This window comes from Primulina eburnea, chromosome 1 (genome assembly GCF_022965805.1).
Source record: "Primulina eburnea isolate SZY01 chromosome 1, ASM2296580v1, whole genome shotgun sequence".
NCBI lineage: Eukaryota > Viridiplantae > Streptophyta > Magnoliopsida > Lamiales > Gesneriaceae > Primulina > Primulina eburnea.
Window position 1 is genome coordinate 23,392,241 of NC_133101.1, and position 72,089 is coordinate 23,464,329.

General features: G+C 38.5%; 1 protein-coding gene across 1 annotated transcript; it reads left to right on the forward strand.

Moving 5' to 3' along the window:
• The first annotated feature begins 27,106 nt into the window (after positions 1 to 27,106).
• LOC140805894 (uncharacterized) lies at positions 27,107 to 31,255 on the forward strand. The gene is given in 2 exon segments (XM_073162256.1): positions 27,107 to 29,783; positions 29,786 to 31,255. Coding segments are annotated over 2 exon segments (4,146 nt in total). The 3' UTR covers position 31,255.
• The last annotated feature ends 40,834 nt before the right edge of the window (positions 31,256 to 72,089 follow it).

The following is a 72,089-nucleotide window of genomic DNA, read 5'->3' on the forward strand; positions in this document are numbered from 1 at the left end:
ATAAACCTCGGGCTCAACTTACCCTTCTTGCCAAACCTCATCACACCCTTGAGAGGTGCTATCTTCAGGAACACGTGATCGCCAACCTCGAACTGCAACGGCCTACGCCGAACGTCTGCATAGCATTTCTGTCTCGACTGCGCTGTTTTCATCCTCTCTCGGATCACAGCAACAACATCAGCAGTCTGCTGGACCATCTCTGGACCCAACATCTTCCTCTCACCTATCTCATCCCAATACAATGGCGATCTGCACTTCCTGCCATAAAGTGCTTCATACGGTGCCATGTCAATCGTCGCCTGGTAACTGTTATTGTATGTGAACTCAACCAAAGGCAACTTAGAATCCCAGCTACCTGGATAATCAATAGTACAAGCTCTGAGCATATCTTCTAGAATCTGAATGACTCTCTCTGACTGACCGTCGCTCTGAGGGTGATAAGCTGTACTAAACGCTAACCGCGAACCCATAGCTCTGTGCAAACTCTTCCAAAACTCTGAAGTAAACCTGGGGTCACGATCAAACACGATCGACAATGGAACACCATGAAGTCTAACAATCTCTGCTATGTAATCCTCGGCATATTGGTTCATGGAATATGTCGTCTTGACTGGGAGAAAATGCGCTGACTTGGTCAATCGATCAACGATAACCCAAATGGAATTAAATCCTCTCTGCACTCTGGGAAGACCAGTCACGAAATCCATCGTAATATGCTCCCACTTCTACTGAGGAATCGGCAATGATAACAATGTCCCAGCAGGTCTCTGATGCTCGATCTTCACCTGCTGACAAGTAAGGCACTGAGAAATGAACATAGCAACATCTTTCTTCATACCTGGCCACCAGTAGAGTCGACGAAGATCCTGATACATCTTCGTACTGCCTGGATGTATCGAATATGGCGCGGTATGAGCCTCTGTCAGAATGTCTCGTCGAATGTAATTGCCAAAAGGTACACAGATACGGCCTCTGAAAGTCACCAAACCATCTCCATTCAACGCAAACTCTGACTTACCTCTCCCCTCTGCTCTAGCTCTCAACTCTGTCAACTGAACATCGTCAGTCTACTCTCTACGGATCATGTCCGTCAATGTAGCCCGAATAACCAACGCTGAAAGGCGAGCAATGGTCCCCGGAACTACCAAATCAATCTCCTCTCTCTGCAAATCCATCAACAATGGCCTCTGAATCAAAGAACTCAAGGAAGAACTCGACTTACGACTCAAAGCATCAGCCACAACATTCGCCTTCCCTGGGTGGTAACTGATAGTCACATCATAGTCTTTGACAAGCTCTAACCACCTCCTCTGTCGCATATTGAGCTCTTTCTGAGAAAACAGATACTTCAAACTCTTGTGGTCTGTGAAGATCTCACACTTTTTGCCATACAAATAATGTCTCCAGATTTTCAGGGCGAAAACCACAGCTGCCAGCTCTAAATCATGCGTCGGATAATTCCTCTCGTAATCCTTCAACTGGCGAGAAGCATAGGCAATGACCTTACCTCGCTGCATCAACACTGCACCGAGACCTTTCTTCGACGCATCGGTAAAGACAACAAAATCCTCTGAACCACTAGGCAATGAAAGAACAGGAGCTGTCGTCAATCTATCCTTCAACTCCTGAAATGCGCTCTGGCAATCAATGGACCACTCGAACTTCACAGTCTTCCTCGTCAGATTGGACAATGGCAGGGCAATCTTGGAAAAATCTGAAATGAAACGACGATAATAACCCGCCAAACCAAGGAAACTGCGTCCCTCTGAGACAGTGGTAGGAATAGGCCACTTCTGAATCGCCTCTATCTTCACTGGATTAACGGCAATACCATCCTTCGAAACGACATGGCCTAGAAAAGAAATCTGATCTAGCCAAAACTCACACTTCTTCAACTTGGCAAACAGCCTCCTCTCTCTCAACAACTGAAGCACAACTCTGAGATGCTCAGCATGAAGCTCTCTGGTCTTGGAATAGATCAGGATGTCGTCGATGAAGACAATGACGAAGCTATCCAGATAAAGCTTGAACACTCGGTTCATCAGATCCATGAAAACCGAAGGGGCATTGGTCAGACCAAAAGACATCAGGAGAAACTCATAGTGACCATACCTGGTCCTGAACGCCGTCTTAGGGATATCAGACTCCCTAACCTTCAACTGATAGTAGCCAGACCGAAGATCAATCTTCGAGAAGAGAGTGGAACCATGAAGCTGGTCAAATAGATCGTCAATCCGTGGCAACGGATACTTGTTCTTGACAGTCACTTTGTTAAGCTCTCGGTAGTCGATACACAGCCGCAAAGACCCATCTTTCTTCTTAACAAATAGAACCGGAGCTCCCCAAGGCGAAGAACTCGGACGAATGAAACCTTTGTCCAATAGATCCTGCAACTGCGACTTCAACTCTTTCATCTCGGTAGGAGCCATCCTATACGGAGCCTTAGAAATAGGAACCGTACCTGGAGCTAAATCAATAACGAACTCAACATCTCTGTCTGGCAGCAAACCCGGAACATCATCCTCAAACACATCGGCAAACTCCCTCACAACATCAATATCGTCAATATTCAACTTAACCATACCATCCACATCCACAATAGAAGCAAGAAAACCATCGCAACCTCTACATAGCAATCTCTCAGCCTCAAGACAAGAAATAAAAGGAAGGACCAGCGAAGTACCTGCACTGGCGAGCGAACTTCCCTTAATGCTATCATCTGCAAAGGTCACCGTCTTAGCAACGCAATCAATAACAGCACGATAGGTCGACAGCCAATCCATGCCAAGAATAACATCAAAGGCAACCATCAGGATCACAATTAAATCAGCAAAGACCTCTCTATCATCAATACGAACAGGGCATGCATACACAATAGACGTCGGGCACAAGACATCTCCCGAAGGCAAAACAACATTGAACTGGAGGAGAATAACAGAAGGAACTATACCCAAAGATCTCAAAAACAATTCAGACATAAAAGAATGAGTAGCACCAGTATCAATCAAAGTCGTAGCTACTCTGCCTGAAATAAAAATAGCACTAGAGATCACAGAAGAATCATGATTAATACCTTCCTTCGTCATCGTAAAGATGCGACCCTGCACCTTCTCTTGGCTAGCCCCTCTAGGACAGTCTCGGGCAATGTGGCCTGCCGTGCCACAACGGTAGCAAGAATGAGTGCCAAATCTGCACTCTCCTCTATGATGTCTCCCACACTTGGGACACAAAGGCTTCTCTGACTCGAACTCTGGCCCCTCTGAGCAATCGCCTGATGTCTCGCCTGCCTCTCCCGGGCAATGTCCTTCTCGTCCTGCTCGGCCAACAAAGCTTTGGACACGATCTCCTTGAAAGTAACAGCCTTGGACATATTGATATCTCGACGAAGCTCAGCTCTAAGGCCTCGAATGAAATGAGCGCCTTTATCCTTGTCGTTGGAAGCAATGTACGGAGCAAACAAGCAACCCTCCTCAAACTTCAGAATGTACTCATCAACATTCAAGCTCCCCTGTCGAAGCTCCAAGAACTCCGTAACCTTCCTCGCTCGAAGTGCGTCGGGGAAATACTTGTCATAGAACAAGTCTGTGAACTCTGACCACTTCAATGTCGAGACATCAACTCCAACTTTGGTCGCATTCCACCAAATGCGAGCAGCTTTAACCAACATGAATACAGCACAGCTGATACGGTCTCTGTCCTCGTAGTGGAGATGATCGAAGATCGCCTCTAAAGCCTTGATCCACTCTACAGCAACTAAAGGATCGGTGCTCCCTAAAAATTCCGGTGGATCCATCCTCTTAAAAGCAGAAAATATGGTATCAGTGCCAACAGCCTGAGCAACTTGCCCTCTCGCTTGACCTCTGCCCTGACCTGCTCCTTGCAATCGGAGCAACTGCTGGATCTGCTCACTATGGACCTTGGCCTGTCCCTTAAGCAACTTGCCGAACTCGTCGACAACTCTAGAGGAAGAACTATCCTCACCCTCTACTGCTTTCCTCTTAGGTGGCATCCTCTACTCTACAATGGGCTCACAAAAGACATATCAATATATAACAATGGATAGATGCAAGAAAACATACCCGGACAGTTGACAGTAGACGAAGTCATATGCATTGGTCCGAAGAACACCGCTCTGATACCACTAAATGTGACACCTCTGACCTCTTTAAATAAAATACACAGCGGAAATTAAAATTTTCTTTAAAAATATGGAAGGAGTTTCAAAATACGATTCTTTAAACATCTTTACAAAATAACAATACATGATCATTTGAATGACATAACAAAATACAAAACATCATTCCTATGATCATGCCAAAATCTTCCTTCCAACGGTGTATGCATATGACCCCCTGTCCACAGTCAACGTCCCGGGCCTCTACTCTGATCTGCATCACATGAAATAACTGAAATGAGAATAAATCTCAGCAAGTGGAACTCTTACATAACAATGATCATATACTCTGTAAAACATAGCTTTGAAATCATAAATACCATCAACTCTGAAACATGAATACTGTAGCAATAGCATAGCAATAACATAGCAATAAGATGGTATTTCTCTTTACTCTGGTTGGATTGATATCAATAGTATCTCTGCTCTGGGGTGCTCGTATCCCAAATCGATATAAACCGATAACTCTGAGGGATATAAGCCTATGGTCGTTGATCAACTAATTGCATTCAATTCTCTGACTATGTTTCTATCAATCCAATAAAACATTTGAACTCTCTATAGCATTTAAACCATCACTTTGTAAACTCTTTCTTTTCTCTTGTATTCCCTTTGAACAATAATGAGACATAAAAATGCCTCCAATATACATATCAATGAAATCGATACATAACAATGATTTAATTGAAGGGAATATCATAGTAAAACCTTTAAAACACAATACATATAACATCATGTGAGCAAAAGGGATGAATTTCCACTTACAAACCACAATAACACCTTGATATAACTCTTGGTACACCACCTACAGCAATAATCCATAAATAACACCAACATCAACTCTATATCCAAAAACTCAAGTCAAATAATCCAATAAACCATCAAAACATCCACCTATAACATCTCATCTCCAAAAACCATGATAGAACTCAACCAAAAACTTACCTTAGCTTCCTAGCACCAAGGAGAACCTCGATCTCAAGTCGAAAATCGAACTAGATCCAAGAATCAAAGGTAGGAAGCAAATGAAATGGAACAAAACCCTTGCAAATGGAGAGAAAATCGGAAATGAGAAGGAAGGAAAAGGATAAGGTATGGCCAACAACTCCAAAAAGTAACTAAATATCTCGCCCATACCTAGACCGCGGGTGCGCCTAGCTCACGGCACAACACAATAATTCTGGAACACAAACACCGCGGGTGCGGCGCTGCAACCACCGCGGGTGCGGTCATCACCGCGGGTGCGGTCCTTGCACTACCGCGGGTGCGGTCCTGCCACGGCTTCCCAACTCCAAAATCATGAATAGTACACCGCGGGGGCAATCCTCTAAGAGCGCGGGTGCACTCTTGTCACGGCAATGAACAAAATTCAACCAACCAAAATCGATCCGAAACTCTGAAACGAACAACCAACAACAACTAACACCTCAAGAACAATAATAACCAATAATACTATGGCCCAAAACACAACTCTAAACATCTAATCACAACCCAAATAACATACGAAACTTAAATCGTACCGTACACGGGGCTCGGCTATTACACTCCTCCTTAGTGGTCACTAGTTGATCCCACCAAATGAGAGCATAGTCTAGGAATTCCACCACCGCCAACCTAACCTTATTTTGTTCCGAGTAGTGGTGACATTCAAACACAAACTCTACCCTCTTTTCCCATTCTAAATATGCTTCCGGGTCAGATTTACCATGGAAAGATGGAATTTTCATCTTAATACTACCCATGTTACCATATTCCCTATTCACATCATATCTACCCCGTACGACCTCTCTTCTTCCTCTACCAAATCCTCTACCTTTTCCACTCCTACCCCAATTTTCGTTTTGGCTCTCCTCGTCTCCTCCCAAATCATAATCTTCCTCTTCTTCTCCCCTGCACATATTTTTAGGCTTAGATTTATCTCCACTAGTACTAACCTCAAGCCTACTCATCCTCTCATGTAATGGCTCCAACTCTACCCTCATCATCCTAGTAAAATTCCCAAACAACCCCTCCATTTGAACCTTAGATAACCCCGGGTTCGAACTATCTCCTACCTCCCTCTTCATTTAATTTCAGATTTGTACCTGCAAGAAAACGTTAGTAGAAAACAAAATAGTCCTCACCCAAATTCTCACGGTCACTCCAAAGAAAGTCGCTCGTCTCTCCTCTCTATATTTTTTTTTTGCTCACAACAAATACTCACTAGTCACTCCATAGAAAATTCACTCGCACTCAAGTAACGTCACTCAAATTCGAGAGTTCTCTCAATGTGCTCAAGCTTTGTATTTGAGTAAATCAAACAATCAAGTTTCAACTTGTGAACAAATGTGATCGACTCACTTGGACTGCGTAGACAAGAAATATGAAGATAAATTTTATTTTTTGACTACGAGAGGCAATTGAATACGACTCTATAAAGAAAATAGAACAAGATACCAAAAAGAAATAATGGTGAATTTTTGAATTTTTTGTACTTTTTTTTTGGCTGAGTGCTACTCGAAAATCACCAAGAAAAAGAAAAAAAAACTCATAATTTTCGAGAATCACAGATTCACGAAAAGACACGAAGAACGATAAACCAAAACAGATCTGGAAAACGGAACGAATAAATAAACAGATCTGAAAATTGAAGAACAAGATACTTACTTGAATTCAATGAACCTATGCTCTGATACCAAATGATATGAATCATCGTGCGAATAAATAGCAAACACGATTAAAATCGAATCGCGCTCTCTTTTCGATAACGAACAAGGATCGATGTGTTGTCCCGATCTTTTGAATCAAGTTTGGTTTGTGATATTCACCTCTAAATTATAAAAACTTAGCTATAAATATTCACGATAAAACAATTGAGAAACAGACGAACCTTCAAAGAACTTGTCCTTGACAATCCGTATGAAATCAATCGACAAACGCCACAAGAACGAATCTTGATAAGTTTGATTTTTGGTTGAACACAAAGCTAAGCTTTGAAAAAGTTTAGAGAGAATCTCAAAATTTGATGAAATATCAATAATAATTCTGAATTGTCTCCAATATTTCGTCCAATATCCTTTACAAACTCAAAAGATATCAATATCTAGTTGCCAAAATAATTAAAACTCTAAACTATGAAATTAGAATAATTCTCGAAAATCACTCGCGCTCGGGCGGTAGGAAATCACCGCTCGAGCGCCGAGGGTTCTGTAATTCGCGCTCGGGCGGTAAGATTTGACCGCTCGGGCGCGAGGCGTTTGGGAATTTTTTTTCCTTGGATATAAAGTCTGGCGCTCGGGCGGTAATATTTGGCCGCTCGGGCGCCGAAGCTTCTGGACTCCTCTTCATTTATCACTTAAATAATGTTCCTTTGGCTCCCAAACTTACTCCCATGCATCACGAACCCTTCAGCACTTTGCATCTCGCTTGTAAGTCCTTCTTCATTGCTCATAAGTCCCTTCAATGCTTCCTTGAATCTCTTCAGTCGGCCCCTCGTGATTTGTCCCTCTAGCAACTCTAAGGGATCCCATACTTTCCTTGGGACTTGGCCATCTGTGTTCGCATCAGAACCGCAGAAGAAATCTTTTTAAGGTCGAATTCCGAGAAAGAGAAAAGATCGTGTCCACAAAATTAACAAAGCTCCTCTTCCTAGATTTCTTCTCATGCATAAATCGGCCTCTATCATTTATATAAATATTGTAAATGGAAGTCCATTTATATTTCCTGTCTTTGGACATAACACATGTTCTCTCAAAACTTCCTTTGCTAGCAGTTGGAATAGAATTCGACTAATAATACTTTCAGGCAAATTAGTGATGATGTCCTCACCATTTTTTCCATTACAAAGTAATTTTTCGTTTCTTATCTGTATTGCTGTCAACCTGAAACATTAATCCCAAGATTAAAATAAAATGGCACAAGGGAGGTTGACGGCATTATGCATCTTGGAATTAATCCCAAGATTCAAATCCCAAGATTCTCAAAAGAATTGTAGAAAGCAAGAAAAAACATGTAAAATTTAATAACTGTGCCTCAACACACCTTTGCCATTTCTTACTTTTGTAAGTTCAAAATGAAATTTTAGCTAGAGACGAGCTACTTTATTAAATTTGAAAATGCCTCAACAAAATTCTAGCTTAATTCACATATGTATGCCCAAAATCATTTTGACACAAACATCCTATATAACTTCTTTTTTTAAATGGATATTTTTTAATATTTGAAATTTTTATTTAAAATGTTAAAAAACATAGAGATATGTCAAAAAGTTATAGATTTAGGTTGGTCTAGTTATTATTATTTTTTTTTTTATCACACATGATATATTTATAATATTTCATTACTAATACTCATGTTATGTCTCAATTAAAAAAAAATCATGTTGTGAGGCTTGTCGCCTTTAATGACTGTGAAGTATGCATATTAGGAGTTTCAATTATAATTACGATCAAAGCTAAAATGGGGTATTAACCAAAATCTTCTTATCAAATCTTTTTCAATTTTTCATCATCTAAGAAAAAGAGGAGTATAAATACTACATCACCTTTGAATCTCTATGAATTATATGTTTAATATCTCCTATTCTTTTTTTGTGTTCAAAGATGCCAATTTGGGTTATGCCCGCCATGTCAACCAACTAGCCTTTAGAAAAGATAGGTTGGGTTACTGTTTTATCAACCCATTTGAAGGTGAGTCAAACGGGTTATTCTGTTTGAGTTATGGATTAGGGGGTCTGCAGGGTCGGACTGGGTTAGGTTGACTCGTCATTTATTTAAAAAAGCTGAAAAATTCTATTAATTATTAAATAATTATTTTACTCCTTTGATTTAATTTTTATGTGTTTACGTGAATTTTGGAAAAGTGTAATTAATATATAGCGAAGTTTATATGTTTATTAAACTAAGTGAGAATTGTTTTCTAATAATTCAAAAATTAAAGTAGGAGTGCTAAAAAATTTACATGTTTAAAATATACTTTTCTACATGATTGCATTAAAATATATTTTTAAAGGTTATTCAAATTGCGATCGAGGAACGGAGACCGAGGGCTGAAAAATAGAAAATGATTTTTATTAAATAGTTGTTTTTAATTATTTAAAATTTGGGGGATGATTTTTTTTTTTTTTGAAAATATGGGGTTTTTAGGTGATTTTATACGCCGGGGCGTAAATTTTATCGGTGTTGGTTTTTCAACTAAAATACGAGCTTTTTGGCAACCCGGCTATTTAATTCACAAACTTATTTTAAGAATTTTCAATATTTTAATTAACCTCCTAATGGGCCTAATTAACTACCTAATGGGCCTAAGCTTGGTTAGTGTTTTATTTAGCTATTTAAAGTGCAATTTCTCCCCATGATTTCCACAATTACACACGGATACACAATTTTAATCAACTCAATTCTCCCCAACCCCCCCTTGTACACGATACACACACAAAATAATTTGAAGAAAAGTTCAAAAGTTGCAAAGGGTTTCAAGCCATCGTCTTCTCTCCGCCGTTCTTCGATTTATCAACGTAAAATCGTGCGTTAAAAACGCAAAGGCACGCCATAATTCTCCTTTTACTCATCCATCACACCATAGTATTTATTTAATTGTGTTTTGCATAAAAAACAAATTGCACATCATGACTGTGAGGCCCGGGGCCGAAGAGGGCGGAGGGTGATCGCCGGTGCCATGAGGTTGCACGGACAATGAGCGGCTCTTGGCAGGCTTCTAGGTGGAGGGAACATGAATGAACCGATCCCACACCTGAATGAGAGGGATTCCGAGACTGTTCAATGTAATGGGCTATACAGTTGAAGAGGGCTTAAAATATTTGATTGGTATTACTCATATCACGAAGGTGCATCTTCTTTTCGGTAGCTCATAACATAAGAACTCCAAAGTTAAGCGTGCTTGACTTGGGGTAATTTTGAGATGGCTGACCTCCTGGGAAGTTTCCCAGGGTGCGTGTGAGTGAGGACATAAGCACGCTGGAAAGACTCGTCTTGGTACAGTGAGGGCAGTCATCGAATCTGGGGCGTTACAGTGGTATCAGAGCCGACCTCTCTTAGTATGGTGTGGTTCGGGGACGAACCAAGCGGAAGCTGGTGGGCATGTGAGGCCCGGGGCCGAAGAGGGCGGGGGTTGATCGCCGGTGCCACGAGGTTGCACGGACAATGAGCGGCTCTTGGCAGGCTTCTAGGTGGAGGGAACATGAATGAACCGATCCCACACCGGAATGAGAGGGATTCCGAGACTTTTCAATGTAATGGACTGTACAGTTGAAGAGGGCTTAAAAGATTCGATTGGTATTACTCATATCACGAAGGTGCATCTTCTTTTCGGTAGCTCATAACAAAAGAACTCCAGAGTTAAGCGTGCTTGACTTGGGGTAATTTTGGGATGGGTGACCTCCTGGGAAGTTTCCCAGGGTGCGTGTGAGTGAGGACATAAGCACGCTGGAAAGACTCGTCTTGGTACAGTGAGGGCAGTCATCGAATCTGGGGCGTTACAGTGGTATCAGAGCCGACCTCTCTTAGTATGGTGTGGTTCGGGGACGAACCAAGCGGAAGCTAGTGGGCATGTGAGGCCCGGGGCCGAAGAGGGCGGGGGGTGATCGCCGGTGCCATGAGGTTGCACGGACAATGAGCGGCTCTTGGCAGGCTTCTAGGTGGAGGGAACATGAATGAACCGATCCCACACCGGAATGAGAGGGATTCCGAGACTGTTCAATGTAATGTACTGTACAGTTGAAGAGGGCTTAAATGATTTGATTGGTATTACTCATATCACGAAGGTGCATCTTCTTTTCGGTAGCTTATAACATAAGAACTCCAGAGTTAAGCGTGCTTGACTTGGGATAATTTTGGGATGGGTGACCTCCTGGGAAGTTTCCCAGGGTGCGTGTGAGTGAGGACATAAGCACGCTGGAAAGACTCGTCTTGGTACAGTGAGGGCAGTCATCGAATCTGGGGCGTTACAGTGGTATCAGAGCCGACCTCTCTTAGTATGGTGTGGTTCGGGGACGAACCAAGCGGAAGCTGGTGGGCATGTGAGGCCCTGGGCCGAAGTGGGCGGGGGGTGATCGCCGGTGCCATGAGGTTGCACGGACAATGAGCGGCTCTTGGCAGGCTTCTAGGTGGAGGGAACATGAATGAACCGATCCCACACCGGAATGAGAGGGATTCCGAGACTGTTCAATGTAATGGACTGTACAGTTGAAGAAGGCTTAAAAGATTTGATTGGTATTACTCATATCACGAAGGTGCATCTTCTTTTCGGTAGCTCATCACATAAGAACTCCAAAGTTAAGCGTGCTTGACTTGGGGCAATTTTGGGATGGGTGACCTCCTGAGAAGTTTCCCAGGGTGCGTGTGAGTGAGGACATACGCACGCTGGAAAGACTCGTCTTGGTACAGTGAGGGCAGTCATCGAATCTGGGGCGTTACAATGATATTTTCGTAACTATGCCTATGTGTGTGGTAAACTCTTGTGCTTTGGTTCAAAAATCATGTTTGATTTGTGTTAAATGGCTGCCATGGTTAGGGAATGGATTAAGGGTGTTTTACAGAAAGTTTAGGGTCCTAGAAACACACCAAATAAGCTGAAAACTTGAATAACAAAAGCTGAAAAAAATACGTAGGCAGCAACTAGAAAGAACCGTGAGTGTGGGTTGTTGTTCAAGGGGGTTCGGCTTTGGGGCTTGAGGGCTTGGCTCGGTCTGGGCTAGGGGCTAGGGACGGTTATGGGTCAGGGGAAGAGTCCTAGCAATGCTAGGACTCGAGACCATGGGTTGGGGAGGAGTCCTTATCAAGGAGGACTCCACCCGAGAGCTTATATGGGCAGCGCAGGGGGATTGGCGTGTGCAGGGAGGAGGGGCTCGGCCAGAGGGCATGGGCTGGGCTAGGTTGGGTCCTTAGGGTCCTATAGGGATGCTAGAGGGGTTGGTTCAGGGTCTGGTATGGTTTGGTTTAGCTAGGGCCAAGCAAGAACATGAAACCGTGGGGAGTAGCCATGAGCGCAGGTTGTTGTGCAGAGTTCAGGAAGATTGTTGCTCGCATCCAGGGCTTGGGTTGGTCTGGGCTTGGTCTGGGCGTGGTCTAGGGAAGGTTAGGGTCGTAAGGGGTCGAGTGGTTAGGGCTTGGAGGTGTCCTAGTTGACAAGGGAACCTAATACACTACGAATACAAACTCACGCACACATGCAGAATAAAGGGGGTCTAGTTTCAGCAGGTTTTGAGCCAGCATGGGCCAGGGTTTTGGGCTGGGCTTGCTTAGTAGGGTCCCTAGATGGGTTGGCTAGGTTTTGGCTCAAGGCGGCTCGGGCGTGGCTCAGGTAAATTAGGAGATAGCTCGGTGCGTTCGATAAGGTGTCAAAACAAAAATAATAAAGCTAAATTTAAATCCAAGGGTCCACGGGGGTGGATCACGACTTGGAAGGGTAGAATAAATCATAAAAAGGTTATGTTTAAAATTTGGGGTCAAAATATTGAGTTTTGGATTTATTCGAGATTTAATCGCCGCACGAAACGCTAATTAACAAGTTAATTAAAAAGTCTAGTTTTAAGCTTCATAAAATTATGAAAATTTAGGTTTAAGCTTAAATAATTATTAGAAGCCTAAGTTTTTAATTTGGGAATTTTATTTAAAGTTTTGGTTTAATTCGGGATTAAAACGCAATAATACGACTTATTTAAGGAATAAATTAAAAGTTATCGATTTAAGCCAAATAAAAAAATGAAAAATTCATGCAGGCTTAAATAATTATTTGGGACATGTTAGTGTCAATGAAATTAATAAAATGTCTAAAACGGGAAATTTTACATCCAGGGGTAAACCGGTCTTTTTACACCTAGAAATTAGTAAACGTCATGGCAGTGTCCTAAATGCTATTTTATATGATAATATGATTATTTTCCATAATTAGGGATTTTTGTGAATTTTTATATGATAATATGTCAATTTTAAATGTTTATGAATTTTAAGATGTTAAAATGTTTAATTTATGGTTTAATCTTTGACATTTAAAAGATATGTTGCATGCTTGGTTTCAAAAATAAAACGATATGCATATACATGATTTTTATTAAGTGATGATAACATGTTGAAGGATGTGAAGGGATTGTGACTACTACATGTTGGAAATATCGTGAGAGTTATGGTCTTAGTGGGAGCCCGGCGATCGTGTTTTCTTGGATACGGATACGAATACGAATATGTGATACGAATACGAATATGTTAATACGTATGTCAAGGCGCAGTTGACCGGTGAGAGTGTTGCTGGTGTCCCCGCCGCCCAGTACTGTTGTTTTCTTTAGATAGATCTAGCGCCCGATACGTTTAAAAATACGAGTCACAATCAACGATCTGAATTCAACATACACGAACATGAATACGAATATGAATATGATATGAACATGACATGAATATGAATATGTTGATATGAATATGGAGATGAATATGAGTATGTTTATGTTTATATGAAAATGTTTATGCATAAGATTATGAAAATGTTTTTATGCATCATGAAAATGTTTATGAAAAAGTTTATGTTTAAAGTTTATGCATCTTCATTAAAACGATATTTTAAGTACAAGTATTTTTCACTGTTATATGTTAATTGTATTATGTATTACTCGTTATCAAGAATATGACGTGTTGAGTCTTTAGACTCACTAGGTGTGATCGATGCAGGTGATATTGATTATGAATATGATAATGGAGGTCTTGATGGTTGACTTGACTGGACTGAAGGTGCACATAACCCGAGGACCGACGCTAGTTTTCCGCACTAGTTATTATTTATGATTTTAAGTAATGTTGAAGATATTTTTACATCTTTTATTTATGTTATGAGTGATTTTTGATAGGTTATAGTATGGGCTATACTTTTCAAATAATGTTTCTAGGTTGGTAAATTTTTTGACAATGTTATGCTTTAAAATATTTTCCTTTGGATTTGTAAATGGCAGTTGGATTTCTATCTTTAAAATGATGTCAAAAATATTTTATGGTTCGGCCGATGCTATGGGAGGTTTGGAAAAAAAAATTTTACCAGTACTTTTTAAGAAAACGAATAAGCAGACGTTTCAGAATTTATCAAAGGAGATACAAATTCTCTACCAGAATTCCTTACCCGAGAATTTCTTCAAGACAAAGTCAATGCCGCCGAAAAAAGATAAAGACAAAAAACCTATCCAAACCTCTGTTGATCCAGTAAAACCAAAAAGTTGGTATGAAATTGTTACAAAAGAAGAAGAGCACAACACTGCCCAATCCAAACTCCGAATTCCAAATAAAGAAAACTATGATCTTGAAACCAGACTTCAAATTCTTGAAGCATCAAAGGACAACAAAACTCTAGAAAAAGAAAATTCCGAAGAAAAATCCTCAAAAAAAAATCCAAGTTTCAAATACTTTCCAGGTATTGTCAAATTCAGATGATTCTCCTACAACATCTTCACAAAAACAATCTTTAAATCCTCATCTTTCTTAGACCCAACCTTATTTAGAAACCTCTTCAGAATTTTTTGAAAAACCTATGTGGCAAAATATTATTAATACTGAAAGAGGATTCGATAGTTCTGAACCATTCCAGATTCTTCAAAAATATTTTGGAAAAGGAAGATATTATAAACCATATGATATTAATAAAACCCCTTATTTCTATCAAGCCATTCTTGAAATTACAGAATCCGTAATATTTAAAAATTTCTTCCTAGAAGAGAAACATGAAGATCTGGCATATTCTACTTGTAAGATTCTCAAAGTCATTGCTCCAGCAGATTGGGGATATGACTTAACCAAATCCATATTCTTTCCAGAAAAACTTAAAGAAACACATTTCTTTGAAATACCTTTTAATTATTGGGATTATCAACAAGCATGGTACAATTCGTTTTTGATCCAAAACCAAAAACATAAACACACATGGCTTTTTTATTTTGACACAAAAATATGTGATCCCAAACAATTTCCATTTTGGTGGAATTCATGGTGTGAATTTTTCGTATCATCTTATGAAATTCTAAAACCCCCAATCCAAAGTTCGTTAAATTTTTTCAAAGCCTAGTATAAACCCACAGTTGAAGAAAAATCATTACAACCCTTAGCCCCTCCCCCCGCCACCCCACCCTTTTTTTACAAAATTCTATGATCCATGGTTCTTGCATGGACAGTAGAACTTTCTGATAAAAAACATCCAGTGCTCATAAGAAGATTCAGAGTTAAATGGTGAGATAAATTTAAAAGTCCTCCAAGCCTTTCAATTATGAATATTCAAAAGTGGATTCTGTAATGTCAAGACTCCAGAAACAATCCAAACACCAAAGCAGACAGATTTTTGGTACAAAAATCTCAAATGACAGCTATGTTTGCAACAACAAAAACTCCTGAAGAAATACAGACGATATTGATGAAATATACACCAGCGTTATCAAACATATCAGAATCTCCAGAGCCGTCTATCCATTTGGATGATGATGATGATGGACCTATTTTTGGAAACAATGAAATGTAAATATGAATTGTAAATTTTAATTTTTGAATTTTGATTATAATATTCGTGTATAAAAAAAGATGACAAATGACGTCGAAATGATGCAAGAATGACAACGAAAAATACTACTCAAGATGCCGAAAAATTGCCTTTGAAGATATCTGTAAAAACAATACAAGTCCCTCAAGGAAAAGCAAGTTTTTTTATACTAAGTTTTGATTCTCCCTTTCTTTCTCTCTCTTTCTTTCTCCTTCTCCCTTCTCATTCTTACTTTTCCTACTTTCTCCACTAAAATTCAAGGTGTTCTTATCCTTCAAGCTTTATGTTCTTAAAGAATTTGTAAATCTTTGGAAGATTCATATTGAAGTTCTTATTTTGATTCCAAGATGTGTTTTATTTATGCGTTAATTACTTGTATATATATATATTATGTTATATATTATATGGCCGGTTAAACTTCCTAAATATAAAGAATTTCCTATATATATATATTATATTTATATCTTTGAAGATTTTGTGGTGTTCTTTGCAAAAGTATGCTCTACATACAATCCTTTAAAGATTGTATGCAATCAGAAACTTGAGAAACCTTGTTAGACTTAACTTAATTTTGGCGATAAGAATCAAAACCAGCAGGTTGTTAGTTGAAATCAATAGGCAATATAAAAGCAGTAGTCTTCAGAACTTAGAAATCCAGAAGCAGAACTCAGTCTAAACTAGAGTAACTTAACGTCTCCTATGCTAACGGAACAAGTCTTAATGTTACCATTATTTTATCCAGTACTAGTATTAATTACACCATTAATGTTGTACGAAGTTAATTATTACGTCTTACCAATTTTGGTAAGAAACAAGACTGATTGTTCTGAAGCTTTTCTGCAGGACCCTTTTCAGGTAATAAAGCTGATTTCATCAGAAGTCAAAGATGTCGTTTTAATTATAGACGTTGGATTCAAGTTACCTATATATATGGATCAAACCCATTTGAAGAACAACGCTGATTACCTTTATTATCTATCTAACGTTACATTGAGAAACCGCGAACAATTCATTATCTTCCAAATTCAACTTGCAGAAAAGCATTACACACTTAATATTTTATATCTGATCTTTGGAGATCATTTTGTACTGCTGTTTCTTCATCTCTTCTAGTAAAACCTCTTACGATATTCTTTTGAAGAAGAATTTGTAAACTGGAAAAGAGTCTTTTCCTGAACCTTGTCATATTGAATCAAATTGTGTTGAGTTACTAAGAGTTTCAGTAGGCAAAAGATGAGTCCTACTGAAGTGTGTGTGTACAAGTGTTGTACTGTAAAAACCAAAGTTTTTTAGTGATTTCTCTTGTTCTGAAATATTTACAAACAGTTATGGCACATTTCAGCAAGGTTCCTATGTTCTCAAAAGAAGAATTTGATGATTGGAAGATCCGTATGAAAGCTCATCTTGCAGCCCAAGATGATGACGTGTGGTATGTCATCACAGATGGTCCATTAAAGATCTTAAAGCCTAATACAGTTGTTGTTGTTACTGATGGTGCACCGAAAATGGTTGAAACACCAAGAAGCGAATGGACTGGCGAAGATAAGAAGAAAGCCAATCTCGACAACGTCGCGAAGGACATTCTTTATAAAACTCTTGATAAGAACACCTTCAGGAAAATGAAGATGTGTTTTACCACGAAAGAAATTTGGGAAAACTCATTCAAATATGTGAAGGAAATGAGAGGACAAAGGAAAATAAACTGTCTGTAGCAATGCAGAAGCTTGAAAATCTTAAAATGAAAGCTGGAGAAACTCTAAATGAGTTTGATGAATGATTCAGCATCCTGGTTAATGATTTAGCAGCTCTCGGGAAAGAGCATGGCAATAGAGAAATAGCACTCAAGGTGATGAGAGCTTTATCCATGGAATGGGACGTCAAAACAATGGCTATGAGAGTCTCTAAAGATTTAAGAAAGTTAGAGCTACATGACTTGTTCGCTGAATTGAAGGCCTATGAGTTCGAATTGGAAGTAAGAAGCGGAGAAGAGCCTTCTACAAATCTACCAACCAAAGCTCTTGCTGCCACTGCCGCTACTATTGCTACTGCTGCTGCTACTGCTACTGCTGCTCCAACAGCATCACCATCTTCCATTATTGAGAGCACTTCTAAAAAGACTGCTGAAAATATCAGCAATGATACTATGTATCTCTTTGAGAAGAATTTCTCCAGATTTATGAAAAAGAATCACCGAACTTACCAAAGTCCTAATCGGAACTTCAAGAAGGATTCACCACCAGGTGATATGGCGTGCTTCAACTGTGAAAAGATTTGTCACTTTATTGCTGATTGTCCAAAACCCAAGAAAGATGACCAGAAGAAGAAGGAATACAAAAGGAATGACAAGAAGTTCAGAAGAGATCGCAAAGCAATGATTGCTGAGGAAAGCAAGTCTAAATGGACGGATTCGAGTTCTGAGTCATCTGACTCAGAAAGTTATTCTAGTGAAAGTGATGCAGAAGAGATCAAATGTCTTATGGCGGATGTTGAACCAACCTCGACATCTGAAGAGGAACAACAGAAGAAAATCAAAATCAGCAGCTCCACATGGTATCTGGACAGTGGATGCTCAAGACACATGACTGGACAGAAAAATGTACTATCAGAAGTAGTGAGTTGTACTGGACCAAAAATAACTTTTGGGGACAATTCAAAAGGTAAAACCGTGGGTAAGGGTAAGATTATCCATGGTAACATAACTATTAATAATGTACTACTGGTTGAGAATCGCTGTTATAATTTGATTAGCATTAGTCAACTGTGTGATAATGGTTATTATGTAGCTTTTCAGAAGCACTCATGCATAGTTAAAGATTCTACGGAATCTACTGTATTAACTGGAAAGAGAGAAGGAAACACCTACAAAGTTTCATGGATAAGTTTCATGCTACTATTGTATTAACTGGAAAAGTTTCCTGATATCAATTTTGTTAAAAATCATGTTTTTTCTGTATGTCAACTTGGTAAGCTGGTAAGATCCAGCTTCAAGAACAAATGTAGTAAATCAACTTCAAGGTGTTTGGAATTATTGCATATGGACTTATTTGGTCCAATCCCTATCATGAGCTTAGGGGGAATGAAATATACTCTTGTTGTTGTTAATGATTTTTCTAGATTTACTTGGGTAATATTTCTTGCTGGAAAAGATCAAAGCAGTAGCCTTCTGATCAAACTTTTGAAAAAAATTCAAAATGAAAAATATATTTCCATCATTAAAATCAGAAGTGATCGGGGTACTGAGTTTACTAACATGATTCTTGAGTTTTACTTAGATGAACATGGTATTCATCATGAATATTCAGCTGTCAGAATGCATCAACAAAATGGAGTTGCTGAGAGGAGAAACAGAACTCTTAAGAAAGCTGCTAGAAAGATGCTAGCAGAGCCGACATCTCTCAGCGCTTCTGGGCAGAAGCAATCAACACAACATGCTACACACAAAACAGAACCATGATCAACAAAAGGCACAATCAGACTCCATATGAAATATGGAAAGGGAGTAAGCCTAACATATCTTATTTTCATGTATTTGGTTGCAGATGCTTTGTTCACAACAACGGTAAAAATTATTTATCTGCATTTGATTCAAAATCAGATGCTGGATTATTTCTTGGTTATTCAACAGTAAGCAAAGCTTTTACAATTTTCAACAATAGAACTCTTAATGTTGAAGAATTTATTCACGTTGTTTTTGATGATGATAGCAGTGCTCCTGGAATTTCTAACGTATCAAATCTAAGTAACAGGTTATAAAGGATTCATCTGGAACTGGATAGTGAAGATGATGCAGAACCTATAGTTAAAGATGCTCAAAATCCAGAACCAGACATTCCTCTGGTAGAACCGATTGTTCAGACATAAGATTTACCATAACCAGAAGTGAACGTTCTAGAACCTTGCTACTGCTCCAGATGAGCACATTTCGAATACATCAAACCAGGAAGAAATCTTGCTAAACCCATTTGTTTGGAGGAAATCACATCCTCCGTCCCTGGTTATTGGTAATCCTGCAGCTCCGTTGAGAACTAGAAGGCAAATGATAAATGAATATATGCATGATGCTTTTATATTCCAGGATGAACCAAAAAAAATTGAAAAAGCTCCTCTGGATCCCAGTTGGATAGAAGCTATGCAAGAAGAGCTTAATCAATTCAAGAGAAATGAAGTGTGGTTTCTTGTACCCAGACCATCTTATCAAGCTGTTATTGGAGCTTGGTGGTTATTCAGAAACAACTAAATGAAGAAGGCAATGTGGTCAGAAATAAAGCAAGACTGGTAGCTCAAGGTTTTATACAAGAAGAAGGAATAGACAACGATGAAACCTTTGCACCAGTAGCAAGGCTTGAAGCCATCAAAATATTTTTGGCCTTTGCTGCTTTCAAAAATATCAAAGTTTATCAGATGGACGTGAAAAGCGCATTCGTGAATGGTCTACTGCAAAAATAGGTCTACGTTGAACAACCTCCAGGTTTTATCGATCATTTCTTAACCCATCATCTATTTAAATTACACAAAGCTCTGTGCGGTTTAAAACAGACACCTAGAGCATGGTATGACACCCTCTCACAATTCCTTGTCAATCATGATTTTACAATCGGCACAGTAGATAAGACTCTATTTATCTTAGTTAAGAATAAGCACATTTTGTTAGTACAGATTTATGTTGATGACATAATTTTTGGGTCAACTAACCCCAAATTATGTACAAAGTTTGCTATGTTGATGCATGATCAGTTTGAAATGAGCATGATGGGAGAATTAGCATTCTTCCTAGGACTGCAGATCAAGCAAATTGATACTGGAATTTTCATAAATCAAGCTAAGTACACCAAGGAGCTACTGAAAAAATTTGGCATGGAAGCATGCTCTACTGCTTCCACTCCAATGAGCTCATCTACTAAACTTTATAAGGACGATAGTTGAACTCCAGTAGAGGTAACTCTGTATCATGGTCTTATTGGTTCTCTGTTATATCTTACTGCCAGTAGACCTGATATTATGTTTGCTGTTTGCATTTTTGAAAGATTACAATCTAACCCTAAGCAGTCACATTATATTGCTGCTAAATGTATTCTGAAGTACTTAAAGAGAACTCAAAATGTCGGCTTATGGTATCCCAATGATTCATCTTTTAATCTTATTGGATATACAGATGCTGATTATGCAGGTTACAAGCTAGACAGGAAAATCACAAGTGGTTTTTGTCAATTCTTTGGTGATATGATGATCTCCTGGTTTAGTAAAAAGCAGACTTCCATAGCTACATCTACTGCAGAAGCAAAATATCTCGCTGCTGGAAGCTACTGTTTTCAAATACTGTGGATACAACAACAACTTAAAGACTATAGAGTTCATGCTTTTGAATCACCTATCTTCTGTGACAATACCAGTGCCATTGCAATTACACAAAATCCAGTACTTCATTCCAGAACAAAGCACATCGATATTAGACATCATTTTATCAGAGATCATGTGCAGAAGAAGTACATTCGTCTGGAATAAATTTCTACTGATTTACAGGCAGCAGACATCTTTAAAAAACCTCTGCCTGAGAATAAGTTTTCTTATTTCCGTAATATACTCGGCTTAATTGATTTAACTTGATTATGTTAAATTTGTTATCTGTTATTTGGCTAACATTGATTTAATTGCAGAAAAATAAAAAGAAAATTTGTGACAAATTTTTTTTTATCTAAAGTGCAATCGAAACCAGGTTACACGAGACAGTTCACTATCTACAGAGTCCTGCCACTCAGAAATCCAGTTATTCAACTCATGACTTCTAATCCTTTTAAAGGATTCGGCGCTGGAAATCTTCTCAAGCAGATGCCATTCCTTCCAGAGCATCATCTGAAGCAGAACTCTATCAGTAGCAAGCTCAGAAACTTGATCAACTTCAAACTCCTGTTTGTACTTCCTGGCTCTTGCTCTTTGAGCAGTAATAGAAGTCAAACCATTTTGATACACATTTTGCAGCTCCTGCACCTTGAACCATACAGACATGACCTTTATCCAGACATATTCCTAAATGGTCTTCTTCAAAGATTCCATATGTGGAAGTGTCTTTGGTGTTACCAAGACATGAGTGCTGCTACAGGCATCCGAATTGCTTGAGTCCGACATATCGAATTATTGTTTCCTTAACATTTGTTGTTATCTTTTTTATAGACATGTTGCATTTAATGGTGAAGAAAAGAGTCTCAAGTCAACCAAAGCGTTCTACTAATTTACACAGACTGAGTTCTTCTTATCCATTATTTATTTATACAGTCAATAAAATCAGTAGATAAACAAAGAAATAAAAAAATGAGATTTTTCATTCATAAAACCAGATGTTTTACAACATGTTTATCTACTACATTTGTTGATATCAGCAGTATGAAGTACTTCAGCAGGAACCTAACTAAGGAATGTTGGGATCCCCTCTCTTCGCATGATTGTGGTTTGTTAAAGGGATTATTCCACAGCTTAGTCTTAATAAGTAAAAACAATCTAACTGATTGTTTGTATTACAAACCAAGGAATTTCTTCCAAGTATTCATATCTTGAAAAAGGATATCTTCAAACATCTGCTTACGAGAGGCTGGAAATTGTCTTTGGAATTTCTCTGCTGATTCTGACTCTCTAGAAGACTCCGAGAAGTCACATGTTTTACTCATTTGTTATGATTTAGCTAACGTATAAATGAGTGAGTTTGTGAACTTGCATGCACTTATATAGGGTCTCGGGAAGCTGAAGAGACGGCTATCTGATTACACGAATACCAAGAATCATCTGTTTTTCTCTCATATATCATATCTTTGCATTTATTACTTGCATTAATTTATGGGAAACAGTATTGTTTTCAGACTGTTGCTTTCATACCTTGTCAGAAGCAGAAAGGATGTTTGTCTTTTCGATAAAACAATGTGTCTACTGGTTTTGTATCCAAGTACTGGAAATCTATCAGCACCTTATGACTTCCAGTAGATATTATCATAAAACGACAAGTTATGGGCACAGTGGAAATATTACCATCAGCTGAAAGTGAGGGAGGCAGATGTGCATAAGACCGCCTTTCGGACGCGTTATGGGCACTATGAGTTCTTGGTGATGCCCTTCGGTTTGACGAACGCGCCAGCGATCTTCATGGATCTCATGAATCGCGTGTTTCAGCCATTCTTGGATCAGTTCGTCATAGTCTTCATTGACGATATCCTGATCTATTCGAAGAGCAGGGAGGAGCACAGTCATCATCTGAGGGACAGTATTGCAGACTCTACAGGATAGACGAATGTATGCCAAGTTTAGCAAGTGTGAGTTCTGGCTCGACAGGGTGGCATTCTTGGGCCACATTGTATCTCAGAATGGCATAGAGGTCGACCCCAGCAAGGTAGAGGCAGTCAGAGATTGGCCAGTTCCGAAGAGCGTGACAGAGATCCGCAGCTTTTTAGGATTGACAGGCTATTACAGGAAGTTCATCCAGGGCTTCTCTTCTATTGCGGTACCTATGACTGCTTTGACGAAGAAGAACGCCAAGTTTGTTTGGGGACCAGAGTGTCAGGAGAGCTTTGACAGACTGAGGCAGGCCTTGACCACCGCACCAGTGCTAGCCATGCCATCAGGGCAGGGAGAGTTTGTGGTATATACAGATGCATCCAAGCTTGGGTTGGGCGCAGTTCTGATGCAGCAGGACAGAGTGATAGCATATGCGTCCAGACAGTTGAAGGTTCATGAGAAGAACTATCCGACTCATGACCTCGAGCTAGCAGCAGTGGTATTTGCCCTGAAGATATGGAGACACTATCTGTATGGGGAGAAGTGCAGGATTTTCACAGACCACAAGAGCCTGAAGTACTTCTTCACCCAGAAGGAACTAAATATGTGACAGAGGAGGTGGCTTGAGCTGGTCAAAGATTATGATTGTGACAATAGCTACCATCCGGGTAAAGCTAATGTAGTCGCAGACGCTCTGAGCAGGAAGCACGCAGTGATCGCACATCTGTCAGTGCAGAGACCCCTACAGGCTGAGATTCAGAGATTTGAGCTTGCAGTTTATGCCAGGGGCGAGGCCCTGAATCTCGCTACTCTGACAGTACAGCCGACTCTGAGGGACAGGATCCGTACAGGGCAGATTTCGGATGAACAGTTACAGAAGTGGAGACAGAGGGATGAGGTTAAGGACCAGAGACTGTATACAGTTGTGGACGGCATAGTCAGGTATAGGGATCGCCTATGGGTTCCTGACAGTGATTCCCTTCGAGCAGATATCCTGAGTGAGGCCCACAGCACCCCGTACTCCATCCATCCTAGGTAGTACGAAGATGTATAAGGATTTACAGACTCTGTACTGGTGGCCGGGCATGAAGAGGGATATTCTGCGGTTTGTCTCCGAATGTTTGACATGTCAGCAGGTCAAGGCAGAGCATCAGAGACCTGCAGGGAAGCTGAGACCACTCCCTATTCCCGAGTGGAAATGGGAGAATATTACTATGGATTTTGTGACAGGGCTTCCGAGGACTACCGGAGGATACAATGCCATCTGGGTGATTGTTGATCGACTCACTAAGTCAGCTCACTTCTTACCGATCAAGAAGACATTCACCATGACTCAGTACGCAGAGTTGTACATCAGAGAGATAGTCAGACTGCATGGGATTCCAGTATCCATCGTGTCAGACAGGGATCCGAGATTTACATCTGCTTTCTGGAAGAGTCTTCACCAGGCTTTGGGTACGAAGCTACTATTCAGTACCGCTTTCCATCCTCAGACAGACGGTCAGTCAGAGAGGGTGATTCAAATTCTGGAGGACCTACTCCGAGCTTGCATGATCGACTTCCAGGGCAGTTAGGGAGCCGAAATTACCTCTTGTGGAGTTCACATACAACAACAGTTATCAGGCATCGATAGGTATGGCTCCATACGAGGCACTTTACGGGAGGAAGTGTAGGTCGCCAGTATATTGGGATGAGGTAGGCGAGCGAGCAGAGTTGGGTCCGGATATCGTCAGACAGACAGCAGATTTAGTGGCCAGGATTAGAGACCGGATGAAGACTGCCCAGAGCCGTCAGAAGAGTTATGCTGATCAGAGACGGCGAGATCTGGAGTTCACAGTAGGGGATCATGTTTTTGTGAAGGTCGCGCCTATGAAGGGTGTGATGAGGTTCGGGAAGAAGGGCAAGCTCAGCCCTAGATTCATCGGACCATTTGAGATCCTAGAGAGAGTCGGGACACTCGCATACAGAGTCGCTTTACCGCCGAATCTGGCGGGAGTTCATAATGTGTTCCACGTCTCTATGCTGCGAAAGTACATGTCGAATCCTTCACATGTGCTTAATTTTGAGCCACTTCAGCTGACACCGCACCTATCTTTTGAGGAGAGACCTACGCAGATTCTGGACAGACAGGAAAAGAAACTCCGGAACAAGGTGATTCAGATGGTCAAAGTCAAGTGGCTGAATCATTCCGAGGAGGAGGCCACGTGGGAGACAGAGACCGAGATGAGGAGTCGCTACCCGGAGTTATTCGATACGTTCTAAATTTCGAGGACGAAATTTTATTTAAGGAGGGGAGAGTTGTAAGGTCCAGGAATTTAATCCGCGTAACCTGAATGCATGCAATCTAGGGTTTTTATTTTTAATTTACGTGTTTAATTATTTTTATGCATTTTATGCATAATTCATGCATTATAGGATTTATTTCAAGAAATTTTAAAGGTTCATGCATTAAAGATTTTTAGGTGCATTTCACGTTCGATCGAGGATGGAGACCGGTGAATTTTAGGGAAAAAAAACTATTTTTACTCACGATTTATTTTTATAAAATAAGATAAGGTGTCTTTTAAGGGTGTTTTTCAAAATGGGAATTTTTGGGTATTTTTATCCGCGTGATTTTTATTTTTTTAAAGGTACGCGAATTTTATTGAATCGGGAGACGTTGAGAGGTTTCGGCTAATATTTTAAGAATCCTTTCAACACAAAATATTTTTCAGGAATGTATTTGAATTTAACGAGCCAACTTTTAAACTCAATAGACTTAAATATTATTTTAAACCTTAATTAACAAGATTAGAGCCTTTAATCTTTTTAATTAACATAACAATTAAACTTATTGCCACCCTTTAATCTGCCTTAATCCCGTTACCGATATTCACCCATTTTATTTCCACCCACACCCATCGGTTTCCTCACCTGAACAATTGAAAGAAAAGGTCTCATCTTGTGCTTGCAAAGAAGAAGATTCATCAAGGACTCCTCTCATCAATCTTGCTATCCAAACTTTCTAAGCCACGCTTGTTCTTTTTTTGATGCATCGCATATGCTGATAATATGTGTGAAGTATTTGTATAATTATGTAAATGTTTCGATCCATGCTCGTTTGTTCATCGGTGGTAGTAAGCATATATTTTATTGTTCCACTTGTGAATTCCTCACGTTTCCTTGATCATGGTTAAAAAAGGGGCTGTCAAGTGATGTGCTGAAGGGTCTCTGTCAGCGAGGGAATTGCTGTCAATAAGAAGAAATGAGATGGTGGTCTGTAATCTAGAAACCGTGAGGTGTTGCTAAGAGTTGCTTCGGGTTTGAGTTCATCGAGTGAAAGGGGTAGGGACGACGGTGCATGGGCTTGACTAAGCTATGTTTCAGACCTTTTAAAGTCTAGGAGGATGTTGGGATTAAGTCACGGGTGTCTGGTTAAGAGAGAAACTCGATCCTTGTGAGTTTTGTTTGATCGAGAGATGATATGCTATTATATATTGATACCCCTAGTAGGATCCGGGTCATAGTCAGGGTCGATTTCAGGAGTATCCGAGTATAACTCCTCTTCCCGGAGGGATTGGTGTTGTTCGCAATTCTTTATTATTTACTCGGGCCCTCATAGAGTTGGTCGGGTGCTTCTCCCCTGACCGGGTAGTGTTTCCCAGTTGCATATCCACTTTGGCAACCTCGAAAATAGTGTTACCTCGACAAGTGAGCCACACTTGAGTATAATCATTACATGCCATCTAATCTGCCAGAGCAACTTGGGCTTGGAGTGTCCGAGAAGTCATCAGAAGCTAGGATGGTAAACCGACTTAGTAGATGTCACGGAAATCGAGGTAACTACCCATTCCTCCCCTATAAATAGCAGGTATTAAATTCATTTAAAGGAGAGAGAGACTCTTTGAACTAAAAAGTATTGTTCACATATATTCACATATATATTGCTTAATTTCTTCTTTGCCTGCTGATTTAAGCATCGGAGTGGTCACGTCGGACACCCCTCCGGCGCCCATTCACGAGTTCATCTTCTTGTTTGCAGGTCAAGACTGAAGCCATATACCTTGTTCATTTTCCTAAACAACACTACAAATACTTGATTCGATCCGGTGGAGCACCCGACCCTGCTCATCTATTTCGCCTGGATCGCATCATTGGCGCCGTCTGTGGGAAATATACTGAATTCAAGACGTTGATATGGCTCGTACAAGAAGAACCAATCAGGATGATCCTCATGCCCAGGGGGATGGGGGACAGACTTCGAGACAAGCCAATGTCAATAATACTGGGCCAAACATTACCCTGACCCCTGAGGAGTTAAAAAGAATGATGGCTGATGCCGTCGCGTTATATGCAGCTGGAAAGGAGGTCTCTCGACCTGTTACACCACCCGGTGATAAACAGGGTGATAAACAAGGACATGAAGAGGAGCAAGAACAGGAGAGGAGGGAAAAAGAAGTAACAGGGGAAGATGAGGAGTCCAGCGCCGGATCCAAATCTCCTACCATGGCAGAGGAATTGTCAAATTTACGGCAGAAGATGAAGGTCCTCGAAGGACAGTTGGAAGAACGAAGCGTTGCCCGAACAATCTTGAGAGGATGTACGTTCGCAGACATCATAGTCCGGGAACCTCTTCCCGGGAATTTCAAGTCCGCCAAAGTAAAAGATTATGATGGCAACGCTGATCCAGAGGAACACTTGGCCAGATTTGAAAATACGGCCATGTTGCATTGCTACACTGACCGAATTAAGTGTAAAGTATTCCTAACGACGTTGGTGGATTCAGCTCAGAGGTGGTTCGAAGGCCTGGCATCCCAGAGTATTAACTCCTTTCAGGATTTCCAGAGGGTGTTTTTACACCATTTCAGTAGCAGCAAGAAGTACAAAAAGACTGCTTTTAGTCTTTTTGAGGTGAAGCAGAGTCCCGAGGAGAGTTTGCGGGCTTACATCAAAAGGTTCAACAGAGTGGCTCTAGACGTCCCATCTTGTGCCACCGAGACCAAGACTACTGCCTTCACCCAGGGTCTGAGAGAGGGTGAATTCTTTAAATCACTAACCAAAAAAGTGCCCGGGGATTTTGAGGACCTGTTATCCCGGGCAGAGAAGTACATAAATATGGAGGAAGCCCAGAAACAGAAGAGGGAAGCAGTGAGGAAAGAAAGGGGAGACCGGGTATCCAAACCCGAGGAGAGGGGACAGAAGAGGGGTAATCCAGGGCATTTCTCTCATCATGTGCCTCTGAAGATTGCCCGAGAGAGGGAGGTGCAGGAGTGTAGTAGGGATTTAGCTCCGGATCATCAACTGGCTCGGCCAGAGAAGACAGGATTTTGTGCGCTTCACAAATTAGGCTATCATAATACTGAGGATTGCAAGGTTCTAAAGGGAAATTATGTTGCGCCTTCCTTCCCAAAGCCCACTATCAATACTCAGATGTCTAGGATGCCGCCGTGGACATCCCGACAGCCCGGATCTAGTTCTCAGAGAGGAGGTGTGAGAAACAACCCTAGAACCGAGCCCGGAAGGAGAAGGGGGCCTGAACCTGAGCAGAGAAAGAAGTCACCCCCCGTTGTAGGGACAATTAAAATGATATCCGGAGGCTCTACTGACGGAGACTCCAATCGGGCAAGGAAGTCAAGAAGTAGGAAAGAGTGCTTGGAGGTGGAAGGAATGAGGGGCAATGAGGCAGTCATCAGTTTCGGCCCGGAGGACCTGAAAGGGGTGAATCTACCCCACAACGATGCCTTGGTGATCCAAGCCCGGGTGGCGAATTATGACATTCTGCGGGTTTTCGTAGATTCAGGCAGTTCTGTGAATGTAATTTTCCAAGATGCTTTTGAGCAGATGGATTTACAGGGCTATCACCTGGAAACAGTGGAAACTGCTCTTTTTGGTTTCGCCGGACACATGGTTTATCCAGAGGGGGAGATTATTTTGCCGCTGACTCTGGGCTCTCACGATCTAAAGAAAACAGTGATGACTTCTTTCACTGTGGTGAACTCCCCGTCATCATATAACATTATCCTGGGGAGGCCGGCTATGAATGAGTTAAGGGCTGTAGCGTCTACCTACCACCAGAAAATAAAATTTCCTGTGGGAGCAAGGGTAGGAGAAGTTCGGGGAGATCAACCCTCTTCTCGAAAGTGTTATGTAGAAGCGGTCCGGGCGGATCGGAGCAGATTTAAGAGGGAGGGGAAGAGGGTTAGGACAGGAGAAAGAATAGTGGAGGAAGGGGAGATCCACTTTGTGGCAGAAGAAGAGCAGGAGGCGGTGGAAGTGGGGCCGGGACAGCAAATCCGGGTGGCTCGGGATCTCAGCATGACCACCCGGGTAAGTTTAATTAAGTGTTTAAAAACTAACATTCATGTATTTGCCTGGTCCCAGCAGGAGCTTACGGGGATTTCTCCCCTTATATCGGAGCATCATTTGAACATCATCCCGGGATCTCACCCCGTGAAGCAAAAAAAGAGGCATTTTGGTCCTGAAAAGGACAGGGTCATATCCGAACAAATAAAGGAGCTCCTGAAGGCAGGGCACATTCGGGAGATTCAATTCCCTACGTGGCTTTCCAATGTGGTTTTAGTACCTAAATCCACTGGCAAATGGCGCATGTGCGTAGATTTTCGTGATCTAAACAAAGCATGCCCCAAAGATCATTATCCACTGCCCCGGATTGACCAGCTGGTAGATTCCACTTCTGGTTATGAGCTGCTGAGCTTTATGGATGCGTACCAGGGGTATCATCAGATTCCCCTGGCCAAAAAAGATCAAGATAAGGCCAGTTTCGTCACCTCGGGAGGTACATTTTGTTATGTTGTAATGCCATTCGGGTTGAAAAATGCAGGGGCCACCTATCAGCGTCTTATGGATAAAGTATTCGAGAAGCTGGGCGGAACGTAGAGGTCTATGTGGATGATATCTTAAGCAAGACCCGGGAGGTCACTACTTTTATTGATGATCTGGAGGAAACTTTTGCCACCCTCATGCAATATGGGATCAAGCTTAACCCGGCCAAATGTATTTTTGGCGTAAAGAGTGGCAAATTCTTGGGATTCATGGTCACAGATCGGGGAATTGAGGTAAATCCAGAGAAGGTGAAGTCTGTCTTATGTATGCCTTCCCCCCAATCTGTAAAAGAAGTACAAAAACTGACAGGAAGGATTGCTTCCCTTTCTCGATTTATATCCCGATCAGCACACCGAAGTTATCCTTTCTTTCAAATCTTGAGAAAGGCCCAGCAATTCGGGTGGAACGATAAATGTGAACAAGCCTTCCAGGACTTGAAAGCCCATCTTGCAGAGCTCCCGGTATTAGTAAAGCCCGAGCCCGGGGAAAAATTATTCCTATATTTATCCTCTACAGAGCATGCTGTCAGTTCAGTGTTGATCAAAGAGGAAGGCTCTGATCAGAAGCCTATTTATTATGTCAGCCACGCTCTAAGAGGGCCCGAACTCCGGTATACAGAGGTAGAGAAGATTGTATTGGCTTTAATCGTAACTTCCCGGAAGCTAAGACCGTACTTCTTATCACATCAAATAGTGGTTCTTACCAACAGCCCTCTTGGTAAAATCATGACTCATGCTGAGGTATCTGGGCGAATGATTAAGTGGACTGTGGAATTGGGGGAGTACGATATCGAATATAAACCACGAGTGGCTATCAAGGCACAAGCTTTGTCAGACTTCTTGTCTGAGATGATCCAGCCCAGTGAAGAGGAAGTGTGGAGAGTTTTTGTAGATGGGGCGTCTAGCCTGGCGGGGTGCGGAGTAGGAGTCGTGATGATATCTCCCCCGGGAGAAAAAATCAAATTGGCAATAAGGATTGATTCCCGAGTAACTAATAATGAGGCCGAGTACGAGGCTGTGCTAGCTGGAATTCGAGCTGCTCGGGAAGTCGGGGCTTCCCGAATAATTATATATTCTGATTCACAGCTTGTCACTCAGCAGATAAGGGGTGTCTACGAAGCCAAAGATGACAGGATGCTGAAATATTTACAGCTTATCAAAACACGAGCGGAGGGCTTTTCGGATTGGAGTATCGAACAAATACCCCGAGAGGAGAACAGCGAGGCGGATATTCTGGCAAAAATGGCTGCCTCCCTAAGTGAAGTAAGTACCCGAGAAGTGTTGCACGTCTCCCGCTTGATCCTCTCGACCGACGAAGGAAGAACCCCCGATCCAGAAAACTCTTGGATGACGCCCTTAATCAGATTTATTGAAAAGGGTGCACTACCCGAGGACAGAGGTCAAGCCCAGAAGATTAAGAGACAGGCTTCCAGGTTTGTTTTCTTAAACTCAATCTTGTATAAAAGAGCATTCCAGGGGTCCTCTCTTAAAATGCTTACCTGAAGAGGAGGTAGATTATGTACTCCGGGAGATTCATGAAGGATGCTGCGCAGAGCACCTTGGAGGAATGTCTCTAGCTCGAAAAACCATGCTTGCCGGGTTTTGGTGGCCAACTCTTAACCGAGATGCCACCCGGATAGTTCAAGCTTGTCAGAGCTGTCAACATCACGCAAATTTTAAGCACAGCCCGGCCACTCTCATGAAGCCCATCTGGGCATCTTGCCCTTTCGATCAATGGGGTATGGATATTGTGGGTCCCTTCCCAACTGCTCGGGCTCAGAAGAAATTTTTATTAGTAGCAGTGGATTACTTTTCCAAGTGGGTTGAAGCCGAGCCCTTAGCCCGAATTACCGAGCAGGAAGTGTTGAAATTTCTGTGGAAGAATATTGTATGCCGATTTGGGGTGCCCAGAAGACTAATCTCGGACAATGGCAGACAATTCCAGGGCAAAGAAATTATGTTGTGGTGCCAGGAAATGAAGATTATTCAATCTTTTACCTCTGTTGCATATCCACAAGCTAACGGTCAAACAGAGGTTGTCAATAGAATCATTGTGCAAGCACTAAAGACCAGATTACAAGGTAAAGGAAAAGATTGGGTGGAAGAATTGCCTAGTGTTCTCTGGGCTTATCGGACTACTCCCCGGGCACCTACTCAAGAAACTCCTTTCAGCTTAGTGTATGGTTCTGAGGCAGTCCTTCCCGTAGAGATCGGAATGACTTCTTCTCGGGTAGAAGCTTACCCAAGCAGCAATGATCAGGCCAGGGCTATGGAATTGGATCTGATAGAAGAAAAGAGAGATCGAGCATGCATCCGAATGGAAGCATATAAGAATCGGATTCTGAAATCATATAACAAAAGGGTCCGGATCCGAAATTTCCAAATAGGAGATCTCGTCATGAAAAAGGTCAATCCTGCTGGGGAAGTCGGAAAGTTAGAAGCCAGGTGGGAAGGACCTTACAAGATTACTCGAAAAGTCAGTTCGGGATCTTTCTATTTAGAAGATGCACAAGGGCGTTCCCTCAAGAGACCTTGGAATGTATTTAATTTAAAACAGTATTATGCTTAAATGGATGTATTGATTGAAGATATAATGGAAGATATATTTTTCTCAGAAGTATTCTATTAATTCTTGCATCTTAAGTTCGACGAGTACTAATCTTAACAGCCCAGGGCACTACACCCTGGCTCGGGGCCACACACCTCGACCATTCCAAGTCCCGGGACATGCTCCCCGGCCCAAGGCTCCGCACCTTGGTTCTTAAAAGCCCAGGGCACTACACCCTGGCTCGGGGCCACACACCTCGACCATTCCAAGTCCCGGGACATGCTCCCCGGCCCAAGGCTCCGCACCTTGGTTCTTAAAAGCCCAGGGCACTACACCCTGGCTCGGGGCCACACACCTCGACCATTCCAAGTCCCGGGACATGCTCCCCGGCCCAAGGCTCCGCACCTTGGTTCTTAAAAGCCCAGGGCACTACACCCTGGCTCGGGGCCACACACCTCGACCATTCCAAGTCCCGGGACATGCTCCCCGGCCCAAGGCTCCGCACCTTGGTTCTTAAAAGCCCAGGGCACTACACCCTGGCTCGGGGCCACACACCTCGACCATTCCAAGTCCCGGGACATGCTCCCCGGCCCAAGGCTCCGCACCTTGGTTCTTAAAAGCCCAGGGCACTACACCCTGGCTCGGGGCCACACACCTCGACCATTCCAAGTCCCGGGACATGCTCCCCGGCCCAAGGCTCCGCACCTTGGTTCTTAAAAGCCCAGGGCACTACACCCTGGCTCGGGGCCACACACCTCGACCATTCCAAGTCCCGGGACATGCTCCCCGGCCCAAGGCTCCGCACCTTGGTTCTTAAAAGCCCAGGGCACTACACCCTGGCTCGGGGCCACACACCTCGACCATTCCAAGTCCCGGGACATGCTCCCCTGGCTCCGCACTTTGGCTCTTAAAAAGCCCAAATGACCAGGAGGACCGGGTCTGGGAATACATATGTATTTCACATATCATTTAGTCACAAGGAAGAAAAGAAAGTTCTTCATTAAAGGGCTCGAAGGCCGAAAATTACAAAAAAAAAAAAGAGAGAAGGTAAACAATCCTACTCTAAAGGTGCAGTTTGATCCCCGGACTCCCCAGCCTCTTGGTCAGCATCACCATCTTTAGGAAGGGAGTTAATGGCTTTGTCAATATCCGGGAAGCCTTCTTTGTTAGCCGGGATTAAGTTTTCCTCTTCAAACTGTTCCCGGCATTTCTCAAAACCGACTTTGAAGTAGTTGTATGATCTATCTTCAACAGCCGCTTGGAAATCTGAGGATTGAAGGAAAATAGTCTTCCATTCCTCTTGAGTAAGCTGGAAGGATTTAAGCTTATCCTCAGCCGCCACGACTCGATGTTGTTGGCAAGTAGCTTCTTCCTCGAGGTAGCGGGTCCGGGATTCCAAGAAAGCAATCTGCCTTTGAGAGGCCTCTTCTCGGATTAAACTTTCATCCCGAGCACGCTGAGCGGAAGCCAAATGCTGGTTGGCCATTTCCAGGGAGGCCAGGAGACCGGTGACTTTCTCCTCATGCAGCTTGGTAGCCCGGGCAATATCTTCTCGAAGTTGATCATGGATTTCTTGAGCCGCCCGGGCCTGCCTATTTGTCTTGGTGGCTACTGCAGCCACCTCCTCAAAAGCAGACATTATCATTTGAGCAGCCTGAGCAAAAACAAAGAGCAAAAGTCATAAAGAATGTGTCAAAATATAAGTGTAATAAGGAGAAAAACTTACGGAATAGAGGCGGTTCGATCCTTCCAGAAATCTATTGCAGGCCGGAACACTTTTTAGAAAGGCCGCCTCAGAAAGACTGAGCATCTGCTTAAAGCGTTTCGCGCCACTAGAAGTAGGCCCTTCGAAAAAAATGTTAGTCGAAGGAAATTCGGAGCTGGAGGCTTCCTTGAACTGCGGAGGAGGAAGGGATTCGTGGGAACCAGAAGGACCCTGATCACCTGCAGGAGGATTATCCAAGATAATCAGTTCGGGCTCGACAGCCAAGATCCTTTGCCTTTTACTAAGAGGAACCAGATCTTCGGCGTCCTGTGAGGTCTCAACCACTACCCGAAGAGTATCATCCCGGGAAGGATTCTCTCGAGTAATTTCGATTCCCCGGGGCGTTTCCTCCATAGCACGTTGTTTTTCTGCTTCGGCCATTGCCCGGTTTGTTGCGAGTTCCTTTTCCCGGGCCGCCTTTTCGACTGCCCGTCTTTTAGCGAAAGCTGCTTGCATCTCGGAGTTATCTGGACAGAGGAGAAGTAAGTGTTGAGTAAATCAAGGAAAGAACAAGGGAGGGGGTGGCAAGAAAGAAGGGTGAATTACCGGGTTGAGGGCCCGAGCCCGCCACCTCATCAATCATGCGATCTTCGGGATCCTCACCCCGGGGACTCAACCCATATGTGATCAAATTATCATCAGAAATTAATGTGGAAGATGAGTATTTGCGCCCTTCCACCAAATCCTGGCTCACGATGAAGGGTTCTTCAAATTTATAGATGCCGGGAAGCGAAGGTTGTGTAGGCAGAGAAGAGATAAAGCCGGACAAGCAGGGAAGATCTCCCGGAAGTCGAATAAAAAAGTATCTTCCTTTCCACCCTTTTTGAGAAGAGGGAATATCATCAAGGAAGCGAGCGTTATGCCGGGCAGTCAGGGAAAAGGCATTATCCCCAAACCGGCAAGAAAAGTAATAGTGAAGAATGAGGGGGTTAATAAGAAAATTATTCATGTTAAAGAGGACATAAGTGGCAGCCATTATCCTAAAAGAATTAGGGTGAAATTGGTTAATGGGTACGCCAAAAAATTTGGCAACTGCAATGAAAAAGGGGTGAATCGGAAATCTAAGACCATTCTTAATTTGGTCCCGGAAAAAAGTAGTGTACCCTTGAGGGGGGTTTTTTGCCCTGTCAGAGGACTCGGGTATTAAAATAGAAAGATTGGAAGGAATACTACCCAAGGTCCTAAGTTCTTCATCCGCCCCTGGGCGCAGGGTGCTACTCAAAGAGGAGAACCAGGGAAATCCCGGGGCCTCGACAGGAGGAGGGCTCACGGCCCGAGTTTTGCCCTTACCTTTTTTTTGGGCAAGAGTTCGGGAGGAATTAGGAATGGAGGGCTTAGAAGAAGATGGTTTAATTAAAGAGGCTACTGGTCTCTTAGCAGGATGGGTGATAGAGCGTTGGGGTGGGGGAGATTGAGAAGCATCGGAGCGTAACGCAGCAGATTCGTCGCTAGGAGAGCCTCGCGCATTGGCTCCCGACGTTGAAGAAGTAGAGTTTGACATGATAAAAATAGAGAACTTACAGGTTTTGAAGAGGAGCTTCGGAAGTGGGTGATTTTTTGCACGGAAGAGCTTCGAGGAGCAATTTAAGCAGGGCTTCGCCGGAGATTCGAATTTGAAAGTGATATTTTCAAAATAATTTAGGCACTACTTATAAGGAGAAGGACTCGATCTCTACCCTTGATTTGCATCTGATCGGATGGACGAGATGATCCTTGGGAATCGGTAAGGACACGCGTAATCATTATGGTGTCAGACTTATCAACGCCTCGAAATTTGAAACGTTGATAACCGTTGAAGCAAGAAAGGTACGTACTATCACGGTACCTTTTGAATTACCCAGTTTTGGGTAGCCCGGGAGGTTTAAGGCCCCGGCATGTTATTTGGGAGCCCGGGAGGTTTAAGGCCCCGGCATGTTATTTTATAAATCGGGAGGTTTGAGGCCTCGATATGTTATATGTTATGTTAAACCGGGGAGATTTTAAATCCTGGTTTTTACTTGGAAACACGTAAATTTGAGGGAAGTACACAAGCAAAATGCGCGAAGTAAAAGGCGAGGCCCCCGACAACTTGTTCGATAGCCCTGGAAATTTAATTACCCGGGATTGTGTTTTTAGTCCAGGAAGAAGGATATCGCACCCCGGAATAGATTCCCAGACAGGTATATCGCGGAGACGTTTTCAGTTTTATAATTCGAATTATTACGATTGGTTGAGCATCTATTGTTGCGACGCACGTAAATTTATATAGATTTTCTGGAAAAGAGGCAATAAAGCAATAAAAAGCAATAAATTTCTCATTACATAAAGAAGCGGCGAGCAATTATGTCATCCATTACAACAGACACAGAATCTCGCCATTCTGTTATCCAGTTAGTCAGCTCGTGGATTCGAAGATTGACAAAGGTTTCGTTGTGCATTATCTTGGTTAGCGCATGCCATTCTTTCCACAGCATCATGTGTAGTAGAACCTGGTCATTAACCAGGTCTGTAATTTGGGCCACTGCAAATTCTCGGATATACTTCCTCGCTCTTGCTCTTTGTGCTCGAGTAAGAACGAGACTGTTGCGGTAGGAAAAATCCAGATCGTGGGCCTTATCTCGTACGGTCATAACTTTCCTCCACACGCTCTCCTCGATGCCTCTCTTTAGCTCCTCTAGATGAGGACGCATTGCCGGGGTCACCAAGACGTGTGTGCTGCTGCAAGCACTGGAACCGCCTGAACTCGACATGGTAAAATGGGAAATTGTTTTTTGTGTTCACCCTCTTACTTATAGGCAAACGTCCTTAAATGTGGGGGAAATCCAAGAGTCTCAGCCATGCGAAGCGTCTCCTTTATTATTCAAAGGCAAGAGTTGATCATAGCCATCAGATTTGGATAGGTGTATGGTCAGGATGTCCCTCGTAAAGTGCGCGGAGCAGACGAAAGGATCTGAACAGTTATCAAAACGTCAAGTCTGAGGTGCCTCGAAATACGGAACGTTTTTGTTTGGCAGGAGTTCAATAAATCTCATATTATTATGGCACCACGTCAGCAGACCGGGGGATTCTTGGTCCCTGTTTATTCTTTCTCTCGAACTACAATCTCGAGATCTCAACATAACAAACTGGTAGATTGAGACCTCATTGGCCTAAGCATTATTATCTAGGGATTATTAGTCATGTCAATTTTCATTATTTAATTTCGTTTAAGTGGGTTTCGCTATTTACCAGATAAATGCTAGAACGAAAACAAAAGGACATTTCATTATTAAAAATGGGCACGAATTACACGGAGATGTTCATCCTCTACAACAACCCTCCATTTGTGCAGCCAACCGCTGAGATCTCCGGTAGCGGTCTTGCCAAAGCTATCTGACCCGGCTATGTCTTCCAGGATCTTCAACTCCTTTTCTAGCATTAGTGCGTAGACACCATGGTGAGTAAATATGTCCACATACTCCGCAACACAAAGACGTTCACGATACTTCTGCATACGAGCCACGTTCTCAGGAGCAGGAGCCCCTTCTGCGTACTGAGAAGATTCCAGCTCGTACAATCTTTCCCAAAATAGGAGTATTTTGTGGAAAACTTCGTCTTCCAAATCAGTCTTCCGTCTCTCTGTGGCCGCACGCATAAATTCCCCCGCCATATCAGGAGCTTTCGAATTGCTTGAGCTTGCCATTGCATTGATAAGATGGAAGGATAAGCAAGGTCTCTATTTATAGGGTAGAGCGTTCATCTCTACCTTCGATTCAAATTTAATCGGACGATCGCAGGACGCTTAGGAAATCGTGCGTACAAGTGAAGAGACGTGTGCAGTTATTGAGAGTATAGACTCATCATTACCTTGAAAAACGAGCAATTTTCAGTAGCATCCTCATTAATGTATTCGATCGAATTCTCTCGAGAATAGTGATTATCAGACATCGAGGAGTCAAGGATATGGGATACGAGACACTCAAAAAGTTCCCTTGTTTAAATATTTGTTCACAATTGCAAAGAGTGCAGAAAGGATCAAATCGGGACAGCGAGTCAAGCTCTAGCCCGACTATTTTAGGGATGGGTGGTGATACCCCTAGTAGGATCCGGGTCATAGTCAGGGTCGATTTCAGGAGTATCCGAGTATAACTCCTCTTCCCGGAGGGATTGGTGTTGTTCGCAATTCTTTATTATTTACCCGGGCCCTCATAGAGTTGGTCGGGTGCTTCTCCCCTGACCGGGTAGTGTTTCCCAGTTGCATATCCACTTTGGCAACCTCGAAAATAGTGTTACCTCGACAAGTGAGCCACACTTGAGTATAATCATTACATGCCATCTAATCTGCCAGAGCAACTTGGGCTTGGAGTGTCCGAGAAGTCATCAGAAGCTAGGATGGTAAACCGACTTAGTAGATGTCACGGAAATCGAGGTAACTACCCATTCCTCCCCTATAAATAGCAGGTATTAAATTCATTTAAAGGAGAGAGAGACTCTTTGAACTAAAAAGTATTGTTCACATATATTCACATATATATTGCTTAATTTCTTCTTTGCCTGCTGATTTAAGCATCGGAGTGGTCACGTCGGACACCCCTCCGGCGCCCATTCACGAGTTCATCTTCTTGTTTGCAGGTCAAGACTGAAGCCATATACCTTGTTCATTTTCCTAAACAACACTACAAATACTTGATTCGATCCGGTGGAGCACCCGACCCTGCTCATCTATTTCGCCTGGATCGCATCATATATCGTTGGGGTTTTGGTTGGTGCAGAAACTTTAAGACTCGATTAGGCATGGTTTAGGACCTTCATTAAGGTCTAATCGGTGAGCCCTACAAGCTGGACACGTTGTGGTAGAAGGTGCACCGAATGGTTAATGGATTTGAGACAAGTGTTGGAGAATAATTGTTAAAGGGTGGGCCGAGAGTTTTTATAAAAGGGGTAGGTGGTAACCGAAACATTTTGGAATTTGAGGGCATAATTTAAGTGGTATATGGTTTAGAATTACTTTTTAAGTTATGGTAAAATTTTGGGAAAATTTTGGTTAAGATTCGGTCCGTTTCGGGTTAAAAATCGAGACCCCGATCCAAGTTTTAAAACGAATTGATTAAGTTATGAATTGGGTCGGGTTTATGTCTAAGAATGTTTATAATTATGTTTTGGGACATTTTAAGGAGTTTGGTAAGTTTCAGGTCAATTTTAGAGGTCCAGGGGTGAAACGATAATTTTTGGATTTTCAGGGGCAAAATGGTCATTTTGCACCCGGAGTGAGAATTTGGTCCCAGCAGCGCCCTGAGCACAAATTTATGATATTTTAAATATTCATGCATCATGATTCACGATTTTTAAGATTTTATGAAAATATACGTTGCATGCTTGAATTTAAAGAAAAATTGCATTGGTGCACGATTTTTATAAGTGATGTAAATGATGATGTTTTGAATGATGGGAATTAGTTGTGGCTATCGAATTATATGTAAATGTTTAAGATGTATATGTAAATGATGATGATGATGATGATGATGATGATGAGGCCTAGGCATAGTGGATAGGTTGTCACTGATGTCCGACAGCCGCCCGGTACCGCGGTTTTATGTATGATGGATCCACGTAAATGATGATGATGTACGATAGTCACCTCTAATGAACTGAATGATAAATGATGAACGATGAATGATGATTATCGATGAACTGTTTTGACATGACACGATTGCATATGGCACCTTTACATTAAGATTTTAAAGTTCATGAAAGATATGTTTATTATGATATTTTTCACTGTTGTGTGCTATGTATACGTATTTGTTATCTATGGTACAGGTGTGTTGAGTCTTTAGACTCACTAGGCGTGTGTGATGCAGGTGAGTTCGATGTCGAGGAGACTGGAGGTGCTGGACTCTGAGTCGGCGGACCTGGTGGACGACAAGACCCGAGGACCTATGATTTTTCCGCACTTTATGATATTATTTTATGGAGAGGATACGTTGATTTTGTTTTACCCCGTTTTACTTTATAGCCAATATTGGGATTTTACTCATGTTTATTTCTCCGCTATATTTTAATGGTAACTGCTGTGACGATCTTTAAAATGATGTTTCTACATATGATTGAATGCATGCGATTTATTTAAATGTTTATTTTCAAAAATGAGAGATATAAAAAAAAAATAGTTCCGCATTTTTAATTGAGTAGACGTTTCAATAACAAAATCTCACGATATAATTGTTGTAAATATCGCAGTACTATATATTAGTTGTACCTTTAACATTATCCGTAGGAAATTCAATGTAATATAATTTATACTATATGTATTATAAAATGATTGCAAAAGATATTTGTTTAAAAAATTTTATGTGTTATAAATCTAAGGTTATTCTTGATTGGAAGGATTTCAAATCCATGGACTTCAATACATTCAAATGTATTTTTGTTATTTAGATATGTAACATCATAAACTTCAAATCCACTCATTTCATGTTTATATAGTAGTATTTCATGTTGGTTATGATATTGTTCAAGTCCACCAAATAATAATGTTATTTGAAATTTATTCTACTTTATATAAATAATAATATGTAAATAAGTAATGTGTAGATTCAAGATTTGATATATTGTTTCATTGTTAACAATAAAATTATAATTCTAATCCATAAATTTGAAATCAATTTATCCAAGCACAATCTAAATAAATTAATAATTGTTGAAAAACATATTAGTAATAAATATTATAATTTTGTATAAATTAGACATTGGAGAAAATATAATATAAAATTGATATCACAATAGGTATTAAAATTAAATTTGAGAGAAGAAAAAAGTATAATACATAACGTTGACCACTTATTTTATCACGTGTTATTGATTTATGAAAAATAAAAATATAATATACATAATATATTCTAAACCTTAAATTAAATTATTGCGTCAAATTTTTTATTCTTTTATATTTTCAATTTATATTGCTTTTACGATTTTTTTTGTCATCAATTTTTTCTTCTCTTTGAAAAACAATATTCTCGCCATCTTCATTAGCAAATCTTATGAGAAGATATGTATATTCTTCTCTATTTGATGCCTCTACAAATCTCCACACAATTAAGTGTTTTGTAGAAAAAAAATTTGTTTCATAAAGCAAATAAAATCAAAGAATTTTGTTATTTCAGTAGTCTACAAATTATATTTATTTTTTGTAAATATTTTAACTTAATCTACAAACAGATAAAATCAATGAATTTTGGTTATTCTATCTTCTAGACAACTGACAAAATATGATTTAATTAATATTTTATTATATTTATCAAAAAGTGTTCAACTCTTTAATGATATAACATATTATAACATATTTATGCAATATGTTATTTAAATACAAAAATTCAAAATTAATATAACATAATTTTTTTTATATTTCATATATATTATTGGAAGTATTAAATTTCTATATATTAATTTTTTTTCTGAGAAACTTCTTGCATATATAACTCATTCAAAAGATTATAGATTTACAAAATAAAACAAATCATATTCAATTTAATATTTTGTGAAAAATATATGTTCACTTCATCTACAAGCAAATAAAAACAAATAACTTTGACCTTAATTCACACTTTTATAATATGTATATATTTTTAATTTATTATTATTTATCATACATAATTATTTTAATATTATAACTTATTAATTATCTCAAATTCGAGCTCACGATCTACCTAAACGAGCCAAGCTCGAACCCGAGCTCGTGAACCACTTAAACGAGCCGAGCTCGAGCTCACGAGCCGAGCTCAATTTTGAGCTCACGAACCTATTATCGAACGTGTTCACGAGCTAACGAGCCGAACATCATTAATCTCAAGCTCGGCTCCACAAAATTGTCGAGTCCAAAATAAGGTTCGGGCTTGGGTCGATAAGCTTAACGAACGAGCCCGAACGAGCTTTTTAACGAGCCGAGTTCCGAAAAACTCGCGAACAGCTCGGCTCATTTGCATCCCTAATTTTTCATTAACCAATTTGCACAGCCTGCTCTTTTTGTTACCTTTCAAATTTTGAAATTATTAGTGTCTCTGTGACACCCTCTGTTTAACTTTTCAAATACTCAACCGCAAACATATTGACACGTGTCCTTATGTTTCACTGACGGTTGTATATTTTGAATATTAACCGCCTCTTATTTTCTTTTCACCTTTACGATTTTCAGACTTTTGCACTCTAGCTACTGTTTTCTCTCATTTTTTTCATCGCATAATCTACTTCGAAGTTCTCTCATTTACAGGCGAAGAAATGGCTGGAGCTTACAATCTCAATGCTTATCAAGTTGCATCAGTGCTTACCATCAATGATGAAGGACTTGTTCAGATGTTCAAAGCTGTTGAGAAATCAGGACTCAGAAAGTTTCTGGAAGCACCTGCTATTATCTATAAGACCGCACTTTTGGAATTCTTCGCCAAAGCAACTATTCAAGATGGGAATATCATTCATTCCCAGGGAACGCATCTATTTCCATTGATGCTGCACTACTTGGTTCAACCTTCTTTCTTCCAATCTCAGGCACCTCTGATCTGTCAGGACTTACGAAGGAAGAAATGTCCATTGCTCTCTCTACTTTCTCAGCTTCTGGAGAGGAACTCTCTCCCTCTTACTTCAATAAGCTTATGAAAATGGAGTACCAAGTACTCGCTGATATTGTGGCGAAGGCACTTCTTGTCAAAGCCGGTACTTTTGATCGTTTAACCAAGGAGAAGGTTCAGGTGATGGTAGCAATCACTTTTAATATTAAGGTAGATAAGAGTTGGTTTCTGTTCAAAATCATGAGAGAAATGATTTCGTGGAAGAGTACTGGTTTTGCTGTTCAAATTAGTCAGATGTTGAAGGATGCTGGTTTTCCGTTCACCACTAGACATGATGCTTCTTTTGTGACTGTGGCTGATGCTGATAATGTGCTTGTTCTACGGCATAAGCCAACTGTGGCTGAATTTGTTTCAATAAAAAATAGATTGGGGATGCTCAAGCCGAGGGCCAAGTTCCTGAGAAGAAAATCAAAAGGAAGAGAGTAATTGTTTTGACTGATTCAGATAAGACTGTATCTGAAAAATCGGCTGCACCTACTCAAGCTTCTCTTCCAGTAGAAACTCTGAGCAAAAAGAAACCCAGAACTACCATCCGCATCAAGAAAACAACAGCCATTGCTGATTTGGATATTGTCCCATTGAGACAAGTATTTCCAGAAGCCACCCTATCCAAACCAAATTTGTTTCGGAACCAATAGTGACTCTTTCTCAATCTACAGTTGCTCCTACTGTTTCACAACCAACTGTTGCCTCCTCTATCATCACACCAGCAGATGTTATTGTTCCATCAACATCAACTTCAGTGTCTACTCTCAGACCTGCTACTGAAGTTGTCTTTCGAGATTCATTAGCCGGATCCTCCACTACTCGGTCCGTGCTGCCTATTCCTACTGGAAAAGGAAAAGGGAAGTTGTTTGAAGAGCCCCAAGCTCAACACATCAAAAAAACAGTGCAAACTGGAATTGAGCTCCACCTTGAGGAAATTGAAAAATCTTCATGGGAAAATATGTTGTTTGTTGATGAATGGCTGAAGATGAGAGTTTTTCACCCTCTCACTTACTTACGTACTGAAGACGTATTTGCACAAATGGAGAAGCATGAGAAGAAATTTTTTGCTACTGCAAAAAACAAAAATGTCATTGAAGCAATGAATCGCAGAAACTACGTCATTGATCAATTGAAGCAGAAGGAGATGGACTCTGTTTTGAAGACTCTAAAGTCTAATTTTGATCCAATGAGTCCTAAAGTTCCTCATGATTAGGATGTTATCAAAGTTATGACTGATCAGATGCATTTTTTGATTGACCATATTCAAGCTCGAGACAAGGCTTTTGTAAGCCTCTTTCATACAGGCTATATAACGGCCCGAAAATCCGTGTTTGAAAATTTGCGGAAAATTTAAAATTTTTCTTTTTAAATAATTAAAATTGCCTCATCTAACTGAACTCATAAATAAAATTTGATGTTCAAAGTGGCAGCGGAAGAAATTAACATTTTCGAAATAACAGTAAAAGGTTTTTCCAACGATAATTAAAATGTTTGAGCCATCAAATAATAATAACTGATGAACTGAGGTCCTCGGGTCCTACTACTGCCGACTCGAGCCTGCTCACTGGTCCCCGCCCTCAGTCCCGAAATCATCAGCACCTACAACAATCAAGTCTAGTGAGTCTAAAGACTCAACATGCATATATCGTAAATAGCAAGTAAATAAATAAATAATAAGCTTGCATGCAAGTGAAAATATCATGTCATGAGGCATATCATAAAAATGTCGTGTCATGATTAATTATAATACGTGCATAACTGAACTGAAAATCATAGTGAAAATGTTTGCTCCTTGGAGACCTGTATTGAAATAGCCTGTAATAATTTTCTGGTGAGATTATGGTCTACGCATGTGGTCCCTGAACTGAACTGAACTGAGCTGACCGATACTGAGGATCGGATTTACGTCTGATCAGACTACTGCCACAGTACTGGTGAAACAACTGAACTAACCGGTAACTGGTGATCGGACCGATACTGGGGACCGGATTTAATACTGATAGTAAAGTGACCACAAGCAATATCGCATAAATCTCAAAAATGAATATTTTTGCACGTAATATAATTAACCAACATAATTAAATATGAACAATTTCGATCTTCTTGCATTAAAATCATGTACTTGCGATATTTTAAAATATCTATATGGCTTGATGGAAGAGTGAAAGAAGATATAAACATGCCTTGGTTTGTTTTGACAGAAAACAAACGAAATAACGACGCGGCGCGGCGGAGACGGAGTGCTCTTCACTTTCTCACTTTTTCTCTCTTAATTCCTTTAAACCAAGCATGCACCATAATTATTATATTAGCGTAAAAATCGTAAACGTGATGCATGAACATTTAAAATATAGTAAATTTGTGCTCAGGTCGCTGCCAGGACCAAAATCTAACCCCGGCTGCAAAAATGACCATTTTGCCCTCGAAAACCCAAAAATTACCGTCTCAACCCCGAATCTCGAAAATTGATCCGAAGCTTACCAAACTCCTTAAAATGTCCCAAAAAAATTTATACAAGCCTTCCTAGACGTATATTCGAGCCCATAACCAAACTTAATTGATTCGTATTAAAACTTGGACCGAGGTCCCGGTTTTAACCCGAATCAAACCGAAACTCAACCAAATTTTCCTCGAATTTTTATCACACTTTAAAATCATCCTAAAGACCCTAGAATCTCAAGACCCGAGCCCTAAAATTTTCGAACCATCCTAGACAGACGGCTACATTATACGTTACTATTATTTATTTCTTTTGGTATAATTAAAGGGCCAATCCCATTCCTCCAACTCACGCCTAAGCCACATGACCACAAACAAACTCACCCAAGATCATGTCAAAATCCTACTGGACCTACTTGTATCCCTGCTCCAACATCACGCGTGCCCCAAAAACCCCATGCATACTACAATTGGCTAACGACCGAGGAAAAACCCAAGCTCTCACACGTGACCAACCCCGACAGCCTCGACTCCAGGCGGTTTTAAGGGCTAAACAAGCAGGTGATGGACCCTCCTACTCTCGATTGGACCCTCTTAGATCGAGCCTTGGAGTGACACAGCCCCTGCCCGACCGAACTTGAACCAACCCAAGTCACAAACCCTCGGCTCCCTCACTCCCCAAGTACTGATCGCGACACCAGCTTAACAAACAGCGGCTTACCCCTTTGCATCACTCCTTAACAGCCAGAACATGGCATTCACTCACACAAATAGTACACACGTGAGATGGAAGCAACTTTACAAGGTTTTTTTTTCCGTAAAAAAGATGAATAAAAATTCAAGCATGCAATAAATCATGGCTTTCACGTTCAAACACCCAAAAATCAGAATACTAATGGCATATGTGATGAGTAAAAGAATATGAGCGTGCCTTGGTGATTATTTAAGAGCAAATGATCGAGCAACACACGGTTGAGAGGGGGAAGTCCTTGCTTGAAGGAAATGGTGACACCGAGACCTTTGGAGCAGCAATACATGAGAGGAAATGTGAGTGGGGGAGGTGGGCGGCTACTGAAACTTAATTAGGTTTAGGTTAAGCGAGGTTAAGGTGTTAATTAAATAGAAAAATAATAATTAATGTGCTCTAATTAAATAATTAAAAGTTTAAAAGGGTTTTAAGCTCAACAAGCTTAAAAGTAAGCCCATAAAATACAAACGCACTCCCAAAAAATATTTCGTGTTGGAACGATATTGAAAATAACAGCCGAACCCATAAAAAGTCCCTCGATTCGATAAAATTTGCGTACTGTTAAAACTTAAAATCATGCGGGTAAAAAAACCCAGAAATTCCCATTTTTTAAAATTACCCTTAAAAACGCTTTAAATTAATTTCTAAAAATAAATTGTATAATAAAATAATTTTCCTGAAAATTCTCCGGTCTCCATTACTCGATTGAATGCAACTTAAAAATCTTAATGCACAAACTTTTTAAAATTTCATAAAACAAATCCTATCATGCATGAATTATGCCTAAAATGCATAAAAATAATTAAACATAAATTAATGAAATAAACATCCATTTAATGCTTTAAAAACAATTAAATAAAATACCAAAGAAGTTTAATAACTTGCATGCATGCCAAATTTTTAAAATATATTTACTAACATGCTAAATTACCTTAAATAAGTCTTTATTAACTTATCTCAATACTCCATCTCCAGGCCGGCCTCACTTATCTAACTGAAAAGACAACAATTAAACTACTGCGTAAAATAAATAAATTTAAAGAAAAGAATTTAAATACTAATACAATAAAAAATCATTTTCATTTTAAATACTAGAATTATGCATGGCTTATACGCAGTCAAATTTACGGGTTCTACAATCCTCCCCCCCCCCCCCCCCCCCCCCTTAAACGAAATTTCGTCCTCGAAATTCGCTTATCCTTGATAAACAAAAAGTTTGGACTCTTAATTCTAGAATCCTAATAATCCACGCTTCCGATGCGCTACTCTGATAAGATAAATATTAAGCCGTCCTTACGTTTCCTCAATCCTAAATAAATTTGTCTACTAAAATTCCTCGTTTGTGAATCGCACTTAAAACAACTTATGGTGACTTAGTTCTATTCAACTATAGCCCCGAATTTTTTTTTTTTTTTTGACTTATCCCGCAATTCTTCATACTAGAGATGGATGTCCAAATTTAACGCGTCTTACTTTCCTTATAATATACCCAAGATGTTCGTTGACCTATTATATTCCAATATTGATTTCTTAACAACATCCCTTCTTAACTTTATTGAACTCAAGATATGTTAAAGCTTCAAGTCCACGTATTGGCATTCATGCAGTTCGACTTAGGAGATCTTAGTAAAGCACTTAAAAGTTACCTTATCTCACCCCATAATAATATTAGGATAATATCCTTGAATCGAATCTTTATCTTACGGCACTAAACTTACGTAACTTATTATTTACAAGTGCATCCCGGATGTGAAATTGTGGTAAATCTTAAATCTCGAATAACGTCAATTCATAAAACTCAATTATACAACATCGACATTCTACCTTAATAACAACACTTCTAGCATCAAATACCTGCTCAAACTATTCTGTTCCCAATTACAATATAGTTGAGGCCTAGAACTCTGGACTTCCTCATTGGAACAAGTGTCTCATTCTTATGTGTCCTTAATGCTTACTTAATTCTAGCATATAAACTTAATAAGTTAGCCCATGGTAGCATTAGACTAACTTTACTAAATCAATTTCACTTATAACCCATAGAATTCTAGAATCCCCATATCAAGCTTTTAGATTCCTCACTTGAAAAAAAAATCTTAATATTCATCAATTGATAACTTATATTGAACACAACTAATTCCCTTTTGTTTTTATTTCACTCAAAATTTCCGTATGAACAAATATACCATAAATTTGAAATTCGAACTTACCTAATCCAAATAGCTTTGAATAAAATAATTCCAATACGCATATCCGTTTAGTCCCAAGTTTGTTAATGACTTCCAAAATTTCTCAAGACAAGGTGTCCACCTCACCTCTTACGTGCGTCTACCAATTAAACTAAACATCATCGTACCCAACTTTCCTAAAAATTTTAAATTCTCACAAGGTATAATCTTAATTGTTAAGATCATGACTAAAACTTGTGACACATCAAACTTATGTTCCCAAAAATTTACTAACTCAATGTTTATCCTTATAACTTAACTAACCGATCAAATTTACCTTAAATCGTCATCACTTTAAATTCTTAATTTGCCACAATATTATTTCTATAATGCTTAAGTTTTCACGCCTAAAATTGATTCATCCTACAATGTCCTTGGCTACCATTCATTATAACATTATAACCCATATATCTAAATATTCTATATTTCCCTTCGAGCCTAAATAACCGAAAATTCCTATCATTTGAACCGTTCAATTCTCACTTACTACTAAATAGGTTCTCAAATTTCTTAAAATTGTAGAATTAATTCTTACTTTCCTCGAATATCATCCAATTTTTTTTTCCTAAATCTCGAAATTCCACAATTACCCATTAGTCCTCAGTATTCCCAATTTCATTTTATAGATTTTCCGTATCATAAGGTTCAATAGTCTTAACTTTATTAAACCCAAAATTAATTACCATAACATGACTTACATTTCTATAAATACTTAAAATCCCAAGTGTTCTTCAAAAGTTTGCAATTACATCCTTCAAATTTTGAAAATTTCAATCTGACCCTTACAGTTCTCCAAATTTACATTTGGCCCCACAACTCTTCGAAATTTGTATCATTGTCCCCATAAAATTTTCCATCTTTACCTCATTAAACTTTTAGATTCTCGAACTCAAAATTTAATCCCAAAATTTGGTAAATTCGAAAATAGCCCCTTAGAATTTTATTTTTTTTGAACTTAGGTCCTCAAATCATTGGTTATTACAATTAGGTCCTTAAAATTCTCAAATCCTGCAATTCAATCCTTAAATCCAACTATTTAGAGCATGCATCCTAAATAAATTCTCATAATTAATCTTACATTTCCATAGGTACTTAAAATCCTCAAATTGTACATTTATAATCTTAAAGATTGTCGTAGTCTTCGAATCGCTATTGCTTATATGAAATCCTCAAAAATTTACTCGACTAGAACCAAGAACCATTAATAATTTCTTAAAAATTATACAAGTCTCAAAAGCATACATAATTTTCAAGATTAACTTATAACCCATAAGGAGGACATCAACACTATTGACCTAAAAATTAATATAGTCAAATCATTTTCAACCTCTTCTAAAGCCCAATATTCGAATTCTTAGACATGTCCAATTCTAAACGTACCCAACATGCATAATTCCATAATTTATTATTATTTTTTAAATTTAAATAAACACCGAACAATTAAAATCTGAACGTAAAAATATTTCATGAAAACATGCTGATAAAATAATTCATGCTTTAAATAAAATGCGTAAATGTAAAACTTACAGACCGAAGACGTGACTTTGTGAGCTTCTCGAGGTCAGTAGTAGTACATCCCTTTACAGAATCATTGCTCTGATACCAGCTATAACGGCCCGAAAATCCGTGTTTGAAAATTTGCGGAAAATTTAAAAATTTTCTTTTTAAATAATTAAAATTGCCTCATTCATAACTGAACTGATAAATAAAATTTGATGTTCAAAGTGGCAGCGGAAGAAATTAACATTTTCGAAACAATAGTAAAAGGTTTTTCCAACGATAATTAAAATGTTTGAGCCATCAAATAATAATAAATGATGAACTGAGGTCCTTGGGTCCTACTACTGCCGACTCGAGCCTGCTCACTGGTCCCCGCCCTCGGTCCCGACATCATCAGCACCTACAACAATCAAGTCTAGTGAGTCTAAAGACTCAACATGCATATATCGTAAATAGCAAGTAAATAAATAAATAATAAGCTTGCATGCAAGTGAAAATATCATGTCAGGAGGCATATCGTAAAAATGTCGTGTCATGATTAATTATAATACGTGCATAACTGAACTGAAAATCATAGTGAAAATGTTTGATCCTTGGAGACCTGTACTGAAATAGCCTGTAACAATTTCTGGTGAGATGATGGTCTACGCATGTGGTCCCTGAACTGAGCTGACCGATACTGGGGACCGGACCGATACTGGGGATCGGATTTGCGTCTGATCAGACTACTGCCACAGTACTGGGTGAAACAACTGAACTAACCAGTAACTGGTGACCGGACCGATACTGGGGACCGGATTTAATACTGATAGTAAAGTGACCACAAGCAATATCGCATAAATCTCAAAAATGAATATTTTTGCACGTAATATAATTAACCAACATAATTAAATATGAACAATTTCGATTGGACCCTCTTAGATCGAGCCTTGGAGTGACACAGCCCCTGCCCGACCGAACTTGAACCAACCCAAGTCACAAACCCTCGGCTCCCTCACTCCCCAAGTACTGATCGCGACACCAGCTTAACAAACAGCGGCTTACCCCTTTGCATCACTCCTTAACAGCCAGAACATGGCATTCACTCACACAAATAGTACACACGTGAGATGGAAGCAACTTTACAAGGTTTTTTTTTCCGTAAAAAAGATGAATAAAAATTCAAGCATGCAATAAATCATGGCTTTCACGTTCAAACACCCAAAAATCAGAATACTAATGGCATATGTGATGAGTAAAAGAATATGAGCGTGCCTTGGTGATTATTTAAGAGCAAATGATCGAGCAACACACGGTTGAGAGGGGGAAGTCCTTGCTTGAAGGAAATGGTGACACCGAGACCTTTGGAGCAGCAATACATGAGAGGAAATGTGAGTGGGGGAGGTGGGCGGCTACTGAAACTTAATTAGGTTTAGGTTAAGGGAGGTTAAGGCGTTAATTAAATAGAAAAATAATAATTAATGGGCCCTAATTAAATAATTAAATGTTTAAAAGGGTTTTAAGCTCAACAAGCTTAAAAGTAGGCCCATTGAATACAAACGCACTCCCGAAAAATATTTCGTGTTGGAACGATATTGAAAATAACAGTCGAACCGATAAAAAGTCCCTCGATTCGATTTTTGCGTACCGTTAAAAATTAAAATCATGCGGGTAAAAATACCCAGAAATTCCCATTTTTGAAAATTACCCTTAAAAACGCTTTAAATTAATTTCTAAAAATAAATTGTATAATAAAATAATTTTCCTGAAAATTCTCCGGTCTCCATTACTTGATCGAATGCAACTTAAAAATCTTAATGCACAAACTTTTTAAAATTTCATAAAAAAAATCCTATTATGCATGAATTATGCCTAAAATGCATAAAAATAATTAAACATAAATTAATGAATAAACATCCATTTAAAGCTTTAAAAACAATTAAATAAAATACCAAAGAAGTTTAATAACTTGCATGCATGCCAACTTTTTAAAATATATTTACTAACATGCTAAATTACTCCTTCTTAAATAAGTCTTTATTAACTTATCTCAATACTCCATCTCCAGTCCGGCCTCACTTATCTAACTGAAAAGATAACAATTAAACTACTGCGTAAAATAAATAAATTTAAAGAAAAGAATTTAAATACTCACACAATAAAAAATCATTTTCATTTTAAATACTAGAATTATGCATGGCTTATACGCAGTCCAATTTACGGGTTCTACAGGTTAGGCACGGTTCCTGAAATTTTGAAGATAGAGCCAGTTGAGGAAAGGACCACAGCTCTTGAAAACCAAAAGTCTCGAGTACTCCTGCATCACTAGAACTGCCTACTCGATCATCGTCTTTGATCTCTGTTCCAGAGCTGGCCTCGGTGGATGAAGTCATTTAGTCCATTGTTCCTACTGCTGCTACACCAAAATCAACTCAGGATGTGGTACTCTCAGAAGCTCCACCCGAACCTCAACCCATGGAAGCATCAAATGAAAGCTCTATTAAATAGGTCATCTGAACCATCCCTTCGAAGCAACCACCGGAGAGCAGTGAAGCTATTCACCAAGACGAGAATGCAGCTCCTGAACAAATTAAAGTTTTTGAAGAAACTTCTACTGCTCCATCTGCTGCTAAGGAAACTACTGCATCACCTCCCTTCTCTATTGCTCCAGAAGAAAGCTATGCTGAACCTGGTCCTTCTACTGCTCTACCGGATACGATCCCTCCTATTGCTCCACCAAAGCTTGCAACCTCTACTGCATTGGTTGTGTCTGTCTCTGACTCAGCTGTTCATGTTGCTCATGTTGCTGAAATCAAGCAGCGTATGCTCACAAGAACTCCATCTCTGGAACCAGAATTCTTTAATATGGAATTTGAGATAGACATTTTGCAAAGAAATCTCAACAATCTATCGGAGATAGTAAAACAGATATCTCGTGAACATCCCGCAGAAGTGAGTGGCTCAACGTTCTTCCGAGACCATATATCTAAAGAAATATTTCGCACGGCGGAATCTGTGAGCAAAATGCATGCTAAGACCACTGTTTTTAGACAGGTTGTTTTCAGAAGCCAAAGTGCCATCATGCTCGGCCAAACTGACATACTCCAACGACTCACCGACCATGATGATTTTATTCGTTCAGTCTCCACCACAATGGAATCTATGGATGCCAAGATTGAGTCTCAATCTCAATATCTCGATGCTCTAAATGAACGAGTATCTCATCAGACACCATATCTGGATATGCTAAACAGTAGAATTATGAATCTCTCTGGATGTATGAACGATTTAATTGCTCGAGTTATGGCCGTTGATGCCAAAAAGGGGGAAGAAGCAGAACCAGAAGAAAGACAAGAAGAAGAAAGAAGATTTGGAGACATGGCAGAATCCTCTGCCAGAAGAGATCAAAATTCTGATGCTCAGAATGATGAAATTATTTTCAGGGACACTGGCACTGATGACTAAAACTTTTGTTGTTTAATTATCTTAATATATTTTTGTTTTATATTGCCGTTATCTATCTCTGCTAACGTCCAGGTTTTGGCATCACCACAAAGAGGGAAATTGTTAGACTTAACTTAATTGTGGCGATAAGAATCAAAACCAGCAGGTTGTTAGTTAAAATCAGTAGGCATTATAAAAGCAATAGTCTTCAGAACATAGAAAACCAGAAGCAGAACTCTGTCTAAACTAGAGTAACTTAACGTTTGCTGTGCTAACGGAACAAGTTTTAAATGTTACCGTTACTTTATCGAGTACTATTATTAATTGCACCATTAATGCTGTATGAAGTTATTTATTACGTCTTACCAGTTTTGATATGAAACAAGACTGATTGTTCTGAAGCTTTTCTGCAAGACCCTTTTCAGGTAATAAATTTGATTTCATCAGAAGTCAAATAAGTCGTTTTAATTATAGACGTTGGATTCAAGTTATCTATATATATGGATCAAATCCATTTGAAGAACAAAGCTGATTACCTTTATTATCTATCCAACGTTACATTGAGCAACCGTGAACAAATCATTATCTTCCAAGCTCAACTTGCAGAAAAGCAGTACACTCTTATTATCTTTTATTGATCTTTGGAGATCATTTTGTACTGCTATTTCTTCATTTCTTCTAGTAAAACCCCTTACGATATTCTTTTGAAGAAGAGTTTGTAAACTGGAAAAGAGTCTTTTCCATAACCTTGTCATATTGAATCATATCGTGTTGAGTTACTAAGAATTTTAGTGGGCAAAAGATAATTCCTGCTGAAGTGGGTGTGTATCGTTCGTCGCCCGTTCGTCTCCCTTCGCAACCCATACCAACGATCGTATTTTCGAGCGTTTTAAACGCAAAGGCACGCTTCTAAACTCTTTTGATGCACCATTCAAATCATATTATGCATGTTTCATGTATTTTAGCATGAAAAATATTTGAGTACAAATTGCTTAACGTTTTGACGATTATTTTCAAAATTTTGACGAGTCTAGACGTATAGGAGTCGTGTTATGATTTCTAAATGGTATACTGCCAATTTAGAATGATAAAAGGCTAGGAAAGTGTCTTTTAAGAATGATACAAGGGTTGGATTCTGGCTAGGGGCTGTGCATTGCTAGGAAGGTAAAAACCTAGGGTTTCATGGATTTCCTTGTGACATAAAGACTCGGCTATGAAGCTGGATGGTGGCTAGATGCGGCGACAGCAAGGAGAGAAGACTCCACAAACCATAGGAATCTTCACCCATACACGCATGCGCCTAGTTGCTTCAGGAGGGTGTGCGGCTCAGTTGGGACATGCGAGGCTGGTACAATAGGGTCTAGGGAAGATGGATCGAGTTCAAGACACGGTCTGGTGTGGCTGTAGTCCAAGGGGGATCGAATAAGTGAGAGCCGCGGCTTGGGAGTTCATGTGCAAGGATGGTTCACGTAGGCTAGGGTTGGTGCCCTGGTCCAATAGGGTTCAGGTAGGGTCCATGAGGGTCAGGGTTAGGTCTTGTTCTAGGTGGCTCGAGGGTGGCTTAGTGTTTGGGTAAAATAATGGCTCGGTTATTGATTAGGGTTCGAACATAGCCTATGCAAGGAAAGTGGCTCGAACTGTGGTTCACGAGATGTGGCTCATGGCTTTCGGGGGTAGTTTAGGATGAAAAGTTTTTGTGTAAAGTTTGGGAAGAAAATATTAAGTTTTGAATTAATTCGGGATTAAAACACTTCATGGTTTAGTAATTAAGGAAATAAATCGAAAGGCTCGGGTTTACGTCTAAGAAAATTATAAGAAATCAATTTTAAACTTATATGATGGTTTGGGATAGGCTCGAGTTGATAAAGTAAGAAAACATAATATTCGATAATTTTAGAGCCCTTGGTCATTTTACGTCCCGAGTGTACGAAAGGCTTGGCAGTGTCCCGAAGAATCATAATACATGCTAAATGATATTTTAAAACGTTTATGATGAAACATTGAATTTTATGATTTATGCTAAAGTTGTACGATTTTCCTATTAAAATACTATTTTACGAATTTGGAGAGGACATGATATTTTACGAATTTGGAGAGGACATGATATTTTACGAATAAAAAGGACAGGAAAATATTTTGAAGGATGTGAATTGACTGTGACAAATATGATATGATATGATTGGGAATATTGTGAGGGAGACAGCCCCAGAGAGAGCCCGTTTTTAGGAAAAGGCCCCAGAGAGAGCCCAACTATCGTATTTCAATTTACGGCGATGCCCAGTGCCCATCCACATGCGCAATGGTGAGCTAAGAGTGATCAGTCAACCACATGATACGATTTCATCTAGTCACTTTCAAAGATCAAATTTCACCCAAAATGATAGATGATGATGGAAAGCTTTACGACTAAATGATTTATGATTACAAACTTATTTTCTATAAAAGTATGATTTTATGCATGTGCTTATATATGTATTATTTGTGACTCATGGTTAAAACATGTTGAATCATTAGACTCACTAGGTTTGGATGGTTTCAGGTGAGGATGATATTGAGGGAGGCACCTGATGCTTGAGTGTATCGAGTCTGGCAGTTTACTCCCGAGAGACTTTATTTTCCGCATTAGCTTGATAGTTGAAGTTTTGAAGTAAAGATTTCGAGGATGATTATTTAGAGATTTTTATGTTTTATTTTGAAGTTTATTTTTGATCATTTTAAAGGTTGAGGTAGGATTTTTGTTAATAAACGACCTAGGGATTTTTATACACTTAAGATATTTAAATATTAAATTAATTATTGGATTTTGGAATTGTTGAGTTATGCAAGTTTCGACTTTTAATATAAAAACAAATAGTAGCATTTAAAGGTTAAAAGTAGTGGACGTTTCAGATACCACTTGTAGGATCAGTTAGTGTTTAGAAGAGGGATTGAATAAACATTTAAAACATAATATGAAAATGTATTCAATTAGTTTCGATGGATTGAGAACTAAACTGACTATTCTCAAGTGTATCTATCAGCTTGATAATATATAAGTGCGGAAGGAAACTAGATTGACAGATTAGAACAAATCACAAAATGAATGGGAATGGGTAAACTAAAGTGTAAAGATGACATACATGTTTCTAGATTTTCGGAGAACTAAAGCTCTTATATTACCCCTTCTTCCTTTAGGAAGGTTTGCACTAAAAGCCTTTAGTTATACAAGTAGTTTGCAATATCACGATTCAGTTTAGTCTTAAACAATGTCAAATTTATTAAACATACAAGAGTAATTAAATATGATACTAACTTAGCATGAAATGATCCTTAAATGATCAGATAAAATTCTTTTAAGGGTGTGTTGAACTGATTCAGTTTCGCTCAAGTATATCAAGGACTTTGAATACTTAATGTTATCAGGGAATGATTAATTGATTCATGAAGTCAAATCCTCCTCTATTTATACTCTCAAAAATATATCTATTCAATCAAACGTGTCTGTTGGCTGTTTTGTCCATATCAACGCTTTTCTGACAATTTGTACACTGTTACGAACAGTCTTGACTCGTACAGTATTGTGATCAGTTTGTTCAGACTGCTAAATGTTGACATCGGTTTAGAGTTCTGTCGTAGACTGATTCTGATGTTTGCTAAACTGAAATCATTTAGAGTTATTTATTCAGTTTTAGAGTATATCAGTTTTGTTTAACTGCATCAACTGTATCAGTTTCTCTTAAGTCAGTTTCTCCATAGTAGTATTTGTTGGAACATGTGTGCAGGAAGCTGATACTAATCAGGCTCCGAACTGATCAGTTATCGAGTCAAAATCGAAGCTATCAAGACGCAAACTGAAAGTGTTAACTGATTTCCTAAACTGAACCAGTCCAACTGAAATATCAAAGACCAGTTTAGTTGATAGGTGGTTCAGCAGAAGACCTTCAGAAACTCGGCCAGCTGATGAAGAGCCCAACTGACCAGTTCAACTGAATCAGCGAAATCAGTTCAGCTGACGAGCCAAATGATTTCACCCCACCAATTCAACTGACCAGTTCAGAAGATCCGTTATGAGTCGACCAGTTTGCAGAACAAGACAGGCTTATCTAAATGGAATCCAGTTGTGCGCATTAAAAAAATCAATTGTCCAATCAAAGGACAATAATGAACATTGCAGTAGAGCTTAAAGTCGAGATGTTCCAGAATGACTATCACAAAATACAAGACACAAATTTCGAGGAATGGATTCAAGCTGCAATGAATACATTTGATGAGTCTTAATGTACGGTCACATTACCTCTATAAATAAAAGATCAAGACTATCAACAAACAAGTGTGTTAAAAAAAGAAAGAGGAAGATATGGCACTCTCAATTCATAGCAGCTTACAAGAAGCAACCAGCCCAGATTTAAGAGAATACTTCAACGTATTATTAGCTTAGATTAGAAGCACAATTCCCTCAGTGTGTGAGGACACTTTCGTGTTGTTTCCATAGATAAGTTCTCACACACGCACACAACATTACTCACATATAAAAAGAGAACAGAGCGTATTTAAAAGCTGAGTGAGTCTTGCACAAAGATATTAAACTTGTGTATGTAGTTTTTGACACGTAGATGTTAAACAAGTGTTGGTTGGAAGGTGTTGCCTTCAGTCTAGACTAGGAGTTCAGTTAGGCAGTAGCGTCAGTCCTAAGCTGAGTGAGTTTGTACAAGGTGTTGTATAAATCAAAGTCTTCTAGTAAATCTTACCCGAGGTGGTAGAAGGGGTGACGTAGGAGCAGTTGAAGTTTCCGAACATCCATAAACATTTCATGTGTATTTAACTGTTTAACTATTGTTTTAAACTGATTTGTTCAGTTCGAGCTCATATCAGTTTAAACTGATATAAGGAAGAACTGAAACCCCTTATTTCAGTTAATCAGTTGACACAAGTTAAAAGTTTTAAACTGTCAGCTTTCTTAATGAAGGATTACTTCGAGTATTTTTCGCTTGGTTTAAAACTAAATACGATTTAATTCATCGATATTTACATTTTTAGAATACGAGCTATTGTAGCTTATTGAGAATATTGTGTTTGAAGCACCCTCGTAGATGTCTAGAACCGATCCCATTAGTATTTGTTAACCATCAAAATGTACCAAATTCTTGATCCAACAAAGAATTTTTTCTTTTTTCTGAAAAAATTCTTCAATTTTTCGTGGTACATAGCATAGCTAATTGTCACAGTTTTTGTAATTCCCGAAATTTAATCATTATAATCAGACGTTGATTATTGACATGATTGAGGTTATAAGAACTCAAATGACGAGGCTGGGCGTCGTGGCATGGTTAGCCAAGAATTTGGACAGAACCTTCGGCGCTCGAGCGGTAGGAAAGGACCGCCCGAGCGCCCATGCATCGCAAATTGATCTTTGGGCAGAACGTATGGCGCCCGAGCGGTAGAATGTTACCGCCCGAGCGCCATTGGGTAACAATCTAAGCATCCGGACAGAAAGTGCCGCGCTCGAGCGGTACTTTCTTACCGCCTGAGCGCGAGACGTGGAATAGGTGAGATGAGACACTTGCCTTCTTGCATGCTACGGATATATATATATATATATATATATATATATATATATATACCTACATGCAATCGTTTTATCAGAAGGAAATCGAGAAATTGAGGAATTCGTACGCTTTTGGTTTTAGAATTTAATTTACGAAAAATCCGTCAGTCAGAATTTGAATCCGACTTCAGTACTGTGTTCATATCAACGCAGGCTATAACTGGACGTAAGTTTTATTACGTTTACACAAGATTTGAATTTATGATGTTGCTAGAATTGCATGTGATTCAGATATAGCATTTCTGCTACCATAGACAGTATAGAATTGAAGTCAGATTAAAGAACATATTGTTTGTGTAATTGTTATGATTTTTGAAAGATATTGACTGAGATTTTGATATCAGAATTGTATATTATTGATTTTGAATATACCGATATCGAGATTATGAGTTCTGGTATTATATTTGTGATGTTCAGATTGACGGGGTTATTCAGATTGTATTGTTATGCCGTCGAAACATCAGTTGATTTAGATTGATCAGATTCAGATACGATTTCGATTAGATTGTGATATTATTGATATGACTCAGATTGTATCTTGTTCAGACATTGATCAGATTGTATACTGGATTGAGTATTGATCAGAACAGATTGTGTATTGAGTTATTTACTGATACGTTGTATTCGATATTGTCATTTCAGATTTGATATGGACAGAGTTGAATACAGGTCATCGTCTTCGTCAGACCGGGACGACAAAGGTATAATTCATGTGATATCTGGGAAGATATAACTCAAATCAGATCTCATTTGAGTTTCCCAATAAATCATATACTTGATTATTGTTTATCTTCTGATATGATTATGATTTGTTTATAGACTTTATATTCAAATCTTTTGGAAATGAGCATGCTTTGTTTACAGATTGTTATACATTGCATTTGAGATAGGAAAGTTTGACAGATAGTCAGACTTCTAGACGTTCGGTGTATCGTTACGTAGGAGCAGACACCCTCCTATTGTAGATTATTCGATACAGCTCAGACCGAAGTCTAGGAATAAGACGTACAGTCACCCCGATTGGGAGGGTAGGTGACAGCCATTGACGTCTTATTCACACCGGGATCCCTAGAGTTATAGTTGAGTCGAGTCTAGACATGATTTGACTAGAATTTCATGTGTTTATGGATGTGGTTTCATAGACTATGAAACCCATTGTTATTGCTTTCAGACATGATAGCATGTTTTATGATTTGATTGAGTAGCATGTTTAATTGATTTGTGTTACATGCTCATTTTGAGTTGATTTCATAGATTATGAAATCTATTGTTTTTAAGTTTATTCATGATAGAATAATTCATGATTTACTTTGTGTATATGCATGTTTACCATGTTTTATACTGTGATTTATTTTCACCGGAATTATCCGGCTGTTGTCTTGTTTTGTATGTGTGCATGACAACAGGTGGGGCATGATCAGGGTCAAGAAGATGATGAGAGAAGACGAGTTAGCGTGGTGATTCCGGACTTACTGTAGATTTGGTTTAGTACTTGAACTTAGTAACTGAACCCTAGATTAGTTGAAAGACTGTTGTACAGTGTTGTACTTTTATACTGAAATGTATTTTATACAGATATGTATATTGTTTAGATTACATTACCTTCCGCACTTTACATTTTAAAAAGAAAATTTTTTTAGACCCTGTTTTATCTTAATTGATAATTAAATCCCAAAAGAAGATTAAGAAAAAGATCAGCGTCCGGGTCCCCACAGCAGGTGGTATCAGAGCGGATAGATCCTTTAGATTGAGATAGTCAGAATTGATAGATCTTTTAGAATGAGATAGTAGAGAATGAGCGGGGTAGATTGAATTGTCTTCCTTGCATGTGATTGCTAGCATGAAATTTATGTCGATGTTAACTGGCATGATCGGTGCTAGCATGATTTATTGCTTTCCCTATTACATGTTGTTTGTTATCTGAGTTGATTGCAGCATGTAATTGTTAAGCCTGAATCAGAACCGAGTCTGGATCAGAGGTATATGATCAGAGAAGGGCTGAGACAGATTGTATAGATTATGTACTAATCTATTTGATTATCAGATATACCGCCTCAAAGAATTTCAGAAACGGGCAGTACTTCGTCTGAACAGATAGATGCATCAGAAACTCAGCTAGAAGAAAAGATGAAAGAATTTCAGTTGTTACAACCGCCGATTCTGAATGGTTCTGAGACATCAGAAGATTGTCAGAACTGGTTTGATGATATAGAAATCTTGTTCGATTTACTTGATTGTACAGATGAACAAAAAGTTAAAATGGTACCTTATCAGTTACGAGAAGCTGCCAGGAATTGGTGGGTTACCAGTCGAAGAATGTGGGAACAAAGAGGTACAGTAATTTCGTGGGAAATATTCAGAACTGAATTCTATCGAAGGTTTTTCTCAACCTCGTACCGAGAGGACAAGAAAGCAGAGTTTGAGAATTTGAGCCAAGGTCAGTTGAATATTGATGAATATACCGCCAAATTCTCTACTCTACTGCATTTTGCTCCTCAGATAGTTGGAAATGATGAAGCTATAGTAAATCAGTTCATCAGAGGGTTGAATTCGGAGGTAGTTGCATTTATGAATCTGCAGCGACCTTACCATTTTGCTGATATCTTGAGTAGAGCGAAGAGAGCTGAGGCGAGTCTGATTAGACAGCTAGGGAGGTTGTGTGTGAAACAACCCCAAACACAGCAATCCCCTCTCAGATTTGATCGAGGCAGTACGAGTGAAAAGCAAGATTTGCTAAAAGCTCGGAAGAAGCCATTCAAGAAGATGGGAAGTGGTTCATCTAGCTCCAGCGTTTCTGGTCCAAGCCATACTGGAGTGTATTACAGGAGTTGCGGAGGGAGACATCCCACCGAGCAATGCCAGGGAGTGACTGGTAGATGCAATATTTGTGGACATCCGGGACACTTTGCTAAAGTCTGTCCCCAGAAGCGTTCCCGAAGATTGTAGGGAACAGAGTTCAATTGAAAACACAGATCCAGAATTCACAACAGGTACTATTCCTTATGATTCTATTGCATATGTATTGCTATATACTAATGCATTTGTTAAGAATATTTTTGACTGAGTTGCATGGAGATATGCTGTATCTGTTGGGTTTGTATGTACTGTAGTATTGATGTCCTTGCTCGTGGAGGAAATATTGATATCAGAGATTTTTGTATCTATTGTATACTACAGTAAGATGAGAACGAAATAGAGATAGATTATGATGTACTTGTGTTTTCTGATTTGAACGCATTGTGATATATGTATATGCTGAACAAGTATAGACAGATTGTAGAATTTGTTCCAGAAATGGTAAGATTCAGACCAGAGATGACGGATCAGTGGAGATACCACGATAAGGATTCTAGATTTAGAATTTCTTTGATATCTGTATTGTATATGACTCGATTAGTACAGAAAGGAGCAGATTGCATCCTTATGTATTCAGTAGATCCACTGAAATCGAGCCTAGCATTGGCAGATTCGCCATTGATATACGAGTTGGCTGATATTTGCCTAGATAAGATTTCAGATTTGTGGTGATCTCAAAAAAATAGACGTCAGAAATTGAATGTAAACCAAGTATTGTTTATATGTAGATTCAGTACAGAATGATACTGAATATACAGAATAATACACACCGAATTGAAAGAATTGAATATTTGAAGATTGTAGTGAATATTCGGAGAACTGTGATGATTGTATACAGAAATTGTTCAGATATGTATTTTGTTTGAAACAGATTGTATTCAGAATAGATGATATCTGATGTTAGTATACTGATTGATTTTGAGACAGTTGATATTGTGATCAGTGACTGATCAGATACCGATATAAGAAAGATCAGAAAGTCAGAAATGTCAGAATTGTCAGAGATTGATATTATATGAGTTGACAGATTATCTGATATGATTGTGTTTTGAACTGATTGAGAATTATTGCTTCTAGATCAGTATTTTATGCAGTTTGTATTGTTTGGGGAGAATATTATATTTGCAGATGATATATAGCAGTTGATCAGAATGGCATGAAGATCTGATTGAGTTGTCAGAATCGATAGTATTGTTAGAACTTACAATCCTATATATTTACTAGATTAGTATAGATTATTGTTATTATGAATCAGTATTGATACAGATTTTATCAACCGTTGAGAGTATATACAGTTCAGCTTGTATCAAAAATGAATTCGAGAATTTCAGCAGTTCAGAAACGTGATCAGAGTGGTCAGAACAGTATTTCGATAATCAGAGCAGAGTATCGGTCAGAGAAACAGATATGTGATTTTGTATTTTGTATTAGACTGATTGTGTTATGATATCAGAATGTTTCAGAGTTGTATAACAGAATTGATATTTATAATCAGATCCGAATCCCAGGTAGGTATTTTTCTCTAAATTTTATTATTAACTGATTTGTTTATACAGAATAGTTTGAATCTGAAATTACAGTTAGTGTCAGAAATGCATTATAGTGGATTCAGTGTTCATTTTGCTGACTGAGAATCTATGAGATTCGGACAGACAGGTATGATATAGACAGATTAGATCAGTCGTGACAGAATTTGTACAGAAATGTTGGCAGAAATTGTACTGATGTGTCTGAATCGCTAACAGAGAAGACAGAAAGAGAGAAATCAGAAGATTTATTACAGAATTAGTATATTTCTGATTCGACATGGGGAGTATATTTCGATGGATTTCGTAATGAGATTATCCCAATATTTTCCAGATTGTGATATAATATGATTATGATTGACAGATTGTTCAATCTATATCTATTAGTTTGTACAAGATGATGTACAAACAGAATCAAATGACACAGATTGATGTCAGAACATAGTCAGAGTGACTAGAATGTAGAAGTAGACTATATCAGATTGTGATTTTGATTAAGTTTGCAATTATAGCAGATCATACCATAAGTTATTTTGCAGATTATTCACAGATTAACAGACAGTCAGAGTGTATTATCCAGATATTGGAAGATATCCAGAGAACTGTAATGCTGGATGTTAGCACTAGATGATATGACATATTGTCATTGTGTGAATTATTGTATAATTATAACTATCAGATTATCAGATGGGTAATTAGATAGTTACAAACGAGATATTATACAGTGAACCCTACAAAATTCTTTTGAAAAAGAATTAGAAAAGAATGAATACAAATCAGATTTGACAGGTTTATTTGCCAACGTCGGATGATGATGGTTGGTAGGGGAATGATATCCTTGATTTGGGATTAATAGATTGATAATAGCTGATAGTACTGATATGTCGTGAGCTATAGATTGGCATATACAGATGTGGTATAACCAGTAATGCGAGATCGATTCTATCAGAATGATTTTGGAAAAGTATTATGATGTTATACTTAGAGAATTCTTATTCCAGACTGGAATTAGAAATTTGAGTTTTGATTTAAACTCTATATACATTTCTTCTAATATATCTGAAATGATTAATTACGAGTTCGAGAACGAACTCAGATCTAAGAGGGGGAGAAATGTAATGCCCGAAATTTAATCATTATAATCAAACGTTGATTATTGACATGGTTGAGGTTATAAGAACTCAAATGACGAGGCCGGGCGTCGTGGCATGGTTAGCCAAGAATTTGGACAGAACCTTCGGCGCTCGAGCAGTAGGAAAGGACCGCCCGAGCGCCCATGCATCGCAAATTAATCTTTGGGCAGAACGTATGGCGCCCGAGCGGTAGAATGTTACCGTCCGAGCGCCATTGGGTAACAAGCTAAGCATCCGGACAGAAAGTGCCGCGCTCGAGCGGTACTTTCTTACCGCCCGAGCGCGAGACGTGGAATAGGTGAGATGAGACACTTGCCTTCTTGCATGCTACGGATGTATATATATATATATATATATATATACTTACATGCAATCGTTTTATCAGAAGGAAATCGAGAAATTGAGGAATTCGTACGCTTTTGGTTTTAGAATTTAATTTACGAAAAATCCGTCAGTCAGAATTTGAATCCGACTTCAGTACTGTGTTCATATCAACGCAGGCTATAACTGGACGTAAGTTTTATTACGTTTACACAAGATTTGAATTTATGATGTTGCTAGAATTGCATGTGATTCAGATATAGCATTTCTGCTACCATAGACAGTATAGAATTGAAGTCAGATTAAAGAACAGATTGTTTCTGTAATTGTTATGATTTTTGAAAGATATTGACTGAGATTTTGATATCAGAATTGTATATTATTGATTTTGAATATACCGATATCGAGATTATGAGTTCTGGTATTATATTTGTGATGTTCAGATTGACGGGGTTATTCAGATTGTATTGTTATGCCGTCGAAACATCAGTTGATTTAGATTGATCAGATTCAGATACGATTTCGATTAGATTGTGATATTATTGATATGACTGAGATTGTATCTTGTTCAAACATTGATCAGATTGTATACTAGATTGAGTATTGATCAGAACAGATTGTGTATTGAGTTATTTACTGATACGTTGTATTCGATATTGTCATTTCAGATTTGATATGGACAGAGTTGAATACAGGTCATCGTCTTCGTCAGACCGGGACAACAAATGTATAATCAGATCTCATTTGAGTTTCCCAATAAAATCACATACTTGATTATTGTTTATCTTCTGATATGATTTTGATTTGTTTATAGACTTTATATTCAAATCTTTTGGAAATGAGCATGCTTTGTTTACAGATTGTTATACATTGCATTTGAGATAGGAAAGTTTGACAGATAGTCAGACTTCTAGACGTTCGGTGTATCGTTACGTAGGAGCAGACACCCTCCTATTGTAGATTATTCGATACAGCTCAGACCGAAGTCTAGGAATAAGACGTACAGTCACCCCGATTGGGAGGGTAGGTGACAGCCATTGACGTCTTATTCACACCGGGATCCCTAGAGTTATAGTTGAGTCGAGTCTAGACATGATTTGACTAGAATTGCATGTGTTTATGGATGTGGTTTCATAGACTATGAAACCCATTGTTATTGCTTTCAGACATGATAGTATGTTTTATGATTTGATTGAGTAGCATGTTTAATTGATTTGTGTTAATGCTCATTTTGAGTTGATTTCATAGATTATGAAATCTATTGTTTTTAAGTTTATTCATGATAGAATAATTCATGATTTACTTTGTGTATATGCATGTTTACCATGTTTTATACTGTGATTTATTTTCACCGGAATTATCCGGCTGTTGTCTTGTTTTGTATGTGTGCATGACAACAGGTGGGGCATGATCAGGGTCAAGAAGATGATGAGAGAAGACGAGTTAGCGTGGTGATTCCGGACTTACTGTAGATTTAGTTTAGTACTTGAACTTAGTAACTGAACCCTAGATTAGTTGAAAGACTGTTGTACAGTGTTGTACTTTTATACTGAAATGTATTTTATACAGATATGTATATTGTTTAGATTCCATTACCTTCCGCACTTTACATTTTAAAAAGAAAATTTTTTTAGACCCTGTTTTATCTTAATTGATAATTAAATCCCAAAATAAGATTAAGAAAAAGATCAGCGTCCGGGTCCCCACAGTTTTGTATCGTCTTTTAGATTTATCTAAGATTTTCAGAGAGTTTAGAGGAATCTGAGATTATCTCTAAGAACCAATTAATCTGAATCATAAACATTAGGATTCTGATATGTTCTTTTTTGCTCTTGATTTCTAACTTTGATTAAATCTTCTTATTTCAAATATTTCAAAGTATTTTAATAATTTTATAAATAATTATTCTCGAACATATATTCGAATCCATTATTTGATAATCCATTATATGATAAAAATATTTTTCTCAAATATTTAATTACACAATAATAATAACATTATATGTTTGAAATATTTTACCTTGACTGTAATACCATTTGTGGTCCAAAATAAAATCAAGGATGATTTTTATCAATTTTGTCAAAGTCAGAGAATGCAAACTAAGTTTTTATTTTCTAGGGACTGATTCCTGGCAAGAAACTTGGATTGAATATTTTTCTCCAATTTACACATTATTTAACGATTTCTTATCATAATTTTTTTGTTAAAAAGTTGAACGAGTATTTTTATCCACTCAATAAATATACAAAAATTAGTTATTATATGTTTTTTTATTCGTTTATAAGATGGTATAGATAGAAAATATGTATATGTTTATCTTTTTTTTTTTTTTTAATGTCTTCCCAAATTATAAGCATGTAATGACAAATCACTTTAATCTGTTCATTTATCTAATAAATCTCGTATTGTCTATTCCCAAATTAGCGTTTTCTCCATTAATTCAATTATATTTTTTTGAGTAAAATCATTTAGGAAAAACAGCATTGTTGGTCCCCTAATTTTTGTCACTTTGAGATTTTGATCAATTATATTTTTTGAGTAAAATCATTTATGTTTTTGAATCTCAGTTTTAGTCTTTTAAGTTCTTGTTTTTGGAAATTTTAGTTTTTTTTTTCATCGAGAATTTTAATATGACATCATACACGTCAAAGCAAGTATGTATATGTATATGTAAACTAAAACTGAAATTATCACAATATAAAATACCAAAATCACAAATACATAGAAATATAGGAACTAAATTACAATTTTCCATATAATTTATAATTTATTTGAATTTAGTCTCCACAAAATCTCGAGCATTTAAGTAATTTATTTTAATATAACTGATTATTTAAATTTGAATTTTACAATATTTTATTCATAATGAGTGTGACAGTTGGCTAGCTAATATGTGTAGGTTTATATAAGCTCAAATGTCATCTTTACTAAATCATAAAATAATTATATTTTTCAACTATTTTTCTCTCATAATTAAACTAATGATAACTAAACACATCATATTGATCTAATAACAATTGCAAAATTGAATATTTATTGATTTATCAAAGTTATGACTAGTGTGACGATACATTCAAGCGTCACATTAATTTGTATGGATTGCAATTTTTTAACGTAAAATTCAAATAAATTATCATTTCAACTAATAAAAACACAAGTAAAAAGCCTTTATTTTACCACAAAATTTGAATATATTGATTGATGGGTATTTTGTTTGTTAACTTCGGTAAACTATTTAATTAAGAAAATGACATCTTTTTCCATGTGTATCTGAAGTGTTTCAAATACACATGAGGATGTCATTTTCTTAATTAAATAGTTGATCGATGTTATTTTACAAGTTTTTCCGATAGGATTTATCACTAGTTCCGCACAACCCTTTCCTGGAAATGAAATAGTGTATTCTAACCAAAGATTTTTTTTCTTCTTCTAAAAATATAAAACATAATACAACATAATTTTGTTAAAATTTAAAAATGGTAGGTATAATCAAATTCAATCAACGATATTAGATAAATAAAAACATGAAAATATACGTTTATATTTTTTAAAAAAGAAAATTGCATTAAAAACACCTAGGACTTCCAACAAACACTCTGCGCTCATGAATAAGGAGTTCTCAGAATAGGTAACAACTCATCATTTTGGGTTACAATAACAAGCTAATTTAGCCGTGGTTTTTTTAAAAAAATCTATTTTTGGTTTTTTCAGTGTATATTCAAGGTATTAATTCATAGTCCTTTAGAGCGGAAAAAAAATTATGAACTGATATCATTAAACTGTAGAAAAGAGATAAATTTCAATACTTACTATGATTTATGTCATGGCGCCAAGTTTCAATCCTTGTTCTTCTCATATCCAGTTCAATTCTAACAATGCTCAAAACATATGGTACTTTCAACACAACAAGAAACAAATAATTCGAACCAAACTTTCGAAGAATAAAAAAATTAATATATGAATTCTTTTAAAATATAAACCTGCTTAAAAAAACAAGTGTGTCAAATTATATTAAAAAAACTCACTTACCATAGTATTTGCTTGAAACACGATTAAAGAACAAGCTGGAATTTATCTACCAAAAATCGGTCACTTTGCAGAAGCGATTGCAAATTATTGAACCATTAGATCGAGCTTAAAATTGGACAGTACGTTCACAAGTTAATGAACCAAATTATGAACGATGAAGACCAGATTTGAAATTCCACTACAAAAAAGGCTAAAGACAACGGTTTTTCATCGTTGTAAACCGTTGTTAAAGGCCATGTGGTTAAAATATGTACTCAAATACAACGGTGAAAAACTGTTGTCGTAGACGCCTAAAGACGACGGTGAAAAACCGTTGTCGTAGGTCTTGTAAAACCGTTGTTAAAGGCTCTACGATTAAAGAGTACGCTCGAAGACAACGGTTTGGACTGTTGTCATAGCTACAATTAGCGACCAACTTTCAGAAAACCGTTGCAAATTAATTAGCGACGGTTTATGAAAAACCGTCGCTAATATTAGCGACAGCGTTCATGCAAAACCGTCGCGAAAATTAACGATTTAACGACGGTTTGCATGATTTCAGTCGCTAATTTTTTCAGTAAAATAAAAAATTTACTTTTAATAATTTAATAAATATAAAAAAAAACTTACAATCTTACTATACTAACAATATTCATGATCTTAACTAACACCTAAAAACTTACTAAAATTAAAGCGAAAAAATTTACTCTAAATCGAAATTAAAATTGTGAAAAACAAAAAAATTTAAGCGCTCTGAAGTGGAGTGCGAAGGAAAATGGACCTAAAACACTGATATTTATAGACAATTTGCGACGATTTTTGATGTGTTGTTGAATGTGAATTTTCGTGTAGTGTTCGTTCTTTCAGTTTATGGATGAAAAATAGTAGTTATGCTTTTCTCGTTTAAAACCTGAATAGTTTTCTTGTCGAGACTACGAACGGTTAGATATGGTTGAATTTTGGATATGATGTTTAGAAGATATATTATTATATTCTGAATGGATAGATTGGATTTTTAGCATTAGAGCAATGTAAATAATTTCACGAACATGGAGAAAATTTTGCCTTGAAAAATCTCCGAAAATGCTACAGAACCTTGTGGATGCTATTATCGAATTTAAGGTGTTTGAGAGGTGCGAATTTTCAAGAATGACATATGTGTATATTTATAGGTGGAGAGGACATCTGGATAAATATATCGTTTTATTTAGTGAATCTTATCTATTCCAAAATGAGTTCTTTAATTTCTTCCACAATTCGGTATCATTTATAACTTATTTTGAATTGTATTTCATGTATATATCCATGGTCCAGATTTAGCCACAAATATATGAAGTCCACTATTTTTTTAAAAAATCACAAATATGGCTAAATCTGGACCATTTAAATCCTGTGGGGCAGTGCCCCCACAGATAGGATCGAACAAACCGTAATTTCGTATCACGTTTATTGATAAGGATTGTTCATCGATATAAAATTAATCAACCAAGAAGAAAATTCTCCGTTCACCCAACAAAAAGGCGTAGGAGAAAAATAACAAATTTATTAAGAATCTCATGCATTTACTTTAAAGTAATCATATTACTAATAATATAAATTTGAAATTCATAGCAGTAATATTTTAAGAATACGCGTATATATCTAAAGATTTAATTTTACTTTTATTAATAATATTTTTAAAATCCCTCAATTTGTTGTGTTTAGTATACCACCAAGAATTATTTTTTTTTTTGAAAATAAACCACTTCAATATATTGTACTTGACAATTTTACCACGCATACATTTTTTTAGGACTAAACAAAATTTAAAATATCGTGATTTACCGCTACTTAATTATACTATCGTATCCCCTTTTTTTAGGAACAAGAAAATAACTTGTTCTCACCAAAAGATTTCAAATAATCATTATGATATTTCTTCCAAAAATAAAAGTTAAATTAAACACACAATGTTGTTTCAAGTAATTTTTATAGGGCAAAAACTTGTGTGAGACGGTCTCACGGGTCATATTTGTGAGACGGATCTCTTATTTGGGTCATACATGAAAAAGTATTACTTTTTATGCTAAGAGTATTACTTTTTATTTTGAATATGGGTAGGGTTGACCCGTCTCACGGATTAAGATCCGTGAGACGGTCTCACATGAGACACTCTATTTTTATAGATATATAATCAAGGTAAATTAAAGATGCTATAAATAATAATGAAATTTTAAAAATTTTGTAGATATATAATCAAGGTAAATTAAATATGTTCATAATTTAAAAGAAAAATATGCTTCGCCGCTCATTCAAATTCCAGCCGGCACTCCAAAGTAAGTCCAGAAAACACTTCGTGCACTGTACATGTCTCTAGGGTTTTGTTTCATAAATTTCTTCAGGTTTTTGCTTAATTGTTAATTATTTGGTTTTCTAAATACTCCTACTATTTTCTTTGTTTGGATTGAATCCCAGTGCTTTGTACATGTCTCTAGGGTTTTGTTTCATAAGTTTCGTTAGGTTTTTGGTTTTCATCTCTTCATGTTCATGTGTTGTTAAATTTCATGATATGATTTCCCACTTTTCCGCCTTATTTTGATAGAAACTGAGTTCTACAGATTCTTTTAATTCATATTTCAGGTCTGACTGTTCAAAATCATGAGTAAAAGCATTCATGTTAACAACGACGCCGGTAAGAAACCGAGAGAAGAGACGGTTACAGACGACAATTGTGAAGACAGAATTAGTAATTTACCGGAGAATATTATCAGTCATATTCTATCTCTCCTGCCGGCGAAGGATGCTCTTCGAACTTCTGCATTGTCCAAGGATTGGGAATACAAGTGGACTTGTATTTACAATATAGACATAGATGAGACAAAGCGGTATTTTTGGAAGAGGAAGAGGGCTAGGGAAAAGAGTGCCGTTAACTTTCTCGATAGGATTCTCCTCTTTGCACAGATTCCGACCATAAAAACCTTTCGTCTAAAATTTTTGTACAAGTACAGCCCTAGTCGACTGCGAACATGGATATCTACTGCATTGATGAGAAATGTTGAGAATGTAGAGATAAACTATGATCATCAAGGTGTTGTTTTGCCCCGTTGCCTTTTTAATTGCATGTCATTGACTATACTGAAACTTCGATTACCTTGTACTCTCAGAGTTCCCACGGGCAACTGGTTTTCCAACCTTAAGATTTTGTATCTTGGCCGAGTTGCAATTCTAAACTTTTGTGTTTCCAATACACCGATGTTTGATTTCCCGGTCCTGGAGAGGCTTGACCTAGACAATTGCAAATGGTTGGAAGTGAATTTAGTGGAAATCAAGGCTCCGGCACTGTCTAAGTTCAATGTGACAAACTACTCGAGTCTTCCTAAAGGAGATAATTGCCGGATCAAGATATCTGGAGCCAAGCTTCTTAAGTTTCATCTTCACGGCCATTTTGTAGAGAATTTTGATCTAAGCGCGTCATCGGTCTTTTCCGTAATTGTTAAATGTCCCTTTCTTGCCATTGATCTTCCATTTGTCCGAAAGGATGGATTATCTGCTCGTCTCTTATTGAATAGATGCTTCAGCTTAAAACATTTGAAGCTAGCAGGTAGTGTGGTGGAGGTTAGTTTCCACAACCATATTACTTTATCTCATTATATATTTATGATTGATCGAAGGTCTTGTGATTAGTGTCTTTCCAATGTAAAGAGCAAGGGTTT